Source organism: Dioscorea cayenensis, chromosome 2, assembly GCF_009730915.1.
Source record: "Dioscorea cayenensis subsp. rotundata cultivar TDr96_F1 chromosome 2, TDr96_F1_v2_PseudoChromosome.rev07_lg8_w22 25.fasta, whole genome shotgun sequence".
NCBI classification, from domain to species: domain Eukaryota; kingdom Viridiplantae; phylum Streptophyta; class Magnoliopsida; order Dioscoreales; family Dioscoreaceae; genus Dioscorea; species Dioscorea cayenensis.
The window spans coordinates 1,695,898-1,767,986 of NC_052472.1; the positions used below are offsets into that span (position 1 = coordinate 1,695,898).

Here is a 72,089-nt window from a genome sequence, read left to right on the forward strand (position 1 = left end):
GAAGCGTGCTTTGGCTAGGGGAAGTGTCCTTCAGCCCGATCTCCACTCCTTCTTTCATCATTTTGACTAGGGAGTGTCATCTATGAACTTTTATTGTGTTCTACATTATTCTCTCATTTATACTTATATAATGGCACACTAGACCACCAAGGCCACTGATAAGTGCTTGTGCGATAAAAATACGAAGTGTTCTTTCCTTGTGTTGAGCATTACTTTTCTCAGGTTTTAATACTAATATGTGTGTATTTATGTTACTTTCATGCAGGAGGGGTTGTGAGGCCGAATATGAAAGTAAGAAACCAATGTGGGTCTTAAATGCACCAATTTGGAGGAAATCTTGCTAAGATTCAAACGCGAAGACATAGGTCTGGTTCGAGATGCGGGAATGGTTGCCAACCTCCTTGTATTCAAGTTAGTATAACTACTTGGAGCGGCACAAGGGCAGTCAAATTCAAGTATTCCGACTTGTGCATATAGAACAAGATCTCCACCAACATGTCCGTTATTGAAGAAGCAAAGCGATCCACGACGAAAATGTGTACCCGTTTGCGTTACCTCGATGAAAGCATGGATTCGGAAGTATTTTGGGCTGGTACTGCAGTCGGGTACTGTAGCAAGAATAATGTACCAGCATTGTTCACAATCGGCCGAGAAAACAGGAAAACAGAGAATCTACACGGGTGTGTGGAAAATTCCACACGGCCGTGTGAAAAATCCACAAGGGCGCTCACACGGGCGTGTGGATCCCCGATTCAAGCACTTTAAAAGCCGATTTCAGCCCCGATTTCAGCATTCTTTTCTCCATCTTTTCCCCAACATGAGAGAGGGTTGTGGCTAGGGTTTTGAGAGGTATTGGCTAGGGCTTTGGAAAGGTTCTATGACTCTGACATCGTGCATCGTTTGGAAGAAGGTTAGTGGGAAAGTTTTCGTCGGCACCGATCCGGTGAGGTGTATCCTAGGCTGGACAAAGGGACCCTTGCGACGAGTATAGGACTTTCCACAAGACCATCACAACGACTAATGAGGGGGTTTTCTATAGATGCTGTGTTTTTACATTCGATTTCATTGATTGTATTTAGCTCTGTGGAGAGCTAAACCCCTATTGGGTACTTGGGTATTTGTAAACTCTAGGATGTATTTGTTTCATTGAATCTCTTTATTATGCTTTTAATTAATTGGTGTTTATTGTGAGTTCCAATCTCGTATGATTGATTGTATGAATATTCCCCTAGAGTGACACTAGGGTTAAGAGTTCTTCTTGGTAACTCTTGTGAGTGAGTGACACACCATGAGATTTAGACAAAGTTAGATTGGAGAGGATTGAGAGGGTGAGTCGAGAAGTAGCGGAGCGTCCCCTTTCCCCTCCGGTGTGATCTATCCTACCTCCACATTCCAAGAGTTCTTTGTGGCCATAGTAGAGTGAATGGGCTAAGGGATGACCTTCCACTAGGGCTTAGTTGCGAGTGCAACGGAGTGAAGCGTTGAAGTGATTTTAGCATCTAGGTGTTAATTGTGGCTAGGGATCTTTCACCTGGACCAAAGGGTTAGGTCTATACATAGGAATAGGGTTTATCATTTGGAATCCATAGAGCTCATTGCAATTCTATATGAGTTCGAGGTGTTCAGATTGTTCAATTTCTCCTCCAGGATATGTATAGAGTTAGGCATGGTATGACTCACTATTGCATTAATTAGGAAGCATAATAGAGGTTTCTTACACTTGAAACGATTGTCCTAGCCGGAACAATATCCGGGTGTCCCATTTTTATCGATTGCCTTACCTTCTCCTCTACTTGTGCTCTCTTTCTTGTTATTTTTACTCTTGAGAATTGAATTTTGTCACACATATCACTATTCATCTTCCACATTAGTTAAGAAATAATTTAAGTGTCTTTATTCCCTACTCTCTGTGGATACGATACCCACTCATCTGGGATTATTACATCGACACCCGTGCACTTGCGGTGTACACGCATATACGAACATGTCAAGTTTTTGGCGCCATTACCAGGGAGTAGGCATTTAGAGATACTTTGCACTTTATTTTCCTTAGCTATTCATTTATTCATTCTATTTCATATTTTCTTATTCTATCATCATTCTGATTTTGTTTCCTTTCTTTTGGTGCAACTCCAGGTTATAGAGGGAACCCCTCCTTATTGATTGAAGAAGATCCCGAGCTCAAATGTACACTTAGAAGAAAAGAGAAAGAACCTGTGTAAGAATAGTCTAATCTAGCTGATTTGGAAGTAGAAGAATCTGAAAACATGGCAGAACAGAATGAGCAGCAGTGGACATTATCCGATTATGCCAGACCTTTAGTATTGGGGACACAATCAAGCATTGTGTGTCCCCTAATTACAGATCAGAACATCGAGTTGAAGCCGGCATTCATCCATATGTTTCAGCAATCCGCACATTTCAATTGTTTGGCCGATGAGGATCCAAACAGTCATATAGAGAACTTTCTCGAGGTGTGTGATATGTTGAAGATAAATGGGGTAACAGATGATGCCATCAAGTTGAGGGCCTTCCCATTTTCCTTGAAAGGGAGAGCGAAGCAGTGGCTACACTCATTACCTAGAGCATCAATTACCACATGGGAGGAGATGGTAGAAGCTTTTCTTGGCCGTTATTTCCCTCCCAGAAAATCTGCAAAGCTTAGGAATAACATCTCATCCTTTGTACAATTAGAATTGGAGTCTCTATTTGAGATGTGGGAAAGGTTCAAGGAGTTCCTGAGAAAGTGCCTGCAACACGGGTTCTTGGAGTGGATGATTGTTCAGACCTTTTACAACGGTCTGAATCCGAGTACAAGGCAACTCTTGGATGAGGCAGCAGGAGGTATCTTAGGTAGCAAGACCCCCAGTGAGGTCCGTCAATTAATTGAAGAAATGGGGTTAAACAGCTACCAATGGAATGCCAGGGAGAAGAAAAAGGTGGCCGGTCTCCATGAGATAGATGTAGTGACTTCGTTGGCGGCTCAAGTGGAATCATTGAGTAAGAAGTTAGATATTCTAACTTCGAAAAGAGTAGAGGCCGTGATTACTTGCACCGGGTGTGGTGGAGGACATGCTCCCTCCGATTGCCCGATATCTATTGGTGATGTATCTTCGGTTAAGAACGTCGATTTTATAGGTAATAGCATGAGGACTCAAGGGAACCCATACAGCAACACCTACAATACGGGTTGGAAGAATCATCCCAATTTCTCGTGGAGTAACCAAGGTCCACAAAACACCATGGGGCCACCGGGTTTCCAACAACAAGGGCCAAATGTGGAAAACAGAGTTTCAGGTTTGGAGACCCGAATGACCGATTTGGAGAAGGCCTTAACTATGTTTGTGCAATCGTCAAATACAAGGTTTGAATCAGCTGAGGCTACACTTCGCAACCATACCACCTCCTTATATAATCTTGAAAATCAAGTGGGGTAGATTGCGAAGTCCTTATCAGAAAGGCCACATGGAAGTTTGCCGAGCAATACCGAAACCAACCCTAGAGAGCATGTGAAGGTGATCACTTTGAGAAGTGGTCGTGAGGTCGACGGTAGGCTTCCAAGTGAGAAGCCAAATGAACATGCACCTGAGGTTATAGAGGTTGAAGAGGGAACAAGCAAAGAGAAGGAGGTGGCACCTCCATCTTTCAAGCCAAGGATCCCTTATCCCTCTAGATTGAAGAATGACCAAGGGGATGAATAGTACAAGAAGTTCCTGAGTTTGTTCAAGCAATTCCACATCAATATTCCTTTTGTTGAGGCATTGGCCTAAATGCCTAAGTATGCCAAATTTTTGAAGGACTTGTTGACCAATAAGAGGAAGTTGGAGGAGAGTGCTTCCGTGATCTTAGATGCGTCTTGCTCGACGGTCTTGCAAAATAACATGCCGAACAAGAAGAAAGATCCGGGAAGCTTTATCATTCGGTGTAATATTGGCAATCTAGGTGAAGAAATGGCAATGGTGGATTCAGGGGCTAGCATCAACGTCATGCCATACACCTTCTTCCAAAAGCTAGGCTTGGGCGAGCCTAGACCTACTCGGATGACTTTGTAACTAGCGGACCGAACGCTGAGACATCCGAGAGGTATCATCGAGGACGTGCTTGTCAAGGTGGACAAGTACATTTTTCGGTTGACTTCGTAGTGCTAGACGTCGATGAGGATGCGGATGTACCCTTGATACTTGGGAGGCCATTTTTGCGGACTTCCAAGGCATTGATTGATATGGACGGCGGAGAGCTAACTTTGAGAGTTGGAGATGACAAGCTCACATATTGCCTTGCTAAAGCCATGCGGCATTCTCTTGATTTCGATAATACTTTATATTTTCTAGACACTACTGATGAGACTGTTGATGAATACATACAGGAAATATTCAATCCAGATCCATACGAAGGCTTATTCGACCAATAGGATGACAATGAAGAGATCATGATGCTTGGTTCGACGGAAGAAGTACCGTCTACGCCGGGGATCTTGAAGAAGGTGCTCTGGAAATTGAAGAGGGCTAGGAGACGCTACAGAAAACTCTCCAAGGCTGTTGGAGATGTGCGTGAACTGAACAAACTGGGTCAATCATTGCTAGGCAGTCCCAAGCCCAACAATTCAACCTCTACCCTCAAGAGATTTTGCTCATCATGTTTCTAAGCTATAAGTAAGAGGAAAACTTTCATCTATGAGCCCCCGTGAGGTAAGACAAGGTACGTCAAGCTAAGTGACGTTAAACAAGCGCTTCTTGGGAGGCACCCCAAGTGTTTTATATTTCTGTTGTGTTTTTATCATGGGTTTTCAAGTTCATCGTGCTTTTTTATGTGAATTTGGTGAAGTTTTGGTCGTTTGAGCTATTTCTCATGTTTTTCACTGGTATAAATTGCATATTGGGGCAGGCTCTGAGTGTGTAAACATGTTCAGAAAATTTTCTAGAGAGCCTGCAGAATTTTCTAAGGCATCCAGAGAAAACACACGGGCATGTGGAATTAACACACATACGTGGTTTCATATTGTGAGCTCATCTAGAGAAGGCATAGGGACGTGAACTCGCCAGTGTGAACGACCATGCGATTCTTGCACGCTCGTGTGAAATTTCTGCACGGGCGTGTGAAGTCTTGCAGAGATTGGCAGACTTTCCCGAAAGCACACAGGGGCTTGGACTCGCCCTTGTGGGCGACCTTGTGAAGATCGCACGGGCTTGGTTAATTTCCACACGCCCATGCGAATCTCTATAGAGGAGCTCTCTTCATCCCGAGAAGTCACAAGGGCGTGCGCTTGCCCCTGTGAGTTGGGCTTGTGAAGGCCCACGCCCATGTGGAATTTCCATACGAGTGTGCGGAACACTTAGTGAGTTTTTTCAGATGTCCAGAGCAGCCATAGGGGCGTGCAGCTGCCCCTATTGGTCGGTCGGACGGGCATGGGTATTTCTCACACGCCCGTGTATTTGCATCCGAGGCAGTGAGTGTTTTCCCGAGAGCACACAAGGGCATGCACCTGTCCCTGTGAAGCTTTCCTGAGGGGGTACACGGCCGTGTGTAATTTTCACACGCACGTGTGGATGTGCAGAACTCCAAGAGACGCGAGTTTTTCTTTAAAAATCTTTGTGGATTCTCTTTTTTCTTCATCTCGAATCACCCGAAAACCACTCCTGATCAAGTTCTCGGCCCTTTACGGTTTTTTTGGAGGATTTTTTTTACATTTTGTGCCGATTTTCGGAATACTATCATCTATTGTATCGGTAACCCTTCTTATCCTCTTTTCTTCGCAAATCGTTGTTTTTATTGGATTGAGAATCTTGAGTTGTGCCAATTTTCATGATATAATTTCTTATGCATGTTTGGGAAGTTCTTAGGGGTGGTTTTAAGTTGTCTTTTTGGAGAATTGGTGCACAACTATGCGGTTTTCACACCCCGTGGATCCACACTGGCGTGGGTAATTTTCACAGGCCCATGTAGAATTCTGCATTATGTTGTTCCTGAGTATTATTTGATCATTCCTTACTCATTTGTTGCAGGAATGGCACCGTACTCAAGTAGGCAAGAAGGCAAGTGCCCTAGGGAGCCTTCACTAGAGCTAGCACATATTATATTTCCGAATCCTGGACATCAAGCTTGTTTCGAGCGGCTATCGGAGCTTAGGTTTAGCTAATCCTAGTTCTTGGACCTGAGTGTGCTAAGTGGGGTCCAGCGGGGTGATGAGTGAATCAGGGAGTTGGAGGCGTTGATGGCCGTAGGAGGCTGGCAGAGGTTGTTGTCTATACGAGAGCCTGTTTTCAGGCCGCTGACTTTGGAGGTGCTAGCGTCTTTTGAGTTTGTGGATGACATACATTTTAGAGTGTTCGGTCGTCAATTTGCTGAGTATTTCGAAGTTTTCAGTTCACATGGGCTTGTACGATGAAGCATATATAGAAACCGAGGAGTATGGACATCTACCAATAGATTACTTTCGCACCTGGAGCCCACAGCAGGCTTACCAGGTTTTATGCGGACAGGGGCAGCATGAACCGGGAATATCCAAGGCCACATGTTTGTCTCGGCTGGGCTACAGATATTTATTCGCTGTCATTAGCAGATCTGTGGATGGCCGAGGTGATAACACTAGTACTCTAAGCCAACAGAGTCTGCTTTATCTGTATTCTATGGCTAGGTCCATGCATATTCATCTGGGGCATACCAAATATGGTTTCATAAAGCTTAGGGAATACGGAGATAGGAAGCACTCATCAGAAGGGAAAGGGGGCACTCCACTATCTCATGACTCACCCACTCAACCTTCTTCAATCTTGGAGTTCTAACCCTAATGGATACCTCCCTATCACCAAGGCAACAAATCATTCAATACAAATCAATCACAAAGATCAATATGATATGCAAACAATGGGAAAATAAGATCGAAACTAAAATAAACTCGGATTAAATAGAAAACGTAAAGTAAATCAATACAAAGATATGATCCTAGGGTTCACATGCCCAAATACCTAGTAGGGTTTAGCCCTCCATGGGGTAAATTACAAAGCAAAGAATAATGCAAAGAAAGAAATGAAAACCATGGAATAAAACTGCCTTGAATTTGTGATGATGTGATAGGTTCTTGTGTAAAATTATTACTAAGTATACTTTTCTTACATTGAGCATCACTTTTATCAGTTTTTATGTCTCATTCGTTTGTATTAATTTTCTATTGTGTATTTAGGGTTGTGGAGACAAGTTTGGAAGAAAGGAAGCAAAAATAGATCATGGATGTGATTTTTGAGAAATTTCTTTTACTGAACAAGGGTCAAGACACAAGTTGTCTTCACCGGTATGTGGATGTGTGCTAACCTATAAAAAATGTGCAACTGAATTTACAATTGGAGGGGAATGAAGGCAGTCACGCACATATACTCTGATTTGTGTAACATTGTCAAGAGCTTTGCCAATGAGTTTGAAGCAAGATGCTGCATGATTTACTACATGGATGTGTGCCCAACCATACGGCCTTGATGAAGAAAATGGATTCCGGAGTACTGTAGCAAAAGTGTTGTACCATTTACTGTAGTAAATTGTTGTATTAATTTACTGTAGCATTTATTGTTTGCTAAGCACAGAAAGTGAGAAGCCTGGAAATTCACACACCCATGTGAAAATTCCACATGGGCTTGTGAAACCCCGATTTCAGCCCTTTAAATACCACTTCGAGAGTTTATTTTGGGGATCTTTTGATTATCTTTTGGGGACAGCTTGGCTAGGGCTTGGAGAGCTTTTGCTGGGATTTTGGAGTTTTTCTACAGCATTCGACTTTGATTTCCTTTGGAGGAGAGTTATTGGGGGAGCTTCAAATGGCTTTGCTTTGGCAAGGTCTGTCCTAGGCTTGACGGAGGAGTCTTTGGAGAAGACGAGGCTGCTTTTGAAGACCATCGACACCGATGACATGGGGGTTATCTCTATGGATTGCTTGCACTTATTTTTTATTTCATCTTTGATTTTGTATTGCTCCATGGAGAGCTGAACCCCTAATGGGTGCTTGGACTTGTAAAACCTAGGATGATTGAGTTTTATTGACTTCTATTATATTTCCATTAATTGATGCTTTAGTTGAGTTTTAATCTTGTGTGTTTACTGTTTTGATTTTCCCTTAGAGTGATTCTAGGGTTGAGAATCTATCTAGGTAATCCTTTTGAATGAGTGACACATTATTAGGGTTAGACTTAGCAAGGTTGAAGAGGGTTGAGAGGGTGAGTTGAGAGGTAGCAAACAGTCCCCATTCCCCTCCGACATGATTTATCCTACTTCCACATTCTATGAGTGCTTTGCAATTATGATAGAGTGAAGTGCTAAGAGATAAACTCCACTGGGGCTTAGTTGCGCAAGCAATAGAGTGAAGTGTTAAGTAATCCTTAAATGCTGGGGCTTAATTATGATTAGTGATCTTTCTACTTGAATAAAGGTTATGATCTAGATTAGGAAATAGGGTTTATCACTTGGAATCCCTAGAGTTTTAAGCAGTCCCATACAGTGTGAGGTGTTGAGAGTATCCTTTCCTCCGGGGCATAGTATAGAGGGCAAGTCACTGTTGACCTTAGGTTTGGGACCGTGTGTCTTTTGATCTCCATGACTAATTAGATCTCAATTAGGGATGCATAATATTAGTCTTGGACTTGAAATAATAGTCCTAGGGTAAGCATTGTCTGAGTATCCCATTTTACCATCGATTATCTTTTTTGATTCCTCTTGCTTTCTCTTTTCTCCTCTACCTTTATTTGTATTAATCTTTTGAATCAAAATCACAAATTGGTTTTCACTCTAGCTAAATAGTGATACTTCTTATTTTTGAGCATCTATTCCATGTGGATTCGACTACCTACTCACCGGGGTATTTTATTACTTCAGCAACCCGTGCGCTTACGGTACACACACACAAGGGTACATCATGATGGTCTTTGATAGGTCGTTCAATGCTATGAAAGAGAAAAGATCAATCGAAGTTAGTAAAGAACGCGCCCCAAATTCTCTAAAGACCTCCTCCTCAAACCCTAGCCGCTTTGCTGTTCAAATGCTAGCAAAAAAGCCTCCAAAGAATAGGGCAAAAGGGATATTTATAGTCATAAACCGCATCTGTCACATGCCTCCATGCGACCGTGTAAGATTTCACATGCCAGCGTGAGCTGCAGAAATTCCCATGCGACCGTACTCTTCATAAACACGGCTTACACAATCTTCTCTTGAGGCCACATGGTCTGTCACACGTCCATGTGGTAAGTTATGAGGCTTTTCATCGTTAAAACATCATTGGGAAGCTCTTGCATTCTTCACACAGATAGGGACATCCGAGTGTGATTGCCTTTGTGCCCTTCCAACTCAGAAATTGACTTGAATTCTCTTGGAAGTTGGCACACACCACCATGTACATGAGCTCCTCTTGTGTCTTGATCTTTATGTTGCACAAAAACCCCCAAAATATATCTTCATAACCTATCTTTGCTTCCTTTTACTGCTTCAAGGTGTTCACAACCTAATTGTACAAAAGAACACCAAATACACTTTATGAGATATAAACCATGGTAAAAATAATGCTCAATGCATGTAAAATATATAGAGAAATATGTATACTCAAGCACTTATCAACGAGGTACCCAGGTAATGCTCCTCCTAGGATCTAACATGAAGGGTAAGATTTACCATGGGTTCCTAAACTGAGTTAATTGAGTTGAGGTAATCCAAGAATAATCGGTCCCTGCCTTCAGGCCACTAATACTAGTCCCCTACAAGGTGCCGGTGGAGAAATCGCTCAATCACACAATAGACTCTAGGGATTCCTAAGAGTATACCCGATTCCTAAGGATAGACCTAACCCTACTTCTAGGTGAAAGATCCCGAAGCCCCTACAAGGTCCCGACGGAGAAATCTCTCAATCTCACGCCTCACACCAAATATGGTTGCATAAAGCCTAGGGAATACGGAGATAGAATGTACTAATCAGAAGAAAAAGTGGACACTCTACTATCTCATGAATCACCTTCTCAATCCTCTTCATTCTAAGAGTTCTAGCCCTAATGCAGACCTTTCTCTCACCAAAGCAAACAAATCATGCAAACAAATCAATCACAAAGATTAATATGGCATGCAAGCAATGAGAAAACAAGATTAAAACTCAATTAAATTTGGATATAATAGATAACATAAAGTAAATCAATACAAAGATAAGATCCTAGGATTCACATGCCCAAATACCTACTAGAGTTTAGCCCTCCATGAGGCAAATTACAAAATAATTAATACAATGTAATTTAATAAAAACCATGGAATAAAATGCCTTGAATTTGTGGTGATATCCTTGATGGGTTGCTTAACGTCTTGAAGGATCCTTCTACAAAGCTTATCGATGATGGCTCCTTCTATACTATGATGAAGAAGAGATCTATCAAAGTTGGTGAAGAACAACCCCCAAATTCACCAAAGACCTCTCCTCAAAACCCTAGACATTTTTCCTTTCAAAAGTTATAAAAAAGTCTCCAAAAAATAGGGCAAAAGGGATATTTATACTTAAAACCCGCGTCTGTCACATGCCTCCACACGATAGTGTGAGCCTCAATAACAAAGTTCTGATACTCTTCTCTTGAGGCCACTTGGATGGGCACATGTCCGCGTAATAGGTTATAAGGCTTCTCGTCATTTAACCATTATTGGGAAGGTTCTTAAATTCTTCACACAAGTCAGGACATGGGAGTGTGACTGCCTTTGTGCCCTTCCAACTCACAATTTGGCATGAATTCTCTTGGAAGTTGGCACACACCCCCGTGTGCATGAGTTCCTCTTGTGTCTTGATCCTTATGTTGCACAAAAACTCCCAAAAGGTGCCTTTCATGACTTATCTTTGCTTTATGTTCTTCTTTCAAGGCCTTCACAACCTATTTGCACAAAGGAACACCAAATACACTTTCTGAAACATAAACCATGGTAAAAATGATGCTCAATGCATGTAAAAAATATATAAAAATATGTCTACTCAAACACTTATCAACAACCCTACCCCTCATGAGGTACCACTTTATTACTTGCTATAATCTGTGCACTTGCAGAAGCGTACATCAGCATATAAATTGTATGGATCCAATAAACCTGACTTCTATGTATGTTCTTGCATTTGTACTCTTGGGTTGTATTTTGAAACCATAACTTGTATTTCTATTAATGTTTCTAGTATTTAAGATCCTAAGTGTAGAGGAACCCTATTATACTTTTATTGTTGGGTATTCCTCCTTTTTAGTAAGATTATGATAGCTGGTTTATGTTGAGTATTATGGTAACTTAGATGTGGATAATGTGGAACCCTCTCTTTGTTGTCGTGGCGATTGCCACATGCCCGGCTAAAGTCGGGATGTGACACTTGCGGACAAGCAAGGGGTGTGTCAACCTACTTGATGACAACTAATTTAAACAACAGTTTTGTTGTTATATGTGGAATTCTAATACTTCAAAATATGATAAGCAATTACTCATCATATTATTAACATGTTCTGTAAATTTAAGTTTCATTGTTTATGAGTAAATAGATATAACATTTACTTGTAGAATGATGATACTATTTTCTTGTAATGATTGTTAAATAAGTCATTTATTTCTAACTATCTGTAACTTAGCTTGATTTCTTTTGTGTCTTATGAATTTTTTCTTACAATTCACTATCATTGATTTTTACTTTTATTTCCTAGATAATGATTCTAGTTTCTTGTAAGTGTCATTAGATCAATCTTTAATCCTGTGATTGAGAACTTCTTGTTCTTTTCTCCATTTAATTATTGACAACTTTCCTCAACTTTCAAGCCTATAAATATTTACATAGTCTTTTATCAGTTATAGACAATACAAATGCTATAGCAAGTTATGAACATTACAAAATAAACATTTGCAAGGAAGGCAATGTAGAACCACATGATATTGCTACTCTGTATGAAGAGTGTATTTTATTCTTATCTAGACATCAATAGTTAATGACAGAACTAGGCCATTTCATGTCATAAATAAAATTTTGATTGATATATAATTCATATACACTACTGATTATTTTATTGTTTGGATATAGGATGCCAAATCCATATTTTGTAGACTATGAGAAGTAGCTTTTCTAATCTCCCACGTCCTTTCAGTGATATTTCCAATATTTACATGCTGACGTTCCTAATGGTGCGATCAAATCTGAATTTGACATCATCTATTCATAAACATAATGTCATGCCATGCAAGTGCACATTTATTTATTTACTTGACGAAGAGTGCACATTTATTATTTATTACATTCTTTTCTATTTAAGGAAGGTTTTTTTGAAATATACATGTTTTCTTAGTAGTAAAAGTTGTTCATTACTACAATACAATGATTACAATCCATCATAGTATCATATCTTTATGAATTCTTCAAAACTAGTTTAAAAATAAAAATAAGAACTCAATTTATGTTAATAATGTTTGTCTATTTAATATCATTCAAGAAAAATCAAATCAATTAACCACTACAAACCCTAACTTGGCATAAACCTCTATTTCAAAGTTCAAAAAGAGTAGTTACTGTAGGTTAGGTCTTCCTCCCCTTCTCGCTCTATCTCCTAGTTAACTAATATCTTCATGAGTGAGCCCTCTCTCCTTCTTGCTAGCTGACAACCGGGCTTCATCCTCCCTCATTAGCTCTCGCTTTCATCCTTGTTGGATTGAAAAACGCATGTTAGCTACCCTTCTTCTCTCTCTCCCTCTCTCTCTCTCTCTCTCTCTCTCTCTCTCTCTAAACTGAAATTAGGTGACCACTTTGTATATCATATTGAAGTTTGGAGCACAAAATGAAAAAAGAGCCCTACTTGAATTAAATGTACAATATTATCCTATATATATCTCTTCGAGTTGAATGCACGATATTATATGATAAAACTATAAGGCATGATTCACCAACTTAAGCATGTTAATTTATGACTTGTTTGAGTAATAATTATTTTAAAGACAACTCAAGTTACTTGAAACAACTAACTTATCAATGATACAAACCATGTCATCCCATAGATGGCTAAGATGGGATTTAGAGCAATGGAATGAAAGGAAAATTCTTGTGTACATCATGATCTATTGGACAAAATCATTTGTAGCACCATTTCGAATTTATCCATTTGTTTGGTGTGATACACTCAGGGTAAGCAAGAATTACCCAAATCAAAACTCTTCTTGGTATCCCTTATCTGACCATAAACTTAATGTCATTTATTAGAATATGTAAGAGATTGCGTTTTGTATTACTCTACAACATGTGGTTGTTTTAAAACTATTAGTTTTTTTTTACCTTAATTAGCATGAGAATGAGATATGCAAAACATCTATAAGAAATGCACTCATCAGTTAGTCAAGTTTGACTAGTTTATCTTTCCAATGGATTTTGTTATCTTAGATATGGATAAGAATGTAGAGGTGCCTCTCATTTTAGGTCGGTCATTTTTAGCCACCTCTTAAGCCCTAATTGATGTTAGCAATGTGAAAATGACACTTAGGGTTGATGATAAAGAAGTTTTTTTTTGAAATTTTCAACTGCTATGAAGCATTTAATTGATTCTAATGATTCATGTTTTTATATAGAGGCAATTGACTTGATTGTTGATGACTATGTGTATGAAAGGATGCATAACAAGCCTTTCCAAGAATTATTGAATGATTGTCAAGTAGAAGGCATACCCTCTTTGCACAACAAGGATTAAACTATAGTACAAGTGCACAAAAAGTAATTGACAACCATCACCCATGCAAGGAAACATAAGAGTAAACCTTTGCTCAAGGAGGGTAACACATGGCTTCACCAATTTGATTAGTAAGCTCCATATCTTCTATGCTAAGGAAGATATGGAGCATATACCAAGGTGGGAGAGTAAGCTCCCCATCAATAGCTTCTTTGATAAGGAAGTTCACACAAAGGTGGGGAGTATTCCTTCTTAGAAACCCCTCCTCTTTCCCTAGAAAGCACTCAACAAGTATGTCAAACTACGAATGTAAAGCAAGTGATTCATGGGAGAAAATCTACTCTTTCATATATTTGTCATATTTTTGCTTGTTAATTTATAGTTTTTTACTTTTTTGTTTATAGTAATAAATTACTGAGTTGTGTCACATCCTTTCTTATGAGTCGGTTGTGTATTTGAGGCTCAAAGTACTCATTTTAAACTTCACAGGTCATATTTAATATATGGACATTCATATAGGAACAAGGGGAACTTTGTTTCAAGTTTCACGGCAACTTATAGGTGACTTATGACTGTAAGATGGGTCGTAATGTCTTGACAAAGAAGGTTACAGGCTACCTTACACTCATAACTCACTCTGCTAGGCGAAATCAAAGAGCCTTACAAGTATGATTATGGCCCACAATCCCTGAGAACAATGTGTTGATATTCCTTATAGGCATTTTATGCCCATAAGGGTGACCATAAGGGCTATCCAGAGAGATTTACGGGTAGACCAAGAGACCCTTATGTTAGGATTTTATCAACAAACAAGGGAATTATCATGCAAAAATATACATGCCGATATGCAGTAGTGGTTGTACTTTTCCGCAAGTGTAAGGGGTCACCAAGTAATATCCTAGGAGTCACACAAAGGTTATATTCCACAAGGTTAAGGAGCTCATATTACTCCTCCATCACTTACTTTCTAACCTTACAACTTAACCATGGTATTTCACTCTAATACATGCAACAATGCTAATAAACCACAAGTATATCAATTCCATGGCAAGCAAGAAATCACAAGAGCAATCATGATGATAAATAGGCCTAGGGATGAGGATCCCCATGAGGGATCATCATGATATATGGATGCATAAGAACAACATGGCAAGGGCGATTTAGACCGATGATCTCAAAATTAGTTCAACCCCAATCTCTCGGCGGTTAAACCCTAATCCCATAAGAATAATGACAAGAATCTCTCCCTAATCACATTCCTATGATTGCATTAAGTGAAGGAAGATCAAGAAATAAGGATACACTTAACCTAAGTCCATCCTTATAATTCGGAGTGGCTACCAACATCCAATTTCTCGGCATGTCGATACAAGAATACCCCTTCTAGCTCATTCATGATATAGTACATGCGAGTAGGTCACATCTACACATACAACTCAATAAATAACTAATGATCTCTCCATTTTATAGTTCTAGACATGAAGAACAATGAGCTAAACCATAAATCACACCAATGCATTCCAAAATAAAAGTATAGCATCCATAATACACGATGAACCGCCCCAAGGTTCACTACATCTGGTGGCCTTGGGTCTCTAGTGTGCCATCATACAAACAAGAATCACAAACTCAAGAAATATAAGAAATAAAAGCATAAATGGCACTCCCTAGTCCGAATGATGGTGAAGAAGAACAATGCCGGCCGAATGACGCTTCTTCTAGCCCAAGGAATACCGAATGTTCCTCCTTCCTTGATGATGAAGCTCTCCCCTTGAAGTTCAAGCCCTTGATCACCTCCAAGCCTCAAGCTAAACTCTCCCCAAGATGATATCTTCGTTTCTCCTCTCCTTCCCCTAAGTGTTAGCTGCCTAAGAATGTCAAAAGTCCCTAAGAATGGCCTCCAAATGCCCTCTTATACCCCCGGTATACTCGCTCTCCAAGCCAGCCCGTATGCCCTCAAAATAGACTCAAAACACCCTAAAAATGGCCTCCATACTGGTGGTATACCGGCTCAAATTGGCCTCATACTGGCGGTATACTGGCTCAATGAGCTCCTCATTGAGGCCGTTTGGGGTAGCAAAAATGCACTACAGCTCACGTAATAGTATCCATACTGGCTCAATGAGCACCTCATTAAGCCAGTATGCCTTCAAACAAATTATCCTCTTCTCTTGCTACAGTAATCATCTCGGGCTCAATCCAGGGCAGCAATGAGGCCGTATGCCATGGTTCAATTCCTGACTCAAAAAAACTCCAGGTGCTATAGTGGCAGCTACAGTGATTTGCTACAGTTCCTATGCTATATTACTGCTGCTATAGTACTCTAACTACAATAATCTGTTGTAGTACCGCGACCTGGTTTTCTTCCCTTTTTTGCCCAAATTGTATCTTCGTGTCCTCCATGGTGTTTCTATGCCGTGCAAAGCAAATAACACACGATTAAGTACAAAACGAGCATCAATCCTTATAGAAATGCATGCTAAATACATCAAATATATCCACTAAAATACATACATTTAGACACTTATCAAATATCCCCACACCTAAGCGTTTGCTTGTCCCCAACCAAACAAATCATGAAGAACAAAGGAAATAATAAATGGCTAAATGTATTACCTCCGGCTCAAATAAGTACAAGACTCTACAAGAATTGGAAAATGACAACTAGATAATGAGTTACAAAATATTATGCGCAACAAAAAGATTCTGTCTCATCTCTTATATGTCTGTGCCATGTGTGTGAATCTTGTATTTCATCTACCCTGACCTGGTGATAAGTGCTTGTGTGATATTAATGAGAAGCATTCTTTCCATATGTTGAGCATTACTCTTCTCGGGTTTTTACACTAATATGTGTGTTTTTATGTTACTTTTGTGCAGGTAGGGTTGTGAGGCCGAGTATGAAGGAAAGAAGCCAATGTGGATCATAATACACCGATTTTGGAGGAAATCTTGGTAAGGTTCAAACGCGAAGACATAGGTCGGGTGCGAGATGCTAGAGTGTGTGCCAACCTCCTCGTATTTGAGTTAGCACAACCATTTGGAGGGGCACAAGGGAAGTCACACTCAAGCATTCCGACTTATGCACATAGAACAAGATCTCCGCCAATTTGTCCTTCATTAAAAAAGCAAGTGATCCACGACGTGAACGTGTGCCCGTTTGCGTTACCCAGATGAAAGCATGGATTCGGGAAGCTATTCAGGCCGGATACTGTAGCAGAATACTGTAGCAAACACTACAGTAGCACTATTCATAGCTGGCTGAGAAAACAGGAATTCAGAGAATCCACACGGGCGTGTGGAAATTATACACGGCCGTGTGGAAATTCCACATGGGCATGTGAAAAATCCACAGGCCCGTGTGGTTTCCTGATTCCAGCCCTATTTAAAGCCGATTCAGCCCCGATTTCAGCATTCTTTTCTCCATCTTTTCCCCAACTTGAGAGTGTGTTTCGGCTAGGGTTTTGAGTGGTATTGGCTAAGGTTTTGAAGAGGTTCTACGGCTCTGACATCGTCATTCCTGAGGAAGAAGGTTGGTAGGGGAGCTTCCGTCGAGGCGTAACCTATACCGGATGAGGGAATCTGTAGACGACGAGTTAAGGACTTTCCACAAGACCATCAACATGACTATCGAGGGGGTTTCTCTATGGATTCATTGCTTTTACATTCTATTTCTTTGATTGTACTTAGCTCCATGGAGAGTTAAACCCCTAGTGGGTACTTGGGTATTTGTGAACCCTACGATGTATTTGTTTCATTGAATCTCTTTATTATACTTTCAATTAATTGATGTTTGTTGTGAGTTCCAGCCTTGAATGTTTGTTTGTATGAACATTTTCCCTAGAGTGACACAAGGGTTGAGAGTTCTTGTTGGTAACCTTGTGAGTGAGTGACACACCACGAGCGTTAGACAAAGCTAGGTTGGAGAGGGTTGAGAGGGTGAGTCGAGAGGTACAGGAGTGTTCTCTTTCCCCTCCGACGTGATAAATTCTACCTCCATTCCTCGAGTTCTTTGCGGCCATAATAGAGTGAATGGTCTAAGGGATGAACTTCCGCTGGGGCTTAGTTGCGCGTGCAACGGAGTGAAGCGTTGAGGTGATCTTAGTATCTAAGGCTTAGTTGTGGTTTGGGACCTTCCACCTGGACCAAAGGGTTAGGTCTATATTTAGGAAGAGATTTATCACTTGGAATCCCTATAGCTCATTGCAATTCTATTCGAGTTTGAGGTTGAGAGGTTATCTAATCTCTCCTCCGGGACATGTATGGAGTTAGGCATAGTTGACCTTAGATTTGGGATTATGTATTCAAGGATTTCCACGACTCACCATTGCATTGATTAGGAAGCATAATACAGGGTTCTTGCACTTGAAACGATTGTCCTAGGCGGAGCATTATCCGAGTACCCCATCTTTATCGATTGCCTTACCTCCTCCTTTACTCGTGCTCTTTTACTTGTTGTTTTTACTTTTGAGAATTGAATGATTTTCATACTTATCACTACTGATCTTTCACATAGCTAAGAAGTGGGTTAAGTGTTTTTATTCCCTATTCCCTGTGGATTCGATACCAGCTCATCCTGGATTATTACTTCGACAAACCCATGCACTTGCGGGATATACGCAAGGGGACCTTGTCAAATATTTAGAGCCGTAGCCGGGGAATAGGCGTTTAGAGATACTTTGCGCTTTATTTTCTTAGCTATTTCACCATACATTCTATTTTATATCTTCTTATTCTATCATCGTTCTGATTTTTTTTTCTTTCTTTTTGGGTGTAGCTCTAGGTTATGACCCGAGGGAATCCCTCAATATTGATTGAAGGAGATCCTGAGCTTGAACGTACACTTAGAAGAAAAGGGACAGAGCCTGTGCAAGAACAGTCTAGTTTAGCTGATTTGGAAGTAGAAGGATCTGAAAACATGGCAGAACAGAATGAGCAACATCGGACATTATCAGATTATGCCAGACCTTCAGTGTTGGGGACACAATCGAGCATTGTGCATCCCCCGATCACATCTCAGAACTTTGAGCTGAAGCCAACATTCATCCATATGTTGCAGCAATCCGCACAGTTCAATGGTTTGGCCGATGAGGATCCAAACAATTATATAGAGAGTTTTCTCGAGGTGTGTGATATGCTAAAGATAAACAGAGTGACGGGTGATGCCATCAAGTTGAGAGCCTTCCCATTTTCCCTAAAGGGGAGAGCAAAGCAGTGGCTAAACTCATTACCTAGAGCATCAATTACCACATGGGAAGAGATGGTAGAAGCTTTTCTTGCCCGTTATTTTTCTCCCAAAAAATCAGCAAAGCTTAGGAATGAGATCTCATCCTTTGTTCAGTTGGAATTGGAGTCTCTATTCGAGACATGCGAAAGGTTCAAGGAACTCCTGAGAAAGTGCCCTCAACACGAATTTCCGGAGTGGATGATTGTTCAGACCTTTTACAACGGTTTGAATCCGAGTAGAAGGCAACTCTTGGATGCGGCAGCCGGAGGTACCTTAGGTAGTAAGACCCCAGATGAGGCCTGTCAGTTAATTGAAGAAATGGGGCTAAACAGCTACCAATGGAATGCTAGGGAGAAGAAAAAGGTGGCCGGTCTCCATGAAATAGATGCGTTAACTTTATTGGCGGCTCAAGTGAAAAATTTGAGTAAGAAGTTAGGTCTTCTAACTTCAAATAGAGTGGCGTCCGTGACTAATTGCACCGGGTGTGGTGGAGGACATGCTCCCTCCGATTGCCCGATCTCTATTGGTGATGTTTCTTCGGTGGAGAATGTTGATTTTGTAGGTAATGGCATGAGACCTCAAGGAAACCCATATAGCAATACCTACAATTCAGGTTGGAAGAATTATCCCAATTTCTCATGGAGCAATCAGGGTCGACAAAAGGCCATGGGGCCACCGGGTTTCCAACAACAACAACAAGCACCTCAGGTGGAAAACAGAGTCTCAGGTATGGAAACCCGAATGAATGACTTAGAGAAGCAGTTAACTAGATTTGTGCAATCTACAAATACAAGGTTTGAATCAGTTGAGGCTACACTTCACAACCACACCGCCTCTTTGTATAACCTTGAAAATCAGGTGGTGTAAATTGCGAAGTCTCTTTCTGAAAGGCCACATGGAAGCTTACCGAGCAATACAGAGACCAACTCTAGAGAGCATGTGAAGGTGATCACTTTGAGAAATGGTCATGAGATTGAAGGTAGGCTTCTGAGTGAGAAGCCAAAAGAACACACATCCGAGGTTATAGAGGTGGAAGAGGGAACAAGCAAAGAGAAAGAGGTGGCACCCCCACTTTTCAAGCCAAGAATCCCTTATCCCTCTAGATTGAAGAATGACCAAGGGGATGAACAGTACAAGAAGTTCCTGAGTTTGTTCAAGCAACTCCACATCAATATTCCTTTCGTTGAGGCATTAGCCCAAATGCCTAAGTATGCGAAGTTCTTGAAAGACTTGTTGACTAACATGAGGAAATTGGAGGAAAGTGCTTCAGTGATTTTAGATGCTTCATGCTCGGCGGTATTGCAAAAAAACATGCCGAACAAGAAGAAGGACCCGGGAAGCTTCATCATTCCGTGTAATATTGGCAATCTAGGTGAGGAAATGGAATTGGCGGACTCAGGGGCCAATGTCAATGTTATGCCATACACCTTCTTTCAAAAGCTAGGCTTGGGCGAGCCTAGGCCTACTCGGATGACTTTGCAACTAGCGGACCGAACAGTACGACATCCGAGAGGCATCATTGAAGACGTGCTTGTCAAGGTGGACAAGTACATTTTTTCGGTTGACTTTGTAGTGATAGCCGTCGATGAGGATACGGATGTACCTTTGATACTTGGGAGACAGTTCTTGCGGACTTCTAAGGCATTTATTGACATGGACGGCGGAGAGCTAACTTTGAGGGTTGGAGATGACAAGCTCACATACCGCCTTGCTGAAGCCATGCGGCATTCTATTGTTTTCGATGATACTTTATACTTTCTAGACACTACTGATGAGATTGTTGATGAATACATGCTGGAAATGTTTCAATCCGGACCCATACGAGGGTTTGTTCGACCAAGAGGAGGATTATGAAGAAGTAATGATGCTTGGTGCAACTGAAGAAGTACCATCTACCCCGGGATCTTGAAGAAGGTGCTCCGGAAAATGAAGAGGGCTAGGAGACGCCACCGGAAACACTCCAAGTCTGTTGGAGACGTACGTGAACCAAAGAAGTTGGATGAATCATTGTTAGGTGGCCCGAAGCTCGATAATTCACATTCTACCCTCAAGAGACTATGCACATCATGCTTTCAGGCTATGGGTAAGAGGGCAACTTTCATTCATGAACCCCAGTGAGGTAGGACAAGGTACGTCAAGCTTAGTGACGTTAAACAAGCGCTTCTTTGGAGGTAACCAAAGTGTTTACTATTTTCTTATCTTCTAGTTTAGTTTGTTTGCATGAATAAATTGTTAAGTGTTGGTGTCTTGATTTTTAGATGCTTGTGCTGAGATTTTATTGTGAACTTTGAATATTTATCGTGTGTTTTCATGTGGAATTGGCGAAGTTATATCATTTGAGCTTTATTTCATGTTTTTTTCGCTGGTAAAGCTCGCATATTAGGGCAGGCTCTGAGTGTGTAAACATGTTCATAAACTTTCTGCAGAGCCTGCAGGTTTTTCTAAGGCATCCAGTGAAAATGCACGGCCGTGTGGAATTTCTACACGCCCGTGGATTTGTATTGAGAGCTCATCCAGAGAAGGCACAGGGGCGTGTAGCTGCCCCTGTGAACGACCATGTGACTGTCACACGCCCGTGGGTAATTTTCTCATGGGCGTATGAATTCCTGCAGAGTTGGGCGGATTATCCCGAGAGCACACAGGGTCGTGGACTCGCCCCTGTGGGCGACCTTGTGAACCACACACGGGCGTGGGTAAATTCCACACGCCCGTGCGAAATGCTGCAGAGGAGTTCTCTCCATCCCGAGAAAACACAGGGGCGTGTGGATGCCCCTGTGAGTTGGGCATGTGAATGTCCACACCCCTGCGGAATTTCCGCACGGGCGTGTAGAACACTTGGCAATTTTCTCGGATGTTCAGGGAAGCCACTGGGACATGCGGCTGCCCCTGTGAGTCAGGCTCATGGGCGTGGGTATTTTCTGCACGCCCGTGCGAGAGCAGTCAGAGTCGAAGGAATGTTTTCCCGAGAGGGCAGAGGGGCGTGTGTACTGATCGCTTCCCCGCAAGTGTACGGGATCACCAAGTAATACCTCGTGCAAAGACACGAGGATCGTATTCCACGGGGCTAAGGATCTCCTATTACTCCTTCTCGAGCTATTATCTAGCCTAAGATCTTAAGTGATGGATTTTACTCTACTAAATACAAATAAAACTAAACACAAGATTTGCTAGCAAATTAGAGAGAACAAGCAATAAGCAAGCAAGAGAATCAATGAAGTGCAAAGGCCTATGGATGTGGATCCCCTTGAGCGGTTATCATGCAACATGGATGATGATTTAAAGATGCAAGGGTAAATTGGACCATGAGATTCCAAGATTAGAACAACCCCAATTTCTCGGCGATTAAACCCTAATCCCATACGAACATAGATAGGAATTTCTTCCAAATCTACATTCCTATGATTGCATTAAGTACAAGGAAATCTCGCTTAGGAATAAACCTACTCTTCTTCGGATTAAACCTACATGGAGGGCTACCAAACACCCGATTTCTTGGCGTGATGATACAAGTATCCCCTTCTAATCCATTCATGACCTAATACATGCGAGCAAGTCACATCTACATGCATCATTCATAAAAGAGCTACGGATTTCTCCTTGGTGTAACACTTAGCATGAAAACAATGGATTAATCTCAAACATACCCAAGCATAGAATTAACAAGTAATCATCCAAAATACATGATAAAACCCCCCCAAGGTTCACCAACACCCGGTGGCCTTGGGGGTCTAGTGTGTCATCATCTCATATCAAAGCATACAATGAAGCAAAACATGAAACAAAGACATAGTATGACACTCCCTAGATGAAATGGTGAAGGTTGAGGCGAGAATATGCCGAATGACGCTTCCCCCGCCAAAGGAATGCCGAATGACGCTTCCTCTAGCCGCGGTTCTCCTTCCTTCAAGTCGTGATCGATCTCCCCTTTGAATGATGTTGCCTTCTTGCCTTGAGAGCCTTGGACCTTTGGCTTCAATGATCTTCTAGCTTTCTCGCCTTCTTTCTCCTCCCCAAGGTCGCCCAAGATCTCCCCAATGATCTCCCAAAAGTCGGCCAGCAAAAAGTCCTTTAATCAGCCCTAAAAGTGAGTATATATACCCCCGAGGGCATACGGGCCGTATAGGGGGTCGTATGGGGGTCGTATAGCACTTTCGAGAAACCCTAGATTCAGCTTTCCATACAGGGGTGCATACGGCCTCCATACCACCCCGTATACTTGGGTAGTATGGAAATCCGGGACGAGAACACCAAATCAATCCATCGCTACGATGCATACTGCCCCCATCTTTGGGTAGTATGGGGGTAGTATGAAATTCTCTTTTTCTTCTCTTTTTGCCAAAAATGATATCTTCTTGTTCTCCATGGCTTCCATATGCCCTACAAAGCAAATAATAGAGCGATTAAGCGTGAAACAGGGCATCAAACCTCACAAAATACATGCAAAGTGCATACGATATATATATGAAAACACCTACATTTAGACACTTATCAAACATCCCCACACTTAAGCGTTGCTTGTCCCCTAGCAAACAACTCATGAAAAACAAAGAAACCGAGAAGTGGCTAAATGCAATACCTCTGGCTCAAGCAAATATAAGATTCCAAAAGCAAAGGATAATGAAACATAAATGTTGAGTTATAGTCATTAAGCATAATAAAAATATCCTGTCTCACCCCTAATATGTATGTGCGTGTAAGTGAATCCTTTATCTCATTTGCCCTGATATGGTCTAGCTCAAGGACTTCAATCAGTACAGCTCTAGATGCTAATCACTCCACATACCAAGAATACTAAGTCTTAAACTACTAAGTGCTACTTCAATGGCCAAGTAAGATCCTTCTAATTCTATAGCTTGAAACTAAATCCTTTTTCTTTTCAAAACCTTTGGTAGGTACTCAAAAAAGATCACTAGGGTTTTTTTATTTTCAACTCAATATTCAACATTTTCGAGTCCGACTAACGTAGGCGCATCAAAAATCATTTTTAAAAATCTTTATAGAGGATGCACATGCTTTGGTTAGGCACAAGAGCCACCCAACTACTCGATTCTGAGTCTACATAGACGCATTCATGCTTCATTAGCGGAGGAATCTCGACATAGACTCATTTTCACTTTCACTCTTACCCTAGATCATATCTTCAGAGTACACTACATGCCATAAAACTCGGATTAGCTCAACAAGACTTAGAAGTTCTTAAGAAAACATTAAAGGATAGAACTTAGTATTCTAAGGCCAAGTACTCAAAGTAGTGTGTTAAGCATACAAGAGAGTTAGAGTAGTCACATTGGCTATTCCCAGGGCATCGACAAAAAATTTGGTGCACAAGACAATACTATGGGGTGAAACACGATTCAATAAAGCATAGAAACAAATAACTCACATCAATCATTAATCCAAGCTAAAAGAATCTTACAAGAATGAATAAAGCCATCATTGGTAACACTAGCATGTAAACAATGTTCCTAAAACATGAAATGCACCCATCCCCACACTTAGTGTTGTACATTGCCCTCAATGTACACTAATCATGAAAAACATGCAAGAAGGGCCAATGCAAATAATAATAGAGGAGGGCGAAAAACAGAACTTCCCCGGTTTATCTTGTGTTCGTCGTGAGGTGCGACTCGACAAAAGGTGTGGTGAGCAATACACGTCTTGTCCGACCTCCATTTAAAAACTAAGAAAGCTCACCAAATTCCCTCAATGCCCTGCGAGGCAAAACGGGGACATCATCATTCCACAAAAATTCACAAATACAAACACAAGGGAGAGACTAGGGAAAAGTCAACAAAATACATAGATGAAAACAAAATAAAGTTCAACACAAAGAGTTGGGAGGAAGAGGTCCATGCCAACTCAACAAAACAAAAACATAATACAGAACAAAATAAAGTAAAGTAGATAAAAAGTGTTCATGCTCAAACGATCCGCTACTCATCACAATCTGGTGCTGGCGGTGGTGGCATGGTGGCAGAAGGAGTATGCGAGGTAGAACCATAGTATGAGGTAATGAAACGGTGAAAATCTGCCTCAAGTCGGCGCTGTCCCTCAAGGACCTGGTGAAGCTGGTCACGGATCTCATGCTGCTCTGACGCATGCCTACGAATCTCTCCCTCAATCCCCTCGGGTCTCATGTCGAGTCGGGTAATGAAGTAGTACCGGGGGTAGGAATAGGTGTGCCCTCAGGCTCTGACTCTGTGTGCTCTGTCGGCCGCTGACTAGACTCACCAGTGGCTTGGTCTTTGTGGGGGCCTGCCCTCATGCGCTCAGCAACCACCAAGCCAATCGCCCGTATGTGTGCCTTCCTGAGGGGTGCCGTACCTCCTACAATAGTCATGCCTCGCGTCTGCTCAAACAAACCCATGCCACGGATCAATCTGGTCACATAGGGCCCAATAAAGATAGCTCCCAATCGAGTATACGAGCCCTGGTGAAGGAATGCATCAGCGACAAGGAAGCCAAGGTGAGTAGTGTGCCTCTCAAAGATGCCATACATCGTAAAGATATCGGATTGGGTGACCACCCCTTGCTATCGGGTCCGGCCCCCAAAGAGAGCGGGCAATCAAGGCATGAATGAATCTATGTGCCGGGTCGATCATGCGTGAGGCCTTTCGGGTCGTATCTTCACCCGCCAAAGTCACCCAATAGTTGCTCCTACCCACCTCACTCGGGAAATCAAGCTTAAGACGTTTGCGGGCATGGATTTGATAAAATCATCATCATATATCCCCAAGTACTTGGCAAAAGTCCAAATGATGCATAGTGCGCTTCCTTCCAAAAAAAGCTTGAAAAGCGGATGGTGACAATCTTCTTATTCGCATACGATTCTCCATCTTGTCGCGCCTCAAATGTACTCAAGACCTCCAAGGTTAATTGACGGAAGGTTGGCTCGTTAATGGCAAAGAGTTTATCCCAACAATTGTGTGAGAGCCAATTCCGCACTTGACTTGCAAAACCCAAGGTTGTCCACAAGTTCCCAATCAAGATAGCACAAAGTCCCGAATGGTTTTGTCTTCAATCTATCATATCTCTCGATGGTGGGACAATTTGAAGACGGGTTCATCGGGTGTAGAGGATGGTTCGGTAGTTCTTGGGCGCTTGGAGGCGAGCCTTTTAGTGTTAGGCATCCCTACAATGAAGAAAAAAACTTTGATCAAGCTCAAAGGGATACAAGATAACTCAAAAATAACATGGTAGAGATAGAGGAGACTAATAAAAAATTGGGTTTTTAGGACCATACGGCCGTATGGGGGGCTGTATGGTCACTATTCACTACGGCAAGAGTCTCCCCTATACTCATGGAATCAAAAAAATTTGTACATAAATTTGAATGAAAAATGCATTCACAACATTCACATCATCCAAATCAAGCAAATTGCTAAAAGAAATTCCATGCAAAAGTCTCAAGAATGCCCAAAAAAATGGAAAAGAATAAAAACTAGGGGCATTGAAAAAGCATACCGATGAAACCTTGAGAAAACAAGCTTTAAACTCGGGTAAGATCACTAGATCGAAGTCTCCAATGGATTGGGAGAAGTTTTTGGAAGAAAAATGAAGATATTCGGCCAAGAATCGAGAGAGAAAAGAGAGAAAATTTCGGTGGAGTTGAAGAGAAATGAGAGGTGGAAGAGAGAGAGAGAATGAGAGGTCTTAAAGGGGGAAGCCCCGCCACCATACGGCCCCCATACGACCCCGTGTGGAGGCCCAGTATAAAGTGGGTAGATTCCCTCGGCCGAGACACCCGACCCGACTTGGACGGCCCCTCATACGGGGTCGTATGGGGGCCGTCCAAGTGAGCACAAAGCCATCCGGATCGGCTCTGTGGTCAGCTTAGACGCCCTCCATACGGCCCAGTATGGCCGTAAACCTTTAAAGGCCAATCAAAAACATGAAAACCTGCCTCAAATGATGTAAAAATGAAAAAGAAAACTTGACGACTTCTCCAAAAACGACTAAAATGAATAAAACGACGATCTAGCACATAAATTAACACCTACACATGTGTTTCTCAAGAAGTTGCACAAATATACCACAACAAAAATGATGAGAGCAATGTGCCAAGTGTATGAGCATGAACTTATTCACAAGCAAACAAGTCTAAGAAATACAAAAATTAAAATGAACTAAGAACTAAGAATACGGAAAATGCAAACAAATGCCCCCGAATGCTTGGGTTGCCTCCCAAGAAGCGCTTGTTTAACGTCACGAGCCTGACGTACCTTGTTCCTTACCTCATGGGGGTTCAAACAATTTGAAGCCACCCCCGGTTTCCCTTGTAGTGTTGCTTCTTCCCGGTAGATTGAATGACAACATTGAAAATACCTCGAATTGTTCATGAGTGGAGAGGGGTGAAAAATTTACCTTTCCTCCATGGGATGTGGGAGGATGAAGCTTGTTACCTTTCTTTTTTCTCCCATGGATCTCCCTCCACATTCTCTTCATAAATGATTCTTTTTTTTCTTTTTCTTTAGCATTAGTACAGGATACCCTCTCTTTTGGTGGCTTCAAATTATGAATTAGAGGATGACGATGAGGTTCTTCTTCTTCTTCGTTCTCCAACTCCCCCAAATATTCATCCAAAGGATTTAAAGAGAGCACCTCCTGCACACAATCAGAAATCAACCTATCAGTTTCATCAACGAAATAAAGTGTGTCATCATGATCTAATGAATGTTTCATGGCAGCTGGCAAAGTGTACACCACTTCCTCTTCTCCAACTCTTAATGTCAACTTCCCTCCTTTCAAGTCAATTAAGGCACCCGAGGTGCTGAGGAATGGTCGGCCAAGAATTAGTGGTATCTCCACATCTTCATCTATGTCCATGATGACAAAGTCCACTGGAAAAACAAATTTATCCACTCGCACAATCACATCTTCGACAATCCCACGAGGTTTTCTTGTTGATCGATCTGCCAACTGTAAGGTCATCCTCGTGGGCCTTAATTCATCCAGGCCAAGATTCAAATACATGGTGTAGGGCATGACGTTTATGCTAGCCCCCGAGTCCGCTAGAGCATTCTCTTGGACTCCACCTTCAAGCATGCATGGAATAATGAAACTACCCGGATCTATCAACTTTTGTGGGAGCTTCTTTTCTAGAATAGCCGAGCAATTCCCCGTAAGTGCAATCGTGCCTTCTTCTTCCAACTTTCTCTTGTTTGTGAGGAGCTCCTTTAGAAACTTGGCATATTTCGGCATTTGAGTCAACGCTTCAACTATCGGGATGTTCAAATGAAGTTGTTTGAAGATGTTGATGAATTTTCTGAAGTGAACATCCTCCTTGTCAATCTTCAATCTTGTTGGATAGGGGATCGGAGGCTTGTACTCGGATGATTTTGGTGGTCCTTGTTGTTGGAACTTGTCATTTATGCCCAGATTTTTGTCTTCACTATTTTCTTCAACTAGCTTGGGGTCTTCCCCGAAGGCTACCCCACTTTTCCTGACACTTGGGTCAACTTCGACCCTTGTCTCCACTTGCCTCCCGCTTCTAAGAGCAATGACCTTTAAGTGCTCTCTTGGATTGTCTTCTGTGTTGCTTGGAAGACAACCTAGAGGACGTTCAGAATGTGCCTTCGCGAGCTCCCCCACTCGATGCTCAAGAGATTTCACAGAAGCTTGGAGGTTTCTTAAAACAGATCCTATTTCACCGAACTGCTCGGCGTGCTGAGTGAGTTGAGCATTCACCTTGCCAAATTGTGCATCCATGCTACTAGTTGGATTATTGAACCTGTCATTGGTACTGAGCATGAACTTGGCAAGGATCTCTTCAGTGGAAAACTTCTTCTCAACGGCCGGTTGTTGAAATTGAGATCCTTGAGGTGGTGCACCTCTTTGTTGTTGTTGGCCTTGGTTCCATGAAAAATTTGGGTGGTTCTTCCAACCTGGATTGTAAGTTGAACTATATGGGTTCCCTTGATTGCGTTGGCCCCCAATGTAGTCCACATTCTCAACGGATGCAACAGACGAGCTAGCAATCGGACATTGGGCCGCACCGTGGCCACCACCGCAAGTACTACAACTTAGCACCGATTTGGGCCTTGAACTACTGCCCATAAGAAGATCAATCTTTTAAGTCAACACGTCAACCTTTGCGGCTAAGGCATTATCACTACTTACTTCATAAAGCCCAGCAGTCTTTTGTGAAGATCCCCTTGAGGCCCAATGTGATTCATTGCTTGCCATTGACTCAAGTAATTGCTCGGCCTCATCGGGGTACTTGTTGCTAAGGGAACCGCCCGCCGTGGCATCAATGAGATGGCGAGTAGCATAATTTAGCCCATTGTAAATGATTTGTACACGCATCCATGAAGCAAAACCATGGTGGGGGCACCTTCTAAGGAGATCCTTGAATCTCTCATAAGCTTCAAACAATGTTTCGGACTCCCTTGTTTAAAGGCTGAAATTTCTTGCCTCAACTTCGCCGCTTTGCTTTAGCGGAAAAATATCTTCCGAGGAACTTCTCCACCATGTCCTTCCATGTTTTTAATAGATCCCGGAGACAATGAGGTAAGCCAACGATAAGCTCCATCTCTCAAACTGAATGGAAATAGTCTCAAACGGATAGCATCGTCCGATACCCCATTGATCTTGAATGTAGAGCAAATTTGGAGGAACCGGGAAAGGTGGTCATGCACGTCCTCATGGGCAAGACCATTGAATTGGACTGAATTTTGGATCATGCCGATTGTACTTGCTTTAATTTCAAAGTTGTTGGATGCCACTGACGGTGCTTGAACACTGAACTCATCACCCGTGAATTGGGGTCTCTCATATTCGGATAAAGTACGTCATTCTTCGGCCATGATTGTAGACACTCTATCCTCAATTTCGATGTTCTGTGTACCCGACCCTTCACCAACTTCTCTCAATCTCCGACGCAAAGTTCTTTCAATTTCACTATCCGGTGTAATCAAAAGCGACGGATTCGACCGTGTCATGCACAGTACCTTGCACAACCAAGAAAAAATGATAGAGAGTTAAGATCAAGGGAAAAGAAAAACAACAAATGAGTAAAGAATGAAATGGCTAGAGTAATAATCTAAAAGTTTCCTAGAATTCCTTAATGGTCCCCGGCAACGGCGCCAAAAACTTGATCGCTTCCCCGCAAGTGTACGGGATCGCCAAGTAATACCTCGTGCAAAGACACGAGGATCGTATTCCACGGGGCTAAGGATCTCCTATTACTCCTTCTCGAGCTATTATCTAGCCTAAGATCTTAAGTGATGGATTTTCCTCTACTAAATACAAATAAAACTAAACACAAGATTTGCTAGCAAATTAGAGAGAACAAGCAATAAGCAAGCAAGAGAATCAATGAAGTCCAAAGGCCTATGTATGTGGATCCCCTTGAGGGGTTATCATGCAACATGGATGATGATTTAAAGATGCAAGGGTAAATTGGACCATGAGATTCCAAGATTAGAACAACCCCAATTTCTCGGCGATTGAACCCTAATCCCATACGAACATAGATAGGAATTTCTTCCAAATCTACATTCCTACGATTGCATTAAGTATAAGGAAATCTTGCTTAGGAATAAACCTACTCTTCTTCGGATTAAACCTACATGGAGGGCTACCAAACACCCGATTTCTGCGTGATGATACAAGTATCCCCTTCTAATCCATTCATGACCTAATACATGCGAGCAAGTCACATCTACATGCATCATTCATAAAAAGAGCTACGGATTTCTCCTTGGTGTAACACTTAGCATGAAAAACAATGGATTAGATCTCAAACATACCCAAGCATAGAATTAACAAGTAATCATCCAAAAATACATGATAAAAACCCCCCAAGGTTCACCAACACCCGGTGGCCTTGGGGGTCTAGTGTCATCATCTCATAACAAAAGCATACAATCAAAGCAAAACATGAAACAAAGACATAGTATGACACTCCCTAGATGAAAATGGTGAAGGTTGAGGTGAGAATATGCCGAATGACGCTTCCCCCGCCAAAGGAATGCCGAATGACGCTTCCTCTAGCTGCGGTTCTCCTTCCTTCAAGTCGTGATCGATCTCCCCTTTGAATGATGTTGCCTTCTTGCCTTGAGAGCATTGGACCTTGGGCTTCAATGATCTTCTAGCTTTCTCGCCCTCTTTCTCCTCCCCAAGGTCGCCCAAGATCTCCCCAATGATCTCCCAAAAGTCGGCCAGCAAAAAGTCCTTTAATCAGCCCTAAAAGTGAGTATATATACCCCCCGAGGCATACGGGCCATATAGGGGTCGTATGGGGGTCGTATAGCACTCAGAAACCCTAGATTCGCATTCCATACGGGGTGCATACGGCCTCCATACCGCCCCGTATACTCGGTAGTATGGAAATCTGGACAGAACACCAAATCAATCCGCTGCTACAGTGCATACGGCCCCCATACTGGGTAGTATGGGGGTAGTATGAAATTCCTATTTTCTTCTCTTTTTGCCAAAATGATATCTTCTTGTTCTCCATGGCTTCCATATGCCCTACAAAGCAAATAATAGACGATTAAGCGCGAAACGGGCATCAAACCTCACAAAATACATGCAAAAGTGCATACGATATATATATGAAAACACCTACATTTAGACACTTATCATGTACGCCCCTGTGGCTCTCTTGTAATGAGGCGTACGAGCGTGGGCAATTTCCACACGCCCGTGTGGATGCACAAAATTCCAAGAGACGCGATTTTTTCCTTAAAAAAAACCTTGTGAACCATCTCATTACTCATCTCCAGTCGCCTAAAAACTACTTCTGATCATCTTCTCGATCGATCACTGTTGTTTTGGAGGATTTTTCTTCGCATACCGTGCCGATTTTTAGAGTTTTCACATTTATTTCATCGGTAACCTTTTTTCTTCGCCAACTCTTGTTTTTTGTAGATTAAATGTCTTCATGAGCACGAATTTTCATTTAACAATGCATGGTGTATGTTTAGAAAGCTTCTAGAAGCGTTTTTAAAGTTAAGTTTTTGAGAATTATTGTGCACCCGTGCGGTTTTTTTTCACGCCCTGGAGATCCACACGAGCATGGGTAGTTTCCACAGGCCCGTGTGGAATTCTGCAGTACACTGTTCTTGAGCCTCTTTGATCATTCTCTTTTTTGTTTTTTTGTATTATAGGTATGGTACCGCGAGTGAGGAAGAACAAAGTTAAGCATCTCAGAGTCACCCCACCCGAGCTAATACACATGGATTTCTCAAACCCCGAGCATCAGGCTCGATTTGAGAAACTTTCAGCACTTGGTTTTGGTCAGACTCGTTTTGTGGATTTGCAAGTGCTATGAGATGTTCAGCGGGGTGACCAGCTAGCTGATGAGATTGATGAGATGCTAGTAGTAGGAAGCTGGAGGAGGCTACTGACGATCAGTGAGCCAGCTTACCGCACATTGACGCTTGAGGTTTTAGCGTCTTTTGAGTTTCATCTGATGCATGGGAGATTTGACACTATGGAGGCTATACAATTTCGGGCATTCGGACATCCATTTTCCATGAGTTTCACTGAGTTTTTTTATTCGGATGGGCCTGTACGATGCTGCATATACAGGTATAGTGGAGTATGGACGTTTACCTGCGGATTTTCTAGTATCAGTGACTCCACATCATGTGTATAGGATTCTGTGTGGACATGGGAAGTATGAACCGAGGATTTCAATGGCCACTAGCCTATCCCGGTTGAGCTACAGGTATTTGCACACGATTATCAGTAGGTCTGTGTCTGGTCGAGCCGATAACACAGCTGCTCTGACCATGCAGGATTTGCTCTTTTTATACTCCATGGCCCGCAATATGCCGATTCACTTGGGGCGTATATTAATGGATATTCTGAGGTACCAGGTTCAGTCTGCGAGAGTGGGTTTATTATTTGCTGGCCCTTACATCACCAGGCTCATCTTGGGAATGGGTTTGGGGGATGCTTTACGTGGTGTTGAGAGGACATTTGTGCCTACCCCTCTTGCGTTTGAGACGATCAGGATGATGGGATTGGTATGGAGATGTGGGCCAGGGGTCTATATTATTGCTACAGCTACCCCAGAGACCGCCAGGAGCAGAGGAGATACTATGGAGGGTTCCCAACAGATTCCCAGATCCCTCGAAGCACAAGGGTCCTCGAGCTTATGACCGTATTGAGAGGCTTGAGAGTGATGTGGGTGAGATTCGGACCGAGATAGCGGAACTCCGAGCTATCTAGGCAGTGCAGTACACTGAGATGTCAGACCATTTCTACATGATACAGCGGCTACTGATGGGTAGGCCACTGGTTCCCCCACCACCTCCTCCGGCATCTTCCTCACCACTTCCACTAGCACCCTTCGATTTAGCACCACCAGCAGCAGTAGTAGTTGAGCCAGAGGACGACGCCAACACCTGACTTTTATTTCTTTTACTTTTATGCATTTCATTTTAGACTTGTTCACTCAGAAAGGATTCTCCTTCTGAGTTTATTTTCATTTTGCATCTCGAGTTGTATTCCTTGCTTTATCTTTTATATACTCGGGTCGATTTTGTCTTTATTGAGCTTCACTGAACCCCCTCGTGTATGCGTGCAGATGGTCTTGTCATCTTGGGAATTGAGACTTTATCATGGGCACGGCCAAGGTGCTTCGGCACTTGCCCGTGTGAGCTTCATAACCCATCGGAACATTACTCCCAAGGACTTAGCTCCATCAAACGCGACACTAGGAGTCAGGGGAGTATTGTTTTGATTGCTTCTCCCTCATATATTCTTCATTAATATATATTTTTTAAGTGAGCTTGAATATGTACATTGGGGACAATGTACAACTTAAGTGTGGGGGGGGGGATGTTTCATAGTGCACACATCTTTTTTATTGTTCTTGATTGATATACATGCTCACATAGCCAATGGCGGTTCACCTTAGTTACAATGATTGTATTCTTGAGTTTAGGAGAAATTTCAACATTGAATGTTTTCATGATCTAGTCCTTGCTTGAATTTCTAGGAATTTTTAACCGATTTACACTCAGTGCACTACTCACTCTTTAAACTCTATTGGAAACTCATGTTCGATGTTAAAGGGACTAGTTATAGTTGTTTCTTGTGTTAAATTCTGAAAAAAAAAGTTTTATTGTTTATTTGTGCTTGTTGGGTGGAAAGAGCTACCACCTATGAAGTATAAAGCTACTCTCATAAGTCGGATACTAGCTATGCCCTAATGAGAGAAAGAGCTATCTCATAGGATGAGTGAAAGCTACCACTCCGGTAGAAAGAGCTACCACCTCGAAAGTGTTAAAGCCACTTTAGCGGCCGCTTTGGAAAGGGCTACCTTAGAGGATGTGTGAAGCTACTACCATCTTTGAAATTGTTGTCACTTTTGTAGATAAATAAGTCCCTTGTACTTAGAACTTTGAAGAGTATACCTTGGGTTGTTTTGAGTGAGTTCACACACGTACACGATTTCGGGTTTGTTATCCTTTTTGATTCAATTTTTTAGCTAGAGCTTTGATTTTTTGTATTTAATGTTGAAATTTCCCTTACTTGTAGAATGCTCTCTCTGTACACTTTGGTGAACCTAAGGCCAAGCACTTCCAATATTTCCTTCATCTATGCACAGAATGTTTAATTTTTGCTTGAGGACAAACAAAAGCTTAAGTGTGGGGAAATTTGATAAGTGCTTGTGTGATATTAATGCGAATCATTCTTTCCTTATGTTGAGCATTACTCTTCTCGGGTTTTTACACTAATATGTGTGTTTTTATGTTACTTTTGTGCAGGTAGGGTTGTGAGGCCGAGTATGAAGGAAAGAAGCCAATGTGGATCATAATACACCGATTTTGGAGGAAATCTTGGTAAGGTTCAAACGCGAAGACATAGGTCGGGTGCGAGATGCTAGAGTGTGTGCCAACCTCCTCGTATTTGAGTTAGCACAACCATTTGGAGGGGCACAAGGGAAGTCACACTCAAGCATTCCGACTTATGCACATAGAACAAGATCTCCGCCAATTTGTCCTTCATTAAAGAAGCAAGTGATCCACGACGTGAACGTGTGCCCGTTTGCGTTACCCAGATGAAAGCATGGATTCGGGAAGCTATTCAGGCCGGATACTGAAGCAAAATACTATAGCAGCACTGTTCATAGCCGGCCGAGAAAATATGAATTCAGAGAATCCACACGGGCGTGTGGAAATTATACACGCCCGTGTGGAAATTCCGCATGGGCATGTGAAAAATCCACAGACCCGTGTGTTCGCCAGATTCCAGTCCTATTTAAAGCCGATTCAGCCCCGATTTCAGCATTCTTTTCTCCATCTTTTCCCCAACTGAGAGAGGGTTTCGGCTAGGGTTTTGAGAGGTATTGGCTAAGGTTTTGGAGAGGTTCTATGGCTCCGACATCATCATTCCTGAGGAAGAAGGTTGGTAGGGGAGCTTCCGTCGAGGCATATCCTATACCGGACGAGGGAATCCTTGGATGACGAGTAGAGGACTTTCCACAAGACCATCGACACGACCATCGAGGGGGTTTCTCTATGGATTCATTGCTTTCACATTCTATTTCTTTGATTGTACTTAGCTCCATGGAGAGCTAAACCCCTAGTGGGTACTTGGGTATTTGTGAACCCGACGATGTATTTGTTTCATTGAATCTCTTTATTATGCTTTCAATTAATTGATGTTTGTTGTGAGTTTCAACCTTAAATGCTTGTTTGTATGAACATTTCCCCTAGAGTGACACTAGGGTTGAGAGTTCTTGTTGGTAACCTTATAAGTGAGTGACACACCACGAGCGTTAGACAAGGCTAGGATGGAGAGGGTTGAGAGGGTGAGTCGAGAGGTACTGGAGCGTCCCCTTTCCCCTCCGACATGATAAATTCTACCTCTGTTCCTCGAGTTCTTTGCGGCCATAATAGAGTGAATGGTCTAAGGGATGAACTTCCGTTGGGGCTTAGTTGCGCGTGCAACGGAGTGAAGCGTTGAGGTGATCTTAGTATCTAGGTCTTAATTGTGGTTAGGGACCTTCCACCTGGACCAAAGGGTTAGGTCAATATTTAGGAAGAGATTTATCACTTGGAATCCCTAGAGCTCATTTCAATTCTATTTGAGTGCGAGATTGAGAGGTTATCTAATCTCTTCTCCGGGACATGTATAGAGTTAGGCATAGTTGACCTTAGATTTGGGATTATATATTGAAGGATTTCCACGACTCACCATTGCATTGATTAGGAAGCATAATACAGGGTTCTTGCACTTGAAACGATTGTCCTAGGCGTAGCATTATCCGAGTACCCCTTCTTTATCGATTGCTTACCTCCTCCTTTACTCGTGCTCTCTTACTTGTTGTTTTTACTTTTGAGAATTGAATCATTTTCACACTTATCACTACTAATCTTTCACATAGCTAAGAAGCGGATTAAGTGTTTTTATTCCCTATTCCCTGTGGATTCGATACCCGCTCATCCGGGATTATTACTTTGACAAACCCGTGCACTTGCGGGATATATGCAAGGGGACCTTGTCACCTGGTCTAGCCTACTGACTTCAATCAATACAGCTCTAGATGCTAATCACTCGACATGCAAATAGTACTAAGTCTTAAAATGCTAAGTGCTACTTCAATAAACAAGTAAGATCCTTTTAAGTCGTGAACTCGAACTAACTCCCTTTTCTTTCTCAGAACCTCTAGTAGGTAGTCAAAAAGATCACTAGGGTTTTTATTTTTACTTCATTTCATCAAATATTTTTTGAGTCCGGCTAACAAAGACTGCACAAAGAAATCTTTCTAGAGGGCGGACATGCTTGTTAGGCACAAGAGCCACCCAACTACTTGATTATAGCCTACATAGATGCAATCATGCTTCATTAGTAGAGGAATACTGACATAGACTCATTTTTCTTTTCCTCTTTTCGTTTTTTTCACATTTTGTTTTCTCACATTCACACTAGATCATTTCTTCAGACTACTCTACACGCCACAAAACTAGGGCTAGGTCAACAAGACTTAGAAGTTCTTAAGAGATCATTGAAAAAAAGAACTTAGAATTCTAAGGCTAAGTACTCAAAATTGTGTGTTGAGCATATAAGAGAGTTAGAGTAGTCAAGTTGGCTATTCCCAGAGCATCAACACAAGATTCAGTGCACAAGACAATAATAGAGGTGAAACAAGATTCAATAGAGCATAATAACAAATATATAACTCGAATCAATCATTAATCCATGCTAGAAGAGTCTTACAATAATGAACAAGGTATCATGGGTAAACTAGCATGCAAATAATACCCTAGATCAAAAGATACACCCATCCCCACACCTAGTGTTGTACATTGTTCCCAATGTACACTAGCCATGAAAACATAGTAATATATACAATGAAAACAATTGAGGAGGGTGGAACAAACTTCCCGGGTTAAATCTTGTGCACACGGCGAGATATGACTTAAACAAAAGGTTTTGCAAGCTTTCCATGTCGGGTCCGGCTTCCATGAAATGTGGAGAGGCTCACCAAGCTCCCTTAATGCCCTATAAGGCATAAAGGGGCATCATCATTCCAAACAAAAATTAAGATTGCAAAAATAAAGACTAGGGAGCAGCCAAACACAAACATACTAGATAAAAGAAAGCAAAGTTCAACATAAGGTTGGTAGGGCATCACCTTCCCAACTTATTAAAATTAAACAAACACACTTGCAACAAAAGTAAAGAAACAAGCTACAAAAATAAAAACAAGTGTCCATGCTCAGAAGTGAAAGATATCATCAAAAGGTGCTGCAGATGGCGGGGGGATGGAGCAGGAAGCAACAGTGCCCTGTGAGGATGATCCACGGGAGGAGATGACAAACTGATGGAAATGCTCTGTGAGATGACGCTGATACTCTAAAACCTGGTAAATCTATCATCACATCTTACGCTACTCGTGACGGATAGCCTGAATGTCATCCTCCATAGTCTTAAATCTAGAGTCGAAGTCTGATGGGAATGAAGTGCCAGGAGGGTCCTGAGTGGGTGCTCCATCAGATTTGGACTCTGACTCATCATGGTTATGCTGACTGGATTCTCCTGCGGTCAAGTGTGAAGCAAGTCTGCATATGCCACTCTTTTTCTCTAACAAACCAATTGCTCGCAAGACAAGCGCTCCAAGAGGTGTCACATCCCAGACTATAGTCATGGCTCGAGTGCGGTCCAACAAATTCATACCGCGGATTAATCTTGTGATATAGGGCCTTGCAAGTAACAAGGTCTCCTTGCGTATATCCCACAAGTGCACGGGTGTGTCGAAGTAATAATCCCGGGTGAGCGGGTATCGAATCCACAGGGAGTAGGGAATAAAAATACTTAATTCGATTCTTAGCTATGTGAGAGATCAATGATAATGAGTGTGATAATGATTCAATTCTCAACAATAAAAGCAGCAAGAAAGAGAGCAAAAGTAAAGAAGGGGGGTAAGGCAATCGATAAAGATAGGGTACCCGGATAATGCTCTGCCTAGGATATTTGTTTCAAGTGCAAGAACCCTCTATTATGCTTCCTAATCAATGCAATGGTGAGTCGTGGAAATCCATAATTACATAGTCCCAAATCTAAGGTCTACTATGCCTAACTCTATACATATCCCGGAGGAGAAATTGTCCAAGTGATAAATCTCTTCATAATTATAGACCTAACCCTTTGGTCCAGGTGGAAGGTGCCTAACCACAATTGAACCCTAGATACTAAGATCACCTTAATGCTTCACTCCGTTGCATGCGCAACTAAGCACCAGCGGAAGTTCATCCCTTAGACCATTCACTCTATTATAGCCGAAAAGAACTCGAGGAACGGAGGTAGAATCTATCACGCCGGAGAGGAAAGGGGACGCTCCTGTACCTCTCGACTCACCCTCTCAACCCTCTCCAACCTAGCTTTGTCTAATGCTCGTGGTGTGTCACTCACTGACAATGTTACCAACAAGAACTCTCAACCCTAGTGTCACTCTAGGGGAAATGTTCATACAATCAAGCATTCAAGGTTGGAACTCACAATAAACATCAATTTATTGAAAGCATAATAAAGAGGTTCAAAGAAACAAATACATCCTAGGGTTCACAATACCCGAGTACCCACTAGGGGTTTAGCTCTCCATGGAGCTAAGTACAATCAATGAAATAGAATGTAAAAGCAATGAATCCATAAAGAAACCCCCTCGATGGTCGTGTCGATGGTCTTGTGGAGAGTCCTCTACTCATCGTCCAAGGATTCCCTCGTCCGGTATAGGATACGCCTCGACGGAAGCTCCCCTACCAACCTTCTTCCTAAGGAATGACGATGTCAGAGCCGTAGAACCTCTCCAAAGCCTTGGCCAATACCCCTCGAAACCCTAGCCGAAGCCCTCTGGCAAGTTGGGGAAAAGATGGAGAAAAGAATACCAAAATCGGGGCTGAATCGATTTTAAATAGGGCTGGAATTGGGCGACTACAGGGGCGTGGATGCTCTACGCGCCCGTGCAGAATTTCCACACGGGCGTGGATAATTTCCACACGCCCGTGTGGATTCTCTGTTTCTCTGGTTTCTCGGCCGCCTGTGAACAGTGCTGCTACAGTACGTACTACAATGTTGCTACGGTATTCGACCTGAATAGCTTCCCAATTCCATACTTTTATCGGGGTAACGCAAACGGGCACACGTTCATGTCGTGGATCACTTGCTTCTTCAATGGTGTACACGTTGGTGGAGCTCTTGTTCTATGTGCATAAGTCGGAATGCTCGAATGTGACTGCCTTAGTGCCCCTCCAAATGGATATGCCCACTCGAATACGAGGAGGTTGGCACACACTCTAGCATCTCACACCTGACCTATGTCTTCGCGTTTGAACCTTAGCAAGATTTCCTCTAAAATTGGTGCATTATGATCCACATTAGCCTATTTCCTTCATACTCGGCCTCACAACCCTACCTGCAGAAAAGTAACATAAAAACACATATATTAGTGTAAAACCCGAGAAAAGTAATGCTCAACATAAGAAATGATCGCTTCACATTTTTATCGCACAAGCACTTATCAAACTCCCCCACACTTACGCTTTTGCTTGTCCTCAAGCAAAAATTAAAACGTTATGTGCCTCAATGAAGAAAATATTTGAGGTGCTTGGCCTTAGGTTCACCAAAGTATACAAAGAGAGCATTCTACAAGTGAGGGAAATTTCAACACTAAATGTGAAAAATCGAATCTCTAGATAAAAACTTGAATAAAAAAGGACAACAAACCCGAAATCATGAAAGTGTGTGGACTCACTCAAGTCAACCCAAGGTATACTCCTCAAAGCTCTAAGTATAAGGGACTTATTTAACTGCACAAGTGACAACAATTTCAAAGATGGTAGTAGCTTCACACATCCTCTAAGGTAGCCCTTTCCAAAGCGGCCGCTAAGGTGGCTTTCACACTTTCGAGGTGGTAGCTCTTTCTACCCGAGTGGTAGCTTTCACTCATCCTATGAGATAGCTCTTTCTCTCATTAGGGCATAGCTAGTATCCGACTTATGAGACTAGTTTCATACTTCATAGGTGGTAGCTCTTTCCACCCAATAAGCACAAATAAACAATAAAACTATTTTGTTCCTTCTTTTCATTTTCATCATTTTTTTTTGAATTTAGCACAAGAAAATAAACATAACTAGTCCCTTTAACATCGAACATGAGTTTCCAATAAAGTTCAAAGAGTGAGTAGTGCACTAAGTGTAAATCGGGAAAAAATTCCTAGAAATTCAAGCAAGAACTAGAGCATGAAAACATTCAATGTTAAAATTTTTCCTAAACTCCAGAATACAATCCGTGCAAGTAAGGTGAACCGCCATTGGCTATGTGAGCATATATCAATCAAGAACAATAGAAAAGATGTGTGCATTATGAAACTCCCCCCACCCCACACTTAAGTTGTACATTGTCCCCAATGTACACATGCAAGCTCACTCAAAATATAAATCATTCAAAAGCAAATGCGGGAGAAGCAATCAAAACAATACTCCCCTGACTCCTAGTGTGGCGTTTGATGAAGCTAGTTCGTTGGGAGTAGTGTTCCAACGGGTTGTGAAGCTCACACGGCCAAGTAACTCAGTACCTTGGCCGTGCCAATGACTAAGTCTCAATTCCCCAAGAAGACAAAACCATCTGCACGCACACACGAGGGGGTTCAGTGAAGCTCAATAAAGAGAAAATAAATCTAGTGTATATAAAAGATGAAGCAATGAATAAAACTCGATGATGCAAAAAAAAATGAAAATAAACTTAGAAGGAGAATCCTTTCTGAGTGAACAAGTCTAAAAACAAGAAGAATAAAATAAAATGCAAGAAAAGTAAAGGAAAGGAAAATCAAGTGTCGGTGTCGCTCTCAGGCGCCGGTGCTGCTGCAGTTGCTGGTGAAGCACATAGTGGGTCTACCGGTGCTGGGGTAGAGGATGGAGGTGCTAGAGGAACTGAGGGCGTCGGAGGAGTCCTCGGCCGCAATACAAATGATGAGGCAACGTCTCGCTCTAAAATCTGCTGTAACACGTCGAAATGCGCCATGAACTTTGTGTACTGAGTAGCCTGCGTAGCCCTAATCTCAGCAATTTCTGCTCGAGCCTCAGTCACCTCTGCCCGTATCACTCCCAAAGCGCTCTCGAGCCTCTCAAACCAATCATGGGCTCGAGATGATGGAAACGTACGCACGGGGGGTGGTTCCTCTGCCACTGGAGATGTCTCGGTCTCCATCGGTGCTGGTTGGGGCTCGGGAGCGGGCTGAGATTCCCCAGCTTCATCCTCGAATGGTATGTTCAGCACATAAACACCATTTGAATATTTTTGGACTAACCCCATGAGCCTCATTGTCTCTAACACAAGGGGTGCTGGTATTATCGCCTTCTCGGTTCTGCTGATTTTGTCTCGCAGACCCATCCCCACAATGAGTCTATTAATATATGGACCTGAGAAGATGACACCCAATCTGGGATATTGTCCATGATGCTTCAGATACTCTGCTAAAATATGCCCCAGATGGACTGGTTCATTACAAACCATGGAGTACAAGAACAGAAGCTCTTGCTTGTTGATGACTCCCGTGCTATCACCGCGACCATTCACTGACCTGCTTATGATGGCGTCCCTGTAACTAGGTTGAGATAAACATGAGGCCTTAGACACTCCTGGTTCATATCGCCCCTTTCCACATAGTAATGTATGCGCCTCAATGGGAGATAGACCTGACATGTCAATTGCAAGATTCTCATACTCCTCAGTTTCAGTATACTCTTCATCATATAGACCAAGTCTAGTGGAAAACTGTGTGACACTCATACTATGATGTTGCCCAAGGACTCTGAACTGAATAGCGCCGACACTATCAAAATGAGCATAAGAGCGGTCGAACTCAAATGAAGCAAGTACAACCAAAGTGAGTGTGCGGATAGCAGGATCATGAATATTCAATAACTTGTGCCAATTACCGACCAATAATAATTTCTCGACCTCGTCAGCCATGTCATCCGCTAGCTGTACCTTCCTAAGTAACCCAACATCCGGGATTCGCGTTTGACCAAATTTAAGCTTCTCTAACCGCTCAAACCGAGCTTATGCGCAGGGAGTGTGAATTAGATGACTTCCAGCTCAGGGGCACGCTTTCGAGGACGTTTAGCAACTGCTTTCTTCGATTTGGTGGCCATACCTGCATGTATTAAAAAGAAAATCAATCAGTTCCATTCAGACTGCAGGAAGATAACAACACACAGCCGTGCGGAAATTCCACACGCCCGTGCACATCCACGGGGCATGGAAAACGCACGACCCTTGTAGCCAATCTCCATGCCACACTCTCTATCTCAATTCCAGATCGTCTTAAAGACAAATCATAACAATTTTAACAAGAAGACGGTGTGTATTATCCATTTCAATCGTGGGTAATCAGTTAGATTCAAATGAAATCGAAGAAGAGAGAAAATTAAGGCCTACCAATGAGCTGAACCTAAACACCCCTACAATCCACATAATGCATAATCAATCGATTCGAGGATGACAGTAGGAGGGGATGAGAATGTCGGAAAAATGCTCTTTGGGCGGCTTAGGGTTATTTGAGGAGAAAGGTGTGACTGTTGTATTGGGAGAGTGGACGGTCTTTTAACTCCTGGAGATCCACACGGGCGTGCGGGAATCATCCATGCCCGTGCACCCTCAAACAAAGGATTCACAGTGGTAGACGCACGTCCCTGTGGCCTCGCATGATATTCGAGAAAAATATTATACACGCCCGTGCGGACATTCCGCACGGCCGTGGACATTCACATGCCTAACTCACAGGGGCGGTCACACGCCCCTGTGTCTTCTCGGAATAGAGAAGACCCTCTGCAGATTTTCGCACGGGCGTGTGGAAATTACCCACGCCCGTGCATTGTTCACAAAGTTACCCACAGGGGCGAGTCCACGCCCCTGTGTGCTCTCGGAAAAATCCGCCCAACTCTGTAGGAATCCACACGCCCGTGCGGAAATTACCCACGGGCGTGTGACAGTCACATGGTCGTTCACAGGGGCAGCCGCACGTCCCTGTGCCTTCTCTGGATAAGCTCGCAGTATACACCCATGGTCGTGTGGAAATTCCACACGCCCGTGTGTTTTCTCTGGATGACTTAGAAAAAATCTGCAGGCTCGCCAGAAAATTTCTGAACATGTTTACACACTCAGAGCCTGCCCTATTATGCAAATTTTACCAGTGAAAAACACAAAATAGAACCCAAACGACCAAACTTTCGCCAATTCCTCATAAAGCACATGATGACTTTAAAAACCCACAATAAAATCGCAGCACAAGTATCTAAAAATTCAGACATCAACACTTAACGATTTATTCATGCAAATGAGATTAACTAAAAGATAAGAAAACAGTAAACACTTAGGTTGCCTACCAAGAAGTGCTTGTTTAGCGTCACGTATCTTGACGTATCTTGTCTTACCTCACGGGGGTTCATGAATGAAAGTCGCCCTCTTACCCATGGCTTGGAAGCATGATGTGCAAAGTCTCTTGAGGGTAGAGGGTGTATTATCGGGCTTCGGACCACCTAGCAATTGTTCATCCAACCTTCTTGGTTCATGTGCGTCTCCAACAGTCTTGGAGTGTTTTCGGTGGCGTCTCCTAGCCCTTTTCATTTTCCAGAGCACCTTCTTCAATATCCCTGGGGTAGATGTTACTTCTTCAGTCGACCCAAGCATCATTACTTCTTCATTGCTCTCCTCTTGGTCGAACAAACCTTCATATGGATCCAGGTTCAACATTTCTTGCATGTATTCATCAACAAGCTTATCAGTAGTGTCTAGAAAATACAAAGTGTCATCAAAATTGAGAGATTGTCGCATGGCTTCAGCAAGGCGGTAAGTGAGTTTGTCATCTCCAACTCTCAATGTGAGCTCTCCGCCGTCCATGTAAATCAATGCTTTGGAAGTCCGCAAGAACGTTCTCCCAAGTATCAAGGGTACATCTGCATCCTCATCGACATCTAGCACTACGAAGTCAACTGGGAAAATGTACTTGTCCACCTTGACAAGAACGTCTTCAATGATACCTCTCCGTTGTCGTACCATTCGGTCCGCCAATTGTAAAGTCATCCGAGTAGGCCTAGGCTTTCCCAAGCCTAGCTTTTGGAAGAAAGTGTATGGCATGATGTTGATACTTGCCCCTAAATCCGCCAATGCCATTTCCTCACTAAGTTACCGATGTTACACGGAATGATGAAGCTTCCCGGGTCTTTCTTCTTGTTTGGCATGTTCTTTTGCAGCACCGCCGAGCATGAAGCATCTAGCACCACTGAAGCACTCTCCTCCAACTTCCTCTTGTTAGTCAACAAGTCTTTTAGGAACTTTGCATACTTAGGCATTTGAGCTAATGCCTCCACAAAATGAATGTTGATGTGGAGTTGCTTGAATAAACTCAGGAACTTCTTATACTGTTCATCCCCTTGGTCATTTTTCAATCTAGAGGGATAAGGGATTCTTGGCTTGAAAGGTGGGGATGCCACCTCTTTCTCTTTCTTCGCTCCCTCCTCAACCTCTACAACCTCGGGTGCGTGTTCTTTCGGCTTCTCACTCGGAAGCCTCCCTTCAACCTCATGACTTCTCAAAGTGATCGCCTTCACATGTTCTCTACGGTTGGTTTCTGTATTGCTTGGTAAAATTCCATGTGGCCTTTTGGAGAGAGACTTCGCAATTTGCCCCACATGATTTTGAAGGTTCTGCAAAGAAGCGGTGTGGTTGCGAAGTGTAGCCTCGACTGATTCAAACCGTGTATTTGCAGATTGAACAAATCTAGCCAAGTGCTTCTCTAAATCCGTCATTCGGGTTTCCAAGGCTGAAATTCTGTTTTCCACTTGAGGGGCTTGTTGTTGTTGTTGGAAACCCGGTGGCCCCATGGCCTTTTGTGGTCCTTGATTACTCCATGAAAAGTTAGGATGATTCTTCCAACCTGAATTGTAAGTATTGCTATATGGGTTCCCTTGAGGTCTCATGCCATTACCTACAAAGTCAACATTTTTCACTAAAGAAACATCACCAAACGAGATCGGGCAATCGGAGGGAGCATGTCCTCCATCACAACCGGTGCAATTGGTCATGGCCGTAACTCTATTCGAAGCTATGAGATCTAGCTTCTTACTCAGACTCTCTACTTTCACCGCCAATGAGGTTACCGCATCAATTTCATGGATACCGGCCATCTTTTTCTTCTCCCTAGCATTCCATTGGTAATTATTTAACCCCATTTCCTCAATTAATTGACGAGCCTTATCGGGGGTTTTGTTACCTAAGGTACCTCCTACTGCCGCATCTAATAGTTGCCTTGTACTCGGGTTCAAACCATTGTAGAAGGTTTGAACAATCATCCACTCCGGGAATCCGTGTTGCGGACATTTTCTCAGGAGCTCCTTGAACCTTTCCCATGTCTCAAATAGAGACTCCAATTCCAACTGAACAAAGGACGAGATCTCATTCCTAAGTTTTGCGGATTTTCTGGGAGGAAAATAACGGGCTAGAAAAGCTTCTACCATCTCCTCCCATGTAGTAATAGATGCTCTAGGTAATGAGTGTAGCCACTACTTCGCTTTCCTTTTCAAGGAAAATGGGAAGGCTATCAATTTGATGGCATCATCTGTCACCTCATTTATCTTCAGCATATCGCATACCTCGAGAAAGCTCTCTATGTGACTGTTTGGATCCTCATCGGCCAAACCATTGAATTGTGCGAACTACTGCAGCATATGGATGAATGCCGGCTTTAGCTCGAAGTTCTGAGCTGTAATCGGGGGACGCACAATACTCGATTGTGTCCCCAACACTGAAGGTCTGGCATAGTCGGATAGTGTTCGTTGTTGCTCATTCTGTCCTGCCATGTTTTTAGATTCCTCTCCTTCCAAATCAGCTGAATTATGCTATTCTTCCATAGGTTCTTTCCCTTTTCTTCTAAGTGTACATTCAAGATCAGGGTCTCCTTCAATCAATATTGATGGATTCCCTCGGGTCATAACCTGGAGCTACAACAAAAAGAAAGAAAAAGAAAATCAGAATGATGATAGAATAAGAAGATATGAAATAGAATGTGTGGTGAAATAGCTAAGAAAACAAAGAGCAAAGTATCTCTAAACGCCTATTCCCCGGCAACGGCGCCAAAAACTTGACAAGGTCCCCTTGCGTATATCCCGTAAGTGCACGAGTTTGTCGAAGTAAAAATCCCGGGTGAGCGGGTATCGAATCCACAGGGAGTAAGGAATAAAAATACTTAATTTGATTCTTAGCTATGTGAGAGATCAATGATAATGAGTGTGATAATGATTCAATTCTCAACAATAAAAGCAACAAGAAAGAGAGCAAAAGTAAAGAAGGGGGGTAAGGCAATCGATAAAGATGGGGTACCCGGATAATGCTCTGCCTAGGATAATTGTTTCAAGTGCAAGAACCCTCTATTATGCTTCCTAATCAATACAATGGTGAGTCGTGGAAATCCTTAATTACATAGTCCCAAATCTAAGGTCAACAATGCCTAACTCTATACATGTCCCAGAGGAGAAATCGAACAATCTCAACACCTCGCACTCGCATAGAATTGCAATGAGCTCTCGAGATTCCAAGTGATAAATCTCTTCCTAATTATAGACCTAACCCTTTGGTCCAGGTGGAAGGTCCCTAACCACAATTGAGCCCTAGATACTAAGATCACCTCAACGCTTCACTCCGTTGCACGCGCAACTAAGCCCCAGCGGAAGTTCATCCCTTAGACCATTCACTCTATTATAGCCGCAAAGAACTCGAGGAACGGAGGTAGAATCTATCACGCCAGAGGGTAAAGGGGACGCTCCTGTACCTCTTGACTCACCCTCTCAACCCTCTCCAACCTAGCTTTGTCTAACGCTCGTGTTGTGTCACTCACTCACAATGTTACCAACAAGAACTCTCAACCCTAGTGTCACTCTAGGGGAAATGTTCATACAATCAAGCATTCAAGGTTGAAACTCACAATAAACATCAATTTATTGAAAGCATAATAAAGAGGTTCAAAGAAACAAATACATCCTAGGGTTCACAATACCCGAGTACCCACTAGGGGTTTAGCTCTCCATGGAGCTAAGTACAATCAATGAAATAGAATGTAAAAGAAATGAATCCATAAAGAAACCCCCTCAATGGTCATGTTGGTGGTCTTGTGGAGAATCCTCTACTCATCGTCCAAGAATTCCCTCGTCCGGTATAGGATACGCCTCGACGGAAGCTCCCCTACCAACCTTCTTCCTAAGGAATGACGATGTCAGAGCCGTAGAACCTCTCCAAAGCCTTGGCCAATACCCCTCGAAACCCTAGCCGAAGCCCTCTGGCAAGTTGGGGAAAAGATGGAGAAAAGAATACCAAAATCGGGGCTGAATCGATTTTAAATAGGGCTGGAATCGGGCGACTACACGGGCGTGGATGCTCCACGCGCCCGTGCAGAATTTCCACACGGGCGTGGATAATTTCCACATGCCCGTGTGGATTCTCTGTTTCTCTCGTTTCTCGGCCGCCTGTGAACAGTGCTACTACAGTGCGTACTACAATGTTGCTGCAGTGCTCTGCTATAGTATTCGACCTGAATAGCTTCCCAATTCCATACTTTCATCGGGGTAACGTAAACGGGCACACGTTCACGTCGTGGATCACTTGCTTCTTTAATGGTTTACACGTTGGTGGAGCTCTTGTTCTATGTGCATAAGTCAGAATGCTCGAATGTGATTGCCTTTGTGCCCCTCCAAATAGATATGCCCACTCCAATACGAGGAGGTTGGCACACACTCTAGCATATCACAACTGACTTATGTCTTCGCGTTTGAACCTTAGCAAGATTTCCTCCAAAATTGGTGCATTATGATCCACATTAGCCTATTTCCTTCATACTCGGCCTCATAACCCTACCTGCATAAAAGTAACATAAAAACACACATATTAGTGTAAAAACCCGAGAAAAGTAATGCTCAACATAAGAAATGAACGCTTCGCATTCGTATCGCATAAGCACTTATCACAAAGATAGATCCCAGACGAACAAACTGACCCTGATGAATGAATGATTCAGCAACAAGATGCCCAAGATGGATAGGATACTCCTCGAGGATGCCATACATAGTGAACAAGTAGGATTGTGTAACTACACCCGTGCTATCTTTCCAACCTCCAATAGAGCAGGAGATGAGAGCATGAATGTATCCGTGGAGGGGATTCACCAAACGAGTAGCCTTGTGCATATTTGTGGTGTCACTAGGTGCTAAGGACTTCTAATATTTGCTTGCACTCATGCCAAATTGATAATCAATGCGGTACTAATTAAGTAACGATGCGCTAATGAACTCATCATCATAAATTTCAATGTATTTTGCAAACTCCATGTGGTTCATTTCATGAATCTTGCCAAAAGCTTGGAACCTAATGGTACCTTTTCGTCGAATGAGAACACTCCTCTCATCTTGTTTTGCCTCAAATATGCTCAACACCTCCAATGTGAGTTGGCAAAAAGTAGGTTCATCGATTGAAAATAATTCCATCCAACCATTTTGAGCAAATAAAGCTTTCAATTGCTCATCCCACCTGAGTTCTCCTAGGACATTTGATAAGTGCTTGTGTGATAAGAATACGAAGTGTTCTTTCCTTATGATGAGCATTACTTTTATCGGGTTTTAAAGCTAATATGTGTGTATTTATGTTACTCTCGTGCATGTAGGGTTGTGAAGCCGAATCTTAGAGAAAGAAGCCAATGTAGATCGTGAGTGCACCATTTGGAGGAAATCTTAAGAAGGTTCAAACGGAAAGACATAAGTCGGGTTCAAGATGCTAGAATGTGTGCCAACCTTCTTGTATTCAAGCTAGCATAATGATTTGGAGGGGCATAGAGGCAGTCACATTCTAAGTATTCTGGCTTGTGCATGTGTAACAAGATCTCCACCAACGCGACCGTTCAGTGAAGAAGCAAAGGGATCTATAACGTAAACGTGTGCTTGTTTACGTTACCTCTATGAAAGCATGGTTTTGGGAGTGTTTCGGACTGGTACTATAGCAGGGCATTGTAGCAAAAATACTATAGTAGGTACTGTTCACGGCTGGCCGAAAAAGGAGTTATCCAGAGAAGCCACACGGGTGTGTGGATTCCTGATTCCAGCCCTATTTAAGGCTGATTTCAGCCACGATTTCATAATTTTTTCTGCATCTTTTCCCCAACATGAGAGAGGGCTGTGGCTAGGGTTTTGAGAGGTATTGGCTAGGGATTAGGAGAGGTTCTACAGCTCCGACATCGCGCTCCGTTTGGAAGAAGGTTAGTGGGAGAGCTTTCATCAGCACAAATCCGGCGAGGTGTATCCTAGGCCGGACAAAGGGACCTTTAGACGAGTAGAGGACTCTCCACAAGACCATGTCACGACTATCTAGGGGGTTTTCTATGGATTCATTGCTTTTACATTCTATTTCATAGATTGTACTTACCTCCATGGAGAGCTTAACCCCCTAGTGGGTACTTGTACAATGAACCCTAGGATGTATTCGTTTCATTGAACCTTGTTATTATTCTTTCATTAATTGATGTTTTTATTGAGTTCCAATCTTGAATGCATTGATTGTATGAATACCCCTTAGAGTGACACTAGAGTTAAGAGTTCTTATTGGTAACCCTTGTGAGTGCGTGACACACCACGAGAGTTAGACAAAGCTAGATTGGAGAGGGTTAAGAGGGTGAGTCAAGAAGTAGCGGAGCTTCCCCTTTCCCCTCCGGTGTGATTTATTCTACCTCCAATTCCTTGAGTTCTTTGCGGTCATAATAGAGTGAATAGGCTTAGGGATGACCTTCCACTGGTGCTTAGTTGCGAGTGCAATGGAGTGAGGCGTTAAACTGATTTTAGCATTTAGGGCTTAATTGTGGCTAGGAACCTTCCGCCTGGACCAAAGGGTTAGGTTTACATATAGGAAGAGGATTTATCACTTGGAATCCATAGAACTCATTGCAATTCTATACGAGCACGAGGTTGAGAGATTGTTCAATTTCTCCTCCGGGACATGTATAGGGTTAGGCATGGTTGACCTTAGATTTGGGACCATGTATTAAAGGATCTCCATGACTCATTAATGCATTAGTTAGGAAGCATAATAAAGGGGTTTTGCACTTAAAATTATTGTCCTAGGTGGTTCAATATCCGAGTACTCCATTTATATCGATTGCCTTACCTCCCCTTTACTTGTGCTCTCTCTCTTGTCTCTTTTACTTTTGTTTGCATTACATTTTACCACACAAATCACTATTTATATGTCACTTAGTTAAGAAACAACTTATGTATTTTCAATCTCTATTCCCTGTGGATATGATACCCACTCACCTGGGATTTTATTACTCGACAAACCCGGGCACTTACGAGACATACGCAAGGGACGTTGTCAACATTCCAATCAATATGCCGAAAAGTACCAAATGGTTTGGTCTTTAAATTTTCATAGCGAGACTTGTGAAGAGAACAAGAGAAACAGGGTTCTTCGGGGATGTGAGAGTTATTCCTCAGCGGTTTAGAAGTGAGTTTCTTGACGTGTGGCATTCCTTCATCAATAATAATTCAAGTAAGAATTAAAGGAATCCAAGAGGGTGCATAATGTGGCATGAAAATGTATAAAAACATGATGAAACTCAAGAGAATAGGATCCATACGGGCATATGGAGCCTGTATGGATACTATTCAAGTTGCAAGAGGCTCCCATCATCATGAATTCGAAAACATTTGTACATGAATTCAAGATAATTCAAAGACATAGTGTTCATACCACACAATACAAGCTAAACGCTTGAAATAATCCACACAAAAGCTCAAGAAAGTAAGAAGAAAAGAAGAGAAAAATTTCATGCCATCAAGTTTCTTACCAACAAAAGCTTGAGAGTACTTGAGTTTAGCTTGAAGAAGAACACTCAGCATGTCTAGCTTTCGAGATAACACATCAACCTTTGCAGCAAGAGCATCCTTAGCATTGACTTCATAAATTCCGGTCCCTATTTGTGGTGCACCTCTTGAGGCCCAATGAGACTCATTGCTTGCTATTGATTCAAGGAGTTGCTCGGCTTTATCAGGGTACTTGTTGCTAAGAGAGCCTCCCGCTGTGGCATCAATTAATTGATGAGTTGCATAGTTCAACCCGTTGTAGATTATCTGAACCCGCATCCAAGAAGCAAAGCCATGATGGGGATATCTTCGAAGAAGGTCTTTGAATCTCTCATATGCCTCAAATAATGTCTCTGACTCTCCTTACTTAAATGTTGAAATTTCTTGTCTTAGCTTCGCCACTTTGCTAAGAGGAAAATACGTTCCCAAAAATTTTTCAACCATATCTTTCCGTGTTTTGATCGATCCCGGAGGTAAGGATGTGAGCCACTGATATGCCCCATCTCTCAAACTGAAAGGGAATAGTTGTAGCCGGATTGCATCGTCAGTCACCCAGTTTATCTTGAAAGCGGAACATATTTGAAGGAAACGGGAAAGATGATCATGGGCATCTTCATTTGCAACACCATTAAATTGGACTGAATTTTGGACCATGCCGATGGTGCTTGCCTTGATCTCAAAATTATTTGTGGCAATGGATGGTTCTTGTACACTAAATTCTTCTCCCGTGAATTACGGCCTTTCATATTTGGATAAGGTACGTCTTTCTTCAGCCATGATTACAAATTTTGTGTCCTCAATTTCAAAGTTTCTTTCACTAGTGCTTTCACCAACTTCTCTAAGTCTTCGATGCAAGGTCCTTTCAATCTCTCTGTCAGGTACAACTAGATTTGATGGATTTGCTCATGTAATGCACTGTACCTTGCAAAGTCAAGAAACATACAGGAAGTTAAGCTCAAAAAGAAGTAAAATAAAAGAAAAGAAGAAATAAAAGAAAAAAAAATGGGTAGAGCAATAAGCTAGAAGTTTCCTAGAATTCCTTCAGTCCCCGGCAACGGCGCAAAGAACTTGGTTGTGCTTTCCCGCAAGTGTATGGGGTCGCCAAGTAATACCCTGTGAGTGACACAGGGGTCGTATTGCATGGGGCTAAGGAGCTCCTATTACTCCTCCATCACTTACTTTCTAACCTTACAACTTAAACATGGTATTTCACTCTAATACATGCAACAGTTCTAATAAATCACAAGTATATCAATTCCAAGGCAAGCAAGAAATCACAAGAGCAATGATGATGATAAACAAGCCTAGGGATGAGGATCCCCATGAGGGTCATCATGATATATGGAAGCATAAGAACAACATAGCAAGGGCGATTTAGACTGATAATCTCAAAATTAGTTCAACCCCAATCTCTCGCCGGTTAAACCCTAATCCCATACGAATAATGACAAGAATCTTTCCCTAATCACATTCCTATGATTGCATTAAGCGAAGGAAGATCAAGCAATAAGGATACACTTAACCTAAGTCCATCCTTATAATTCGGAGGGGCTACCAACATCCAATTTCTCGGCATGTCGATACAAGAATACCCCTTCTAGCTCATTCATGATCTAGTACATGCGAGTAGGTCACATCTACTTGTAAAACTCAATAAAGAACTAAGGATCTCTCCATTTTATAGTTTTAGACATGAAGAACATTGAGTAAAACCATAAATCACACCAATGCATTCCAAAATAAAAGCATCCATAATACATGATGAACCTCCCCAAGGTTCACCTACATCTGGTGGCCTTGGGGGTCTAGTGTGCCATCATACAAACAATAATCACAAACTCAAGAAACATAAGAAATAAAAGCATAAATGACACTCCCTAGTCTGAATGATGGTGAAGAAGAACAATGCCGGCCGAATGACGCTTACTCTCGCCCAAGGAATGCCGAATGCTCCTCCTTCCTTGATGATGAAGCTCTCTCCTTGAAGTTCAAGCCCTTGATCACCTCCAAGCCTCAAGCTAAACTCTCCCCAAGATGATGTCTTCGTTTCTCCTATCCTTCCCCTAAGTGTTAGCTGCCCAAGAATGTCAAAAGTCCCTAAGAATGGCCTCCAAATGCCTTCTTATACCCCCAGTATACTCCCTCTCCAAACCAGCCCGTATGCCTTCAAAATAGACTCAAAACACACTCAAAATGGACTCCATATTGGCAGTATACTGGCTCAAATTGGCCTCCATACTGGCAGTATACTGGCTCAATGAGCTCCTCATTAAGGTCGTTTGGGGTAGGCAAAAATGCACTTCAGCTCACGTAATAGTATCCATATTGGCTCAATGATCCCCTCATTGAGCCAGTATGACTTCAAACACATTATCCTTTTATTAGGCTACAATAATCATCCTGGGCTCAATCCAGGGTAGCAATAAGGCTGTATTCTATGGTTCAATTCCCGACTCAAAAAAACTCCAGGTGCTATAGTGGCAGCTACAGTGATTTTGCTATAGTGCGTATGCTACAGTCCTACTGCTACAGTGAATCCGCTGAAGTACCGCGACCTGGTTTTCTTCTCTTTTTCATCCAAATTGTATCTTTGTGTCCTCCATGGCATTTCTGTGCCCTGCAAAGCAAATAACACATGATTAAGCACAAAACGGGCATCAATCCTTATAGAAATACATGCTAAATATATTAAATATATATACTAAAATACATACATTTAGACACTTATCAAGCGGATAGCAAAATTTAACAGCAAGTAAACATAAGAAAACCCTAACGCACGCCATCTCTAGGATAAAAAACTAGACAAATAGATAATTAAACGTTTTATCTTTATTTTGATGATGATTCTAAACGTATCCTTGTTTACCAGAAATCGAAAGGGACTACGAATTGCTACTCCCCTCTACAATCACGTACACACGAAAGCCTTTGGGAATCAAGCAGGTGTGCTAGTAGCTCAATAAACAACACTTGTTCCTCGGCTTGAATAGCAAGCACCCGAGATCGATCAAGGAGACACAAGAAAAAAACAATTTTTTCTTGGTCTCGAGATCCGATCTGTAGAGAAGAGAAAAAGGGGTTATAGGCCCGGTGATGGCGGCGGGTTCCGATGGTGGGCATCGGCGGCAGGTTCCAGTAGTGAGCACTAGCGGGGCGGCTAAAGGAGAAAAGGGGTGGGTGATGGCTAGGGTTTCTCAAGAGACTATCTCTTAATCACTATATTGTTACTCTCTCATATTAGAATTAGACCATCTATCTATATTGGAAACCCAAAACCCTAATTTATGATAAAACCCTTCACTCCTTATCAAATTGGGACTCTTTTCTTTACTTGATTAATTAAACCATTTTAATCAACCAAATCAATTAGATTGAATTAACACTTAATAAGACCCAACCCGAATAAGCTATTTGGTCCACCTAATTAGGTTTTTTACCAAAACCCTAATCAAGTGGTCTAATAAATAACAAATACTGAACCTTAATCTCGACATTCTTAGTGTACAATAATTGGCAATGAGCTTAAACAACTTTAACGCTCATAAATCATAATTATTCTCTAGTAAGACAATACGATTACCCAATACTAAATGAAGGTCAATTTTGAGAATTAATGGAACCTATCGCAACCTTATACAATCCTTTGCCATTGAATATGTTAATTAGCACAAGGCATGGAGCGAGATACCTTTATTTTAATGGTAATTAATTTCTTGATCTCTTAGTGAATTGACTAGGTCAAGTACATGATAACTATTATCATTTCCCTTGGGCATGGCCATGCATTACTCAGCCTTACTAATCAAATGGCCAGTGATATTTAGTCTTTCTACATAGAGGAGCAATCCCTTCACTTCACTCATGTCTCTTAGCATGAACCATGGCATACCTAAACATACCCGTACTTGCCACTCAGTTACAAATGATGTTAGGCGTAAGTTAAAGCATGTAAGGATTCATCTGAGATCTATAGTGATTTTAGGTCGAAGGATGCGAGTTCAAGAATTGCTTGAGAACAACAAATAACTTTACAACTATGTAGTGTTCTCAAAAACGGATCGATCCTGGTACACTATTTCCTAACTTGGATCTATGTCCTTTGATTGATATCCCATATCCTATGACCCATAAAACAAGGCCATCTCACAAAAGACATACTAGTCTTAATTTATTTTAATTACCATGAAAATAATTGACTAGGGACATTTAGAATATTGTTGTAGTTTATGTTCCAAGGTTTTACTATCCAAATCACGCATTTGTTAGCTTGAGCAGAACCAATATTTAAGGATGTTTTATCTTATTAACTATGCACAGGAATAATAAAAGATAAAATGATGCCTCATAATAATTATTCAAATAATAAGATTTCATACAATGTAATGGGGCTAGGGCTTACACTAACACCTTATGGCCCTTAACCTCACAAAGAAATTTTACCAAGTGCCTTAGTTGTGTAAGGTTGTTGTAAGGACTATCTTGAGAGCCTTACAACACATTTTATTGTGTTCTTTGTTGCCAGTAACCTCACCGATGTCTTACGCACGTAGTGGATATCTCAAAAACCTTACAAGCTGCTACTTAGAAGCCCTCACAATCGTAACCCAAGTTGTAAAGGAGATGGAGCCCATATAGGAGCCTTACGCCTGTATTAAAACATTCGTAGGATCTTATAGTCAAAACTTAAGTCTGATGAGTGCACTTTGCATACATATTTTCATACCCTAATTTCATTGTTTTACTTGTTCTCAAGTGTACTTTTATAAATGAGTAGTGCTATTATGGGTATTCTTGTCATATGTGCAGAAATCAAGTTTAAGTATGTTTTGGGGAAAATTCGGGATGAAAATACCCCATTGGAGTTGAAGTGATCAAGCCTGACATGGGCGGGACACAATCATTTTATACCCCCCGAAGTTCTCAGCCAATTCTTGACGCCGTAAGATTTCGGTGCTGAAGGATAGTTGCAAGATCGACATGGTCAGGACACGGTCATGTCAATGCCCCCAAAAAACGCAAGCCACGGGCGAACTCATGGAAAAATTATTGACACGAGTTGGGTGCACATGACACGATCATGTCATTGATTCGCACGGTCACAACACGATCATTTCCTTGCCATCGACCTTTGCTAGCTGAGACACTCCTTGTCTCTTATGTCATCCCCAGCATGACACGGTCTGAGACATGATCATACATAGATTGTGTCGAACACGAAAAGTGCCTTTTAACTCCAGTTTTAAGGGTTCTTCTTCATCTTGTTTCGGGAATCTGTTTCTTCACAGGGAGGACTTTGATGAGGATGAAGAGTGAGCTTATCCATAACTTCTAGGGCATAAAGGAGCAAGTTGGAGGCATAAGGAAAGTTGTGTTAGCACAAGGAGCTCGACATTGGAGGCATATCTTAGAGTGAAGGAAGTCATGTCTTCTTTCTCTGGATCTAGTCCTTTCTCCTCCATGTTGTACCCACCCATGAGGGGCTAACCGGCCATGGTACCCCGGGGTGGGAATCTTATACTTCGGATGCTAAAAACACCAACATTATTTTGTTCTATGTAGTTCTTTTATTTCTTGTGTTAATTTTGTGTTGGTATAACTCGATGTGTGTGATGTTCATAATTGTTTGGGTATGACTCAATGTGTGGATTGCGATAGTTGTGATTACCTAGCGTGATTGCAAAACTTGTTGTACAAGAGGCCATAGTCACCCTAGCAAAACTTGGTGTATTTGAGAACCATAGCTGCCACATTGCTACTAAGCACACACCAGAACCTTACAATGTACCTGGTAGAACGTGAGAGTGAGTGAGCATTTTTTAGTGCAAGGGGAACATCTCGGGGCATTGTTCTCTTCTATTGACACTTGATCCAATCACCTTTATTTCTATCCTTTCTCTTCCATATTTTCCCTTTAATTGTTCTTCTATTTTACTCAACTTCATTATCCATTGAACTGTCACTAGAGATTAGTGTTAAGTTATTATTTTTAGTCTGGTCCCTGAGGTTTGACAACCTTACCCCTCACGGGGTACTACTATATTGCTTGCGTGCAACCCGTATACTTGCGGAGAACACATCAAGTTTTTGGTGCCACTACCGGGGACTGGAAACTATTAAGAAAGCTTATAATCTGACGTTCTAGTTTGTTTATATTGTGCATACTTGTGTATATCTTCTTTGTTTTTTGACACGTTCTTTATCTTGTCATTACCCCCTTGCTATACATTGAATTTTTTGCGAGCTTACTTTGTATTCGTCTATTAAGCGCAAGTACAAGTGTATGACCCAGGGGGGCTCATCGACCTCACCAGTTAACCCTGATCTAGAAGTAGAGAGGACCTTCAGAAGAAGACTACGTCAGATTAGTTTAAGCAACTCTGGGTCCGTTAAAATTAGTGTGGAAGTGGATCAAGATGTAGATATGGCCGGTAATCACCCACAGTGTATCTTGAATTTTGCTAGATCAAATCTAGAGTGAGTCAACTCCAGCATTGTTCATCCTCCTATTGCTGCAAATAACTTCTAGTTGAAGATGAATTTCACCCAATTGGTGCAACAAATGTGTCAATTTGACATTTTCTAGAATGAAGACCCATATAAGAATCTTAGAAATTTCTTGGAGATTTGTGATACATATAAAGCGAGCAACGTCTATAAGGAGGCAGTTTGCTTGAGACGCTTCCCATTCACATTGTGAGGAAGGGCCAAGCAGTAGCTAAATTCCTTGTTACCTGGGTCTCTTACCACTGGAAACAGGTCTTAGAAGCATTTGCTGCAAATAACTTCTAGTTGAAGACGAATTTCACCCAATTGGTGCAACAAATGTGTCAATTTGACATTTTCTAGAATGAAGACCCATATAAGAATCTTAGAAATTTCTTGGAGATTTGTGATACATATAAAGCGAGCAACGTCTATAAGGAGGCAGTTTGCTTGAGACGCTTCCCATTCACATTGTGAGGAAGGGCCAAGCAGTAGCTAACTTCCTTGTTACCTGGGTCTCTTACCACTGGAAACAGGTCTTAGAAGCATTTGTTGTTAGATACTTTCCTCCTATAAAGATTACTAAGTTAAGAAGTGATATCTCTTTATTCTGTCAGTTGGAGTTTGAATCATTATATGATACATGGGAAAGATACAAAGAGATGCTAAGGAAATGGCCGCAACACGAAATTGTTGAGTGGATGCAAATTTAGATTTTCTACAATAGGCTAAACACTTTTACAAAATAGATGCTTGATGCGGCCGCCGGGGGTTCATTATGTAACAAGCAACCTAGTGATGCACAAAAATTAAATGAAGATATGGCAAGTAATGGGTATCGATGGAGTTCTAAAAGGAACAAACTAGTAAAATACGCCTCTATCTATCAAGTGGATGTCATCACAACCCTTGCAGCACAGGTTGAAGCAATATCAAAAAGGTTAGATAACATGCAATCCCCATCTTCAAGCTTAGGGCCCATTCAAGATAAGTCCAGCCACTCATTTGATTCAAGTTTCCTACCTACTGGTGATGCAAGTGTAGAGCAAATTGAGCAAGTGGATTTCCTTAATCAGAATCATCATTACCAAAATAATCCATATAGTAGCACTTACAATACCATGTGGAGGAATCATCCAAATTTTTCATGGAGTCAGACGGGACAGAACAAGCAACGCAATAGCAGTACAAGTCCCCACTTCAGATTGCATCACAATCACAGTTGTCATCCTCTTCTGAGTCTACTAAAGACCTCACCAGTTTAATGGCTCGATTCATCAAGAATGCTGAGACCCGTTTTGCCAGTCATGATGAAATGATTAGAAACATAAATGTAATTGTGAGGAAGTTAAAACATCAAGTGGCTCAAATGTCCAAGTTACTAGAAGAATGATTACTGGGGACCCTTCTAAGCAACACAGTGGCTAACGCTAAAGAGTCATTGAAGGGTGTGTCCTTAAGAAGTGAAAAGTAACTACAGGATCCTATTGAGAAGAAACATGAATCGTTATTTGCTGAACATGTGGTGATCTCTGACACTGACAACGCCCCACAAAACATAACCCCACTCCCAGTATTTCAGCAGAAACTCCTTTTTTCCTCCAAGGCAAAGAAAGACCAACAGGATGAGTAATACAAAAAGTTCCTAGACATGTTGAATACTTTGTACATTAATGTTCCATTCGTAGAAGCCCTAGCTCAGATGTTGAGGTATGCTAAATTTCTGAAGGAATTACTCATCAACAAGAGGAAATTGGAGGATATATCTTCACTAACATTGAGTAAGGAGTCTTCTGCTTTGCTTTGCAACAACCTCTCCAAGAAGGAGAAGGATCATGGAGGCTTTATTGTTCCATGCATGATTGGGGATTTGGTCGATGAAAAGGCACTTGCTAATGTGCAGAGCTTGGGTCTTATGGAGCCTAAACCTACAAACATAACTCTCTAATTAGAGAACTGATCCACACGAAGACCACGGGGCATAATTGAGGATGTTTTGGTCAAGATAGACAAATTTATATTTCCTGTGGACTTTGTCATCCTGAATATTGACGATAATATGGAAGTGCCACTAATCCTGGGACGACCGTTCTTGGTGACGTCCAAGGCTCTCATTGATGTGAAAGATGGATGAATGACTCTTCGAGATAGTGATGAAGAAATAACTGATGGATCGCCCGCAAGTGTACGGGATCGCCAAGTATTCCACGGGGGTCGTAGTATTCCACGGGGCTAAGGAAGTATTATTACTCACCCTTCATCTATTATCTAGCCTACAATTCTTGGTATGAAGAACAAATGAAATAAAATAAAATAAACTAACAATCTATGGCCGGGTAACTAGCACACAGATGTAAATAAACAAGGGAGTATCAAGCATGAGAAGGTCGTGTTTGGACAAGGAATCCACCTAGGGTTGTCATTAAGTCCCAAACTAAGATGAGTTAAAGATGCATTGATGATAATTGAGACCAAGAGACCTCGTGAGTAGATTAGCCCCAATCTCTCGGTGACTAACCCCTGATCCCATACGAATGTCAATCGGAATCTCTTCCGGATTAACACACCTATGATCGCATTATGTTCTTGGAGTTCTCTAATAGGAGTAAACCTACTATCCTTCGGTTTAAACCTAGCAATGGAGGGCTGCCAACACCGGATCTCTCGGCGTGTAGGCACAAGCATCCCCTTTCAATCTCTCCTAGATCTAGTACACGTGAGTAGGTCACATCTACGCATACAACTCATAGTAGAATTACGGATCTCTCCATACATGTAATTCTAGACATGAAAGCATGAAAGATTGAATCTCAAACAACCATCAAAATCAATGAAGAACAACATTCCAAGTTCATACACAAGATTAGCCCTAGGGTTCATCCAAATCCAAACACAACAATAAGTTAATCCCTCATGACAAGGGATACTTATACAACATACAAGGAAAAGAAAGACAATAAAGAAGCAAGAAAAACTCCCTCTACGATCTTGATCTCCTTGAATCGATGAAGCTTCGAATGATGATGCAATGGTGGTCTAGATCTTCAATCCAACTCCTTCTCCTATGCTCCTCTCCCTCTTGGTGATGATGTGTGCTCGCTTTCCCACAAGGATCGTCACCGGAAGATGGTCGGAAGGCCTTAAGAGTGTGGTGGCGGCGGCCCAAGAGGCCAAGAAGAAGTCTAGCCAAAAGTCCCCCATCTTTCTCCAAAAATCCCTCTATATACCACTCATCATACCCCCTTGATAGCCTCCATCCCGAGTGCTATACCACTCCCTATGGCCCCCATCATGAGTGCTATACCAAGTGCTATACCACTCCCTATGGCCTCCATCCTGAGTGCTATACCACTCGCTATGGAGCTCAACATTGACAGTATTTGGGGTAGGCAAACTCCATCAAGTAAATATCTTCCATTATAGCTACAGTGATCATCCCGGGCTCTATACCGGGCAGCATTGAGGCCGTATGCCATGATCCAAATCCTGACTTGAAACTCTCCAGGTGCTACAGTGACATCTACAGCAATTGTGCTACAGTGTTGGTGCTACAGTACTTTACTACAGTGAATACCCCTACAGTACCGCGCCCTGGTTTTCTTCTCTTTTTCGCCCGAATCATATCCTCGTGTCATCCATGGTGTTCCCGTGCCCTGCAAAGCAAATAATACACGATTAAGCACAAAACGGGCATCAATTCTAATGGAAATACATGCTAGAGGTAACAAATACATACACTCAAATACGTACATTTAGACACTTATCAAATATCCCCACACCTAAACATTTGCTTGTCCCCAAGCAAACATAGGAGTAAATATTACTGTTGATCACCAAATTATAGCCAATTATCAGTTTGGGTACCACATTTTAATTTGTATCAAAATGGTCCCCCCATTTTCATTTTGTTTCTTAAAGATGCTACCCAAAGGATTCCGGTGAATTTATTCTGACGTGGACGCCGGCAATCCAACGTGGTTGCCGGATTTCCACGTCACATGTCAAGTGGCATGTCCACGTGGATTATAATACCACGTCAGCCGCCATGTCAGCCCCTTCTTCTTCTTCTTCTTCTTCTTCTTCTTCTTCTTCTTCTCATCTCTCAAATCTGAGAATCCTGAGACTTCTTCTCCTTCGTCTTCTTTCTCATTTTCATCTCTCAAATATGAGAATCCGAGTCCTGAGAATATAAATCAAGTCCGTTGAAAGCTCAAAGAAGGAGAGCTCATCTCTCAAATCTGAGAATCCTGAGACTTCTTCTCCTTTGTCTTCTTTCTCATTTTCATCTCTCAAATATGAGAATCCGAGTCCTGAGAATATAAAGCAAGTCCGTTAAAAGCTCAAAGAAGGAGAGGAAGATAATCGCATTCGACTACCGTGTTTGTAGGTCGGGAGGAAGAAAGCCCTATGGCTCCAGACTGGGAGATCAGGATCCCTGAGAAGAAAGCCCCAACATATAGTAAGTAGTGTTTGGCTTATGTTCGAAGTTAGGGTTTTATTTGTATATTTGGGTTTATAAAACAAGGTTGCAATATATTGATTTGATTTAGGGTTTGAAGAAGAGGGGTTATGCTGAACACCTAGGTCTATTTTTCTTTTACCTGTTGCTTTTTCATGTATTATTGTGTGTTTATGTCTAGAATTTTTTTTATCACATTGGTTATTAATTTATTGATTAGCTTTGATTGTGTATGTTGTTATTTGTTTTTCCCTTATTTAGATTTCTTTAGTTTTGTTTGTTACTATCATAGTTGGCTTGTAGTCTTGTTTCACATATATATATATATATTCCTGGCAATAAGTTACCTCTGTCCTGTTAGTTACTAAATATTTTTCCTTTAGATTACTACAACAAACCCACTAATCTAAATTCCAAATTCAAGCCACTATGCCCTTATAGAATTTTGGTCACCACTCTATGGAAAAAAGAGATTCCTATCTAATTCAAATAAAAACTTGCACAAAATGTTATTGTTTGCTACTTGATAGCATGAATATAGTAACCAAACAACTCTATTATAGCAAAATGAACATAAGGCATTTGTTTTCTTTTCATCTTAGGCATCTTAATAGCTATTTGTAGAATGCAGATCAACATTAAAAAAAACAACTAAAACTTAAGGTGCACTAGATGTTGAAAACATGAGAATCCAAGAACAACAAAAAAAACAACTATGTCTTAGCACAGTTAGACTAATTGACTACGACATTAAATTAAAATAAATATACAAGGCATTTGTTTTCTTCCCATCTAAAACTTAAGATGTAGATTTTTAATATTTATTCAAAAGCACAGATCAACATGCATAACTTGGACTGTTAATTTGCAGAGGTGCTTGTATGTATTAATTTATTAACTTGTATTTGTTCAAGTTTCAGCATAAACTTTTGTTCTCCATACCATGGACTATTGCTAGGTTATCAAAGTGAAAATAACAACATTAAGAAACTTTCAACGTTTGGTTTATCTTTGTTTGGCCATCTCGAATAGGAAGAGGTTTCCTTGGAATTGAAAGCTATTCTTAATTTTTCCATGTGTATTTTATTAACATTGTTAAGCAATTGTATTCAATGAAATTGCTTAATTTCTTAATTGTTTACTTGCTTAATTGTTTATTGTTAAATTTTTGTAATTGCATACTGTTAGAATGGAGATAAAGCTTTCATCTAAGAGATGATAGACCACTATCAACAATTAATTAGTTTTTACATTTGTGTGCCAGCCAAAAACTCTGAATTTTTTACAATTCGAGTGCACCATATGCTTGGTTATGATCACTCCACATTAGTAGGGTTTGTAGACTTTTGTTTCAAAGACAAGATTTCATTTGTAGAAATCTTAAACATGGCCAAACAACTGAGAATAGATGTGGAAGGATGCACACTATGGTGGTTAGATCTCAAGAGCAGCCATGGGCTTGTTGAAATTAAAACTGATTTGGATGTTTTATCAATGGCTTCATCTATAGACTTTACTAGGCTCATCTATATATATATTAAGGGGAGTAAATCAGAAGATAATAATGTTGTGGACAACTTTGTTGGACCTAGTAGTAAGTCAGATGTCAAGGGTGCTTTCAAGGAAGTAAAGGTTGATTTTGAAGATGTAGAAGATGAAGTACAAGAAGATATAGAAGAGGATGTGGAAGAAAATGAAGAGGCAGAAGCTGACTTGGAAGGTATTTTGAATGGAAATCAAAGTGAGAAAAAAATAGATGATGAGTTATATGATTCAGATTACACCTGTGATAGTGATGCAGAGGATAGACAGGTGGATAACTGTACAATGAATATGCCTGACAATGCATTAGGAGGGGAAATCAAAGATATGGGATGTGAGAAAGATGAAGAATCTTCTTATGTTGCATCAGAAGAGTTGCATTCTTGTTCTTCCACAGATGAAGAAGATCTGGCTCCATTAAGGCCTAATTATGCAGACTTCAATGAAGAATGTGATATGAAGAATACCCAATTTAAAATTGGGATGAAGTTTAGGAGCTTTGCCCAGTTCAAGGAAGCAGTTAGAAATTACGCCATTAATAACCGCTGTGTGATTAACTTCAAACCTAACAACAAGCAGAAGTGCAAAGCATTTTGCAAGAAGAAATGTCCTTTTTACTTGTGGGCTGCACCTATGGTGAAGGATAAGGATACAATACAAATTAAATCAGGTAATTTGAAGCATGAATGCAGCAGAGACCATCACATTAGACATGTTAATGCAAAGTGGATAGCAAAGAAGTACATGGACCAATTCAGATCAGATCCCTCATGGAAGATCAATGGAATCATTCAGGCTGTGAAGACTAATCAAGAGGTTCACATTAGCAGATTAACAACTTGGAGGGCTAAGTCCATTGCACTGAAGTAGGTTTTCTTCCTGAATTTTTTATTCTAATTGTAAGTTAATGTAGTGTTGTTGACTTTTCCTTGTTCTTATATATCTCTTTGTAAATAGGATGCTGGATGGTGATGAAAAAACTCAAATTACAAGACTATATGACTATAGATTGGAATTGATTAGGACTCACCCTGGATCAACTGTGATGTTCAAGCGCAATGAAGGTGTCTTCAGTGGCATGTATGTATGCTTAGCACCCCTCAAAGCTGGTTTCCTAGCAGGCTGCAGACGCATCATATCAGTGGATGGATGCTTTCTCAAGGGACTCTATGGAGGACAACTATTAACAGCAGTTGGAATAGATGCTAATGATGGCATCTACCCTGTGGCATGGGCTATGGTGAGTAAGGAAAATCATGAGAATTGGCTGTGGTTTTTGGAATTGCTCACAGGGGACTTGCAGATAACAGACAGTTATAAGTGGGCTTTCATGAGTGACTGACAAAAGGTACATGTTTAAACCTTTAGTATAATTAGTTTATAGTTTTATTATAATTGCTCACTGATGCCACTTTCTTTTATTTATTTATTTTTTTATGCCTTCTTCTTGATTGCTGGCTACTGGTATATGAATAAATTAAACCATAGGGACTTATACCTGCCATTGAACAATTATTCCCTCAAAGTGAACACAGATTTTGTGTAAGACATATTCACACCAATTATAAAAAAAATCATAAGGGAAAAGCTCTTAAAGATCAACTTTGGGCTTGTGCTAGGGCCACCTATATTCCAGCATTTAATCAAGCAATGGAAGATCTGAAAAGGATGTCTGTAGATGCATATAAGTTCTTAAAAAATATAGATCCTCATCACTGGAGTAGAGCATACTTCCAAACACAGTTCAATTGCGACATGTTATTAAATAACCACTGTGAATGTTTTAACAGTAACATCTTAGAGGCAAGAACAAGGGGTGTTATAACCATGAATGAGATGATTAGGACACAACTCATGAAAAGGATCCAAAAGAAAAGAGATGCCATAAAAAAATGTGTCACAGAACATTGTCCGAAGGCTGTAAAAAAATTAGAAAAGCTAAAGCAAACAAGCTTGTTTTATAGTACAACATGGTCTGGGGGAGATAAATACCAAGTTTTGGGTAATGATGGTCAATTTGTAGTTGATGTCAAGGAGAGAAGTTGTACTTGTAGGAGATGGCAACTAACAGGACTGCCATGTGCTCATGCAATCTCATCCATATTTTATAACAAAGAGAAACCTGAGGATTATGTAGACGATTGCTATAAGGTCACCACATTCTTGCAAACATACAATCACCTCCTAAATCCAACCCAAGATAGTGTTTGTTGGCCTAAAAGTGCTGAAAACCCAATGATTCCACCTGAGCTAGCAAACAAGAAGAGAGGTAGGAAGCCCATGTTAAGGAGGAAAGAAGCAGGTGATGAAAATGTTGGATTCTGCAATGGAAGGGTAAGCAGAAAGGGTGCACAAAAAAAATGCAGCATCTGTGGTGTCCAAGGCCATAACAAGAGATATCATGGGTTGCAAGTATGCCTACATTGGTTCCTTTGTCTCTGTTATATCTAGTGAATGTTTTGTATATTGACAATTTGTATTTCTATTAATTTTCAGGGAAACAATAGAAGGGAAACTACACAGGAGGTTGAACAAATAGTTGGAGAAGCAAATGTTAATGATGTAAGTTTTATCCATTGATTAAATATAGGATCATTTCATAATAGTTGCTAATCTGAACAAAACTTTGTTGGTTTTACTGTCTATGTTAGGATGACACAAATTGCCCAATGGAAGCAATTGACCCTCAGGTTCTTGGTGAACATTTTGCATATGTATGATTACTTTCTTTCTTTTTTTTAATTACAACCTCAACCTCTTTTGAGAAGCAAATGTTAATGGCTATTATTGTTGCTTGTGCTATTTATATTTGAAATTATGTTGCAGGTTGATCTTCTAAGCAAGAAGATTGGAAATGAGGAACCTGTAGCTGAGAGTAATGTTTCAGAATCAGTGTCACAGGTATGTATAGTATAAGAAACAGAACAATGCACACTCATTGCTTGAACTGAACCATGTATTTTTTTTTTAACTACTGCAGATGGTTAATATCTCTGTGCAAGCTTTTCCTGGTTTAGCACCTGAAATTCAGACTAAGGTAAGAAGGACAAAATTAGACACTAGAGGTGGAAAAAAGGATAAACTCAATGAAAATAGGAGCAAAGATGTACATGATGCAAGAGACACAACCTCAACAAAGAGGCCCCCTCCAAATTTAATGATACCTTCCTTGCGGTCACAAATGAAGAACAAATCTGTTGAAGATAGGAGCAGGGAAGAAATTGGTGCAAAGAAGAAAAAAATATGGGTTCCACCTGGTTCTTCATATGGAAAGAACCAATGAAACTTGTTGTATTTTCTTTTTTTAGAGACATAAAAACTAGCTTATGTGCTTGTTGTTTTGTATAGCCATGTTTTGGTCTGACTATGGCTAATTTTGTATAAATGGCTAAATTATAAGAACAAACTTATTGTAGATCTTTTGTAAATTCTTATCTGAACAATGAATTCACAGTATTCAGTGGGAAGGAAATCTTTTAAACTACTGCTTGTACATTGCATTGCTTTGTGGTATTTGTGTATATACATACAGATAAATTTCTTTTGTTGTTTTTTATCAACACTAGGTGCTGTTAATTTTCAATCAACAATTACGAGTAAATAGATACAGTTAGTGTTATTATGTATATTTGTATTGATTATTTTTTGCAGGTTTTTTATTTTGTGCTCTTAAATTTCAGTAGTTACTAAGGTTTATATGAAGACATTAATATAAATTTTAATGTCTATGTAACAACTTCACAACATTCTCACTGAAAAAGAAAAGTCACAGAAATAATTAGGATATTATTAGATCATTAATTTTGCTAAAAGGATATCAACTACATTGAAGTAATTTTACAGAAAAATAGGCCCAGTGAGCAAAAGTAAATGCAAAAACAATATAAATGATATATAAATGATGTTGAGACATCTTCATAACTTTGATTTGTGATTATTTGCTCGTAACTCCCACTGAATACAAGCTCTAGAGTATCACAAATCAGTTACTTTCATACTCGGGATCACACCCACATAGAGCACTCACAGTTCAACATGCTCTGGATTATCAAGATTCTCGAATGTGAGGAAGAAGAAGGAGCAAAAGGATTTATATTCTCAGGACTCGGATTCTCATATTTGAGAGATGAAAATGAGAAAGAAGACGAAGGAGAAGAAGTCTCAGGATTCTCAGATTTGAGAGATGAGAAGAAGAAGAAGAAGAAGAAGAAGAAGAAGAAGAAGAAGAAGAAGGGGCTGACATGGCGGCTGACGTGGTATTATAATCGCCCTGGACATGCCACTGGACATGTGACGTGGAAATCCGGCAACCACGTTGGATTGCCGGCGTCCACGTCAGAATAAATTCACCGGAATCCTTTGGGTAGCATCTTTAAGAAACAAAATGAAAATGGGCGGACCAATTTGATACAAATTAAAATGTGGTACCCAAACTGATAATTGGCTATAATTTGGTGATCAACAGTAATATTTACTCAGCAAACATATCATGAAAAACAAAGATAATGATAAGTGGCTAAGTGTATCACATCCGGCTTAAATAAATACAAGACTCCACAAGCATGGAAAATGATAACTAGATGGTGAGTTACACGCAGTAAGCACAACAGAAAGATCCTGTCTCACCTCGTATATGTCTGTGCCATGTGTGTGAACCTTGTATTTCATCTACCCTGACTTGGTCTAGCCGACTGACTCCAATGAGTACAGCTCTAGATGCTAATCACTCCACTTGCAAAGAGTACTAAGTCCTAAAATGCTAAGCACTACTTCAATGAACAAGTAAGATCCTTCCAAGTCTTGAACTCGAACTAATTCCCTATTCTTCTCAAAACCTCTAGTAGGTAGCCAAAAAAAGATCACTAGGGTTTTTATTTTCATTCCATTTTATTTTCTTTCTTTTTCGAGTCCGACTAACATAGACTGCACTAAAAATCTTTCTGGACGGTGCACATGCTGGTTAGGCACAAGAGCCACCCAACTACTCGATTACAATCTACATAGACGCATTCATGCTTCATTAGCGAGAGGAATACTCGACATAGACTCATTTTTTTCTTTTTTTACTCTTTTCACTTTTTCATTTCTCTTTCATTTTTTTTGTTTTTTTTTTTTTGTTTTTTTCACAATCACCCTAGATCATGTCTTCATACTACTCTACATGCCACAAAACTAGGGTTAGCTCAACAAGACTTAGAAGTTCTTAAGAGTACATTGAAAGATAGAACTTAGTATTCTAAGGCCAAGTACTCAAAGTTGTGTGTTAAGCAATCAAGAGAGATAGAGTAGTCAAGTTGGCTATTCCCAGGGCATCAACACAAGATTCAGTGCACAAGACAATACTAGAGGTGAAACAAGATTCAATAGAGTACAACAACAAGTATGTAACTCAAATCGATCATTAAACCTTGCTAGAAGAGTCTTACAATAATGAACAAGCCATCATGGGTACACTAGCATGTAAACAATCACCCTAATACATATAATACACCCATCCCCACACCTAGTGTTGTACATTGTCCCCAATGTACACTAATCATGAAAAACATAATGATATATGAAATGAAAACAAATGAGGAGGGTGGAACGAACTTCCCCGGTTATTCTTGTGCATACGGCGAGATGTGACCCGAACACAAAGTATGGTGAGCTATACATGTTGGGTCGGGCTTCCACCAAATGGAAGGAGGGCTCACCAAGCTCCCTTAATGCCCTGCAAGGCATGAAAGGGACACCATCATTCCGCAAAAATTTACAAAAATGAGATGGGGAGTAATCATGCAAACACTAAGACAAAAACTAGAAAAAAATAAAAGCTAAACAATAAAACAAAGTGTCCATACTAGCCCTTGTCTTTAGAATTAGGTTTCTCATCACAAAATGACATCTTGTTCTGTGGTATTCTTGTCCAAAAAATGTGGTCACTCATGTGGTGTAAACATATTTCCATGGTTGTTGAAAATTTCTTCATCCTCATCATTCCTACAAATCATGAAAAACCCAATCAAGCATAGAGGAATCCAATAGAGTGCATAATGTGGCATAAAAATGGATAAAACATGAAGAAAATGGGGTGAATAGGATCCATACGGGAATAAGGAGCCCGTATGGCTACTATTCAATTTGCAAGAGTTTCCCCTCATCATGAATTCGAAAAAATTTGTACATAAATTCAAGATAAATCAAAGACATGATGATCATACCACAAAATACAAGCAAAAAGCTTGAAACAATCCACACAAAAACTCAAGAAAGCAAGAAGAAGAGAAAAGAAAATTTTTCATTCACAACAAGCTTCATACCAACAAAGATGTAGAGCACTTGAGTGGAGCTTGAAGGAGAACACTAGATCTACTTCCCAAGGAGTTGTGGGGATGAATTAGAGCAACATTTAGTGAGATCCGGCCATGGAGAGGTAAATCATGGAAGCTAAGTCTCGCTTGGAGAAGAAGAAGAATGAGGAGAGAGACAAGTTGACAAGGTTCTCATGAAGAAAAAGGGTCTTCACGGTCTCTATGAGGTGCTCATAGAGCCCGTGAGGAGTAGTGAAAAGTTTCTGAATTTTCTTGATGGTCTCTATGCACTCCTCATAGAGCCCGCGAGGAGTAGTGTAAAATTTCTGAATTTCCTTGATGGTCTCTATGCACTCCTCATAGAGCCCGCGAGGAGTAGTGTAAAATTTCTGAATTTCCTTGATGGTCTCTATGCACTCCTCATAGAGCCCGTGAAGCCTAGTTAAAAAGTTCTGGATGGTCTTTGATGGGCTCTATGCACTCCTCATAGAGCCCGCGAGGAGTACTGAAAAGTTTCTGGAATTTTCTCGCGGCCTCTATGCACTCCTCATAGAGCCCGTGAGGCCCTAATAACTTGATTTAGAGACTTCTTAGCTTCTCCAAACATATGGCCATGGTTACAAAATGTTCTAAAATCATCTCCACCATGAAATAATGGTTCAAAGTTTCGATCTAACACATAAAATGATAGCCCAAACAAGTGTAACTCCACAATAAAATCAAGTGAACAACCACATGGACAATGATCATGACGAACAAAATAATGGGAGCATGGACTTATTCAAATTAACAACTCTAAGAAAATACGAAAAGTGACAAGAATATGAATATGAACACAAAGAACACACAAACATGAAAATAAACCCCCGAATGCTTGGGTTGCCTCCCAAGAAGCGCTTGTTTAACGTCCCGAGCTTGACGTACCTTTTCACTTACCTCATGGGGGCTCGAATAATTTGAAATTTCCCTCGGTCATCTTCAAATTGTTGTTGTTAAAATAGAGCTTCAACCTTTGTCCATTTACCTTGAAAGTACCCTTTTCGGGGTGAGTAACCTCGACTGCTCCGTATGGGGAAACTTGAGTGACCGTATATGGTCCTGACCATCGTGACTTAAGTTTTCCCGGGAAAAGTTTTAGCCTCGAATTGAACAGTAACACCTTATCTCCTTCTTGAAATTGTTTGGGGTGCTTGATGTGCCTATCGTGATACTCCTTCACTCTTTCTTTGTAAAGTTTGGAATTTTCATATGCCGTGGCACGCCATTCATCCAATTCATTTAATTGAAGCTTCCTCTTCTCACCTACAAGAGTAGAATCAAAATTCAGAAATTTAGTAACCCAATAAGCTTTATGTTCAAGTTCTACCGGTAAGTGACAAGCTTTTCCATATACTAATCTGTATGGAGTGGTCCCAATAGGGGTCTTATATGCTGTTCTGTAAGCCCACAGAGCGTCATCCAAGTGTTCTACCCAATCTCTTCTATTCTGAGCAACATTTTTCTCCAAGATTCTTTTCAAATCCCTGTTGGAAACCTCCACTTGTCCGCTAGTTTGTGGGTGATATGGAGTTGCTAGTTTGTGGTAAACATTATAGCGCTTTAGAATTTTTGCAAACTGAGAATTGCAAAAGTGTGTGCCTCGATCGCTAATGATAGCTCGTGGTGTTCCAAACCTGGAGAAAAGTTTCTTTAAGAATTTGACCACTGCCCTCACATCGCTTGTTGGTAGGGGCCTGAGCTTCCACCCATTTAGACATGTAATCGATCGCCACAAGAATGAATTTGCAACCATGTGAGCTTGGGAACGGTCCCATGAAGTCGATCCCCACACATCAAAAAAATTTCACAAGCTCGATTCCAATTTTGAGGCATCTCATCCCGGCAGAAATGTTGCCAACCCTCCGCACCTATCACAAGCTTGTATGAATTTATGAGTGTCTCGAAATAATGATGGCCAATAAAAACCTCACGTCAAGAATTTTTCTTTCTTTGTCAGATTTGCATTGTAGTGACCACCAGTTGGTCCTGAATGGCAGTGTTTCAAAATGC

The 72,089-nt window shown here is 41.3% G+C and overlaps 6 non-coding genes across 6 annotated transcripts; 3 read left to right on the forward strand and 3 right to left on the reverse strand.

Moving 5' to 3' along the window:
- Positions 1-2,657: 2,657 nt before the first annotated feature.
- Positions 2,658-2,764, reverse strand: LOC120281292. The gene has a single exon (XR_005542529.1). It is a non-coding gene; the product is annotated as a small nucleolar RNA R71 (small nucleolar RNA).
- A 16,220-nt stretch (positions 2,765-18,984) lies between these two features.
- On the reverse strand, positions 18,985-19,091 carry LOC120281135. Its single transcript, XR_005542501.1, has one exon. It is a non-coding gene; the product is annotated as a small nucleolar RNA R71 (small nucleolar RNA).
- A 10,127-nt stretch (positions 19,092-29,218) lies between these two features.
- On the forward strand, positions 29,219-29,324 carry LOC120281374. Its single transcript, XR_005542553.1, has one exon. It is a non-coding gene; the product is annotated as a small nucleolar RNA R71 (small nucleolar RNA).
- A 16,402-nt stretch (positions 29,325-45,726) lies between these two features.
- Positions 45,727-45,833, forward strand: LOC120281755. The gene has a single exon (XR_005542780.1). It is a non-coding gene; the product is annotated as a small nucleolar RNA R71 (small nucleolar RNA).
- A 5,716-nt stretch (positions 45,834-51,549) lies between these two features.
- On the forward strand, positions 51,550-51,656 carry LOC120281326. Its single transcript, XR_005542535.1, has one exon. It is a non-coding gene; the product is annotated as a small nucleolar RNA R71 (small nucleolar RNA).
- Positions 51,657-58,330: 6,674 nt separating this feature from the next.
- LOC120281735 lies at positions 58,331-58,437 on the reverse strand. Its single transcript, XR_005542776.1, has one exon. It is a non-coding gene; the product is annotated as a small nucleolar RNA R71 (small nucleolar RNA).
- Positions 58,438-72,089: the final 13,652 nt, after the last annotated feature.